Source organism: Equus przewalskii, chromosome 20 (genome assembly GCF_037783145.1).
Source record: "Equus przewalskii isolate Varuska chromosome 20, EquPr2, whole genome shotgun sequence".
NCBI lineage: Eukaryota > Metazoa > Chordata > Mammalia > Perissodactyla > Equidae > Equus > Equus przewalskii.
The window spans coordinates 1,029,107-1,099,185 of NC_091850.1; the positions used below are offsets into that span (position 1 = coordinate 1,029,107).

The 70,079-nt window shown below is 50.6% G+C and overlaps 2 protein-coding genes across 17 annotated transcripts; both read left to right on the forward strand.

Annotated features, from left to right (window-relative positions):
• Positions 1-6,795: 6,795 nt before the first annotated feature.
• Positions 6,796-26,992, forward strand: LOC103542411 (ultra-long-chain fatty acid omega-hydroxylase). The gene is made up of 12 exons (XM_008509345.2): positions 6,796-7,032; positions 10,063-10,207; positions 14,905-14,958; positions 15,078-15,205; positions 15,402-15,523; positions 20,751-21,018; positions 21,974-22,040; positions 22,149-22,278; positions 23,947-24,080; positions 24,895-24,959; positions 25,552-25,634; positions 26,011-26,992. Exons 1-12 carry the CDS (start codon positions 6,811-6,813, stop codon positions 26,186-26,188), a joined length of 1,596 nt encoding a protein of 531 aa, XP_008507567.1. The 5' UTR covers positions 6,796-6,810; the 3' UTR covers positions 26,189-26,992.
• Positions 26,993-38,152: 11,160 nt separating this feature from the next.
• LOC103542412 (cytochrome P450 4F3-like) lies at positions 38,153-57,775 on the forward strand. Of its 16 annotated transcripts, none has more exons than XM_008509346.2 (13): positions 38,153-38,271; positions 38,706-38,935; positions 44,326-44,470; positions 46,140-46,193; positions 46,286-46,413; positions 47,791-47,912; positions 48,639-48,909; positions 49,245-49,311; positions 49,489-49,618; positions 55,827-55,960; positions 56,041-56,105; positions 56,273-56,355; positions 56,630-57,775. In XM_008509346.2, the coding sequence occupies exons 2-13, from the start codon at positions 38,738-38,740 to the stop codon at positions 56,805-56,807; spliced, it is 1,575 nt and encodes a 524-aa protein (XP_008507568.2). In that variant the 5' UTR covers positions 38,153-38,271; positions 38,706-38,737; the 3' UTR covers positions 56,808-57,775. The 16 variants fall into 16 exon arrangements, 12 of the variants coding, with proteins under 12 accessions (XP_008507568.2, XP_070442521.1, XP_070442526.1 ...); XR_011530218.1 differs by having other exon boundaries at positions 38,159-38,271; positions 56,041-56,142; XM_070586420.1 differs by having other exon boundaries at positions 38,177-38,271; positions 38,737-38,935.
• The last annotated feature ends 12,304 nt before the right edge of the window (positions 57,776-70,079 follow it).

Sequence of the window (70,079 nt, forward strand, 5' to 3'; positions counted from 1 at the left end):
TTGTGCAGAAAGTACAGAGTTCCAATCCACCCCCTCAATTCCCCACCGTTTTCCCTGTTATTAATATCTTGCATTATTATTAGTGTGGTTCGTTTGTTACAATATAGACACGTTATTATTAACTGAAGTCCATAGTTTACCTTGGGGTTCACTCTTTGCATTGTACAGTCGACTAATTAATTTTTAGAGTTAATTACAACATTTTTGAATGGGCAGCGTATGCTCATGGGATACAAAATCAGAAGGTCCCCAAGGGTGGGGAGGGAGAGTTACATCTCCTTTCCACTCTTGCCCCCAGTTCTTCTAGGCCCCTCCCAGAGGCAGCCTCCAGGATAAATTTCTCATGAGGTCTCAAAGCATTTTTTTTCCAATTTTTTAATTGAGGTGAAATAACTATTTTTCTTTTCCTGAGGAAGATTCACCTTGAGCTAACATCCATTGCTAATCCTCTTTTTTTTGCTTGAGGAAGACCAGCCCTGAGCTGCCATCTGTGCCAGTCCTCCTCTATTTTGTATGTGGGACGCCTCCACAGCATGGCTGATGAGTGGAGTAGGTCCATGCCCAGGATCCGAACCCGCAAACCCAGACCGCCAAAGTGGAGGATGCAGAACTTTAACCACTCAGCCACAGGGCCGGGCCCATAAAATAACTATTTTAAAGTGAACAATTCAGTGGCATCTAGTATGTTTACAATGTTTTGTAACCACCACCGCTGTCTAGTTCCAGAACATTCCCATCACCCCAAAAGGAAACCCTATACCCACGAGCCGTCACTCCCCATCCCCCCCATCCCCCTCCCCCAGCCCTGGCACCCACTAATCTGCTGTCTGTCTCTGGATTTGCCTGTTCTGGACTTTTCATATAAATGGGGTCGTGCACTGCGTGGCCTTCTGTGTCTTCCTTCTTTCACTCAGTATATTTTCAAGGTTCATCCATATTGTATCAGAACTTCCTTCCTTTTCTTGGCTGAATAGTATTCCATTGTATGGATATACCACATTGTATTTACCCACTCATTAGTGGATGGACATTTGGGTTGTTTCCATCTCTTGGCAATTGTGAACAGTGCTGCTATGAATGTGTGTACACAAGCATCTGTTTGGTTCCCTGGTTTCCACTCTTTGAGGTCTACATGTAGGAGGGGAATTGCCGGTCATGTGGTCGTTCTGTATTTACCTTTATGAGGAACTGCCAGACTGCTTCCCATGGATCTGCACCACCTCACGGCTTTTTGTAGCACCTTCTTTGGGGGGGGTTGGACAGAAGTGCTCTTGTTGGGGCAGGAGAAGCCCAGCTGCAGAAGCAGAGGATGCCTCGTGCACGTTTCCAGAGCTCCCCCAGCAGCCCCGAAGGGCCTCTTGCTATTATTCCCGCTTTGTAGATGAGGCCCGCGGCTCCTGGGGTGAGGCCCAGGTGGGGGCCCAGAGCACGTGCTCTTTCTGCTGGAGCAGAGCCGGGCGTTCGTCATGGGGAAGGCGGCAGCGCGCGGTGGCAGAGTGGGGCAGCGAGGTGGGCCCAGTGCTTCAGAACTCCCCTCCCCGCCCTCACCCCTGCCCGCCGTGTACCCACCCGCTTGGGGCAGGGACCCCTTTTCTGGGGCTCGCTCCGGTTCCTTCCCATTTCAATCCTTCGGGAAGACATTTCCTTTGCGGGATATCAGCTGGGCTTTCCCTGGGTGGGGTGGGGCTCTCACTGCGACTCCGCTGGGAAGTCCCCCAGCCCCTCCGAGGGCTGCTGGAAAGATGAAAGGAATGATTGTGAAAGCCGCTGCATACAGCAGGTGCTCAACAATTCTCCTGAGAGCCAGGGAAGGGAGGTGGCTGATTGTGGTGAAAGCAGACTGTCGAGGCAGAGCTGGGACTGGAGGATGAGGGGGAGCCGGCACGGGCAGAGCTGGGGGAAAGGCATGCTGAACAGAGAGAACAGCATGTGCAAAGGCTCTGAGGTGGGAATGAACTTGGCCTGTGGCCGGAGTTGAGTGAGTGAGGAGGAGAGAGTGGGGGACAGGATTGGAGGGGTCAGCAGGGACCAGGCCACACAGGCCATTGTGGTCCATGGAAAGGAATCTGAACTGTGTTCAGAGTGTAATGGGAGCCACAGGAGGATTTTGAGCAGGGGAAGGTCATGATCTGATTTAATTTTTGGAAGACTCCTCTGGCAGCAGAATGGAGGCATTCTGGAGAAGGCCTTGCTGGGGGCAGAGGATGGGGCTGGGGAGACCAACAGGAGAGGCTCCCACTGTGGTGACCTGACATGGGTTGGATGATAGGGATGGAGAGAAATGGATGAATGTGAAAGATGTTTAGGATAGATGGCCGTCAGGACCTGGCAACAGACTGGACCTGAGAGAAAGGGGGAGGAAGGATGTGAGGTGCATCTGAGGTCTGGGGTCTGCCCCTGGGGGATATCCAGGATGTGGCTGGACCTGTTGGGTCCAGACATGGGAGGCTGCTGAGCAAGGGTCCTGGAAGCCGTGGGATGGGGTGAGATCCCCAGGAAGTGAATCCAGAGGGAGAGGAGGGGAGGACCCAGGACCGAGCTCTAAGGAACCCCAACAGTTACAAACTGGGTGAAGAAAGAGGGGTCCGAAACAGACCGAGAAGGGGATCCTCGAGGCTGAAGTGGAGGATAGGCAGTGCTCACCTCCTGAAAGGCTTTGGATGCCAGGCTGAGGGCAGTGGGGAGCCCTGGAAGGTGTTAGAGCAGGGGAGTGACAGACCTTCAGAAAGGTGACTGTGGTGGCTGGATGGGAGCCAGGATTAGAGGTGACCCATGTGGCCCCCGCTGGCTGAATATGTTACTTTCCCCCTGGGAGTCTTGGGCCTGCCACGATGTGACTCCTCGCAGGCCACAGGCAGGAAGGGTCACACCAGGGTAGAGCCAGAGATCATCTTTTACTGCCACCCCCAGATTCAGATGGGGAAACTGAGGCCCAGGCCACACAGCCTCAGTGGAGGAGTAAGGATTCGAAGCCAGTGCTTATGGACTGTTTGTGTGTGTGAGTGTGTGTGGGGTTCTTCACTTCATTTAGGCCTCCTGGGCCACTCCATCTAGAAGAACTGCTCTCCATCCTCTCTCTCTCGATATTAGTGTCCTGTGGCTGCCGGAGCAAATTACCATGAACTGGGCGGCTTGAAACAGCTCAAACTTGTTCTCTCCCAGTTCTGGAGGCCAGAAGTCTGAACCCAGGTGTTGATGGGGCTGCGCTCCCTCCGTGGCTCTAGGAGAGGACCCTCCCTGCCTCTTCCAGCTTCTGGGGGCTCCAGGCATCCCTGGCTTGTGGCTGCATTCCTCCAATCTCTGCCTCCGTCTTCACGTGGCCTTCTTCCCTCTGTGTGTCAAATCTCCCTCGACCTCTCTCTTATAAGGACTCTTGTGACTCCAGTTTGGACCCCCTGGATATCCAGGATAATGTTTCCATCTCTACATCCTTAACTTAATCCCACCTGCAAAGACTGTGCCATACAAGGTCACATCCCCAGGGGCCAGCGATTAGGACGTGGTGTCACTGAGAGGGCAATATTCAGTGCCCCCCTGCCCTGCTTTACCTCTCTCATGACACGTAAGCTTTACGTGGTGTTCTAGCATGTCTGCTGGTGGTCACCTCCCCTAAACACCAGGGCCATGTCTGTCCTGCTCATCGTTACATCCTCATGCCCAGAAGAGCATCACATGCATGGCAGGGGCTCAAAACCGATTTGCAGCCTGAATGCTGGAGAAATGCACGAACACTTGGTGAGAGTCCTGGCAGGTGGCAGCATTTAGATGACGGCCACGGTTCTTTCTGGTAATCACTGGTGGGCTTCCTGGGCATTGCTGGGGAGAATTATTACCCACTGTTAAATTGGTGAAGAAATGAGTGCCCACAGCGACTTCCTGTGGAGTGTGTCACCTGCAGCTGCCTGTGGGGGAGGCAGCCCAGAGGCACACCAGAGCCCTGGCTCCGAGCATTTTCCTGGGACTTGTGACGTGGAGCTCTCCATGCTTCGTTCTGGGAGGGTCCTTCCTCCCAACCCCCACCCCTACTCAGGCCTTCCAGAGGGCATATCGCCTACACCAGGTAGTCTGTATATTTAAAAAGATTTTTTTTTCCCTGAGGAAGATTCGCCCTGAGCTAACATCTGTGCCAGTCTTCCTCTATTTTGTATGTGAGCTGCTGCCACAGCATGGCCTCTGATGAGTGGTGTAGGTCCACGCCCAGGAACTGATCCTGGGCCACCGAAACGGAGCGGTCCGAACTTAACCACTAGGCCACTGGGGCTGGCCCTAAAAAGATTTTTAATTGTGCTAAAATATACATAACATAAAATTTACCATTTTAACCATTCTTAAGTGTACAGTTCAGTGGCATTAAGTATATCCACACTGTCGTGCAACCATCACTGCCATCCATCTCCAGAACTTTTTCCATCTTCCCCAGCTGAACCTGTCCCCATTCAACAAAAACTCCCCCTCCCCCAGTCGTTGGCATCCACCTTTCTCCTTTCCGTCTCTATGAATCTGACTCTTCCAGGTACTTCCTATAAGCGGAATCACACAGTATTTGTCCCTTTTACGACTGGTTTCTTTCACTTAGCATAATGTCCTCAAGGTTCATCCATGTTGTAGCATGGGTCAGAATTTCCTTCCTTTTTAAGGCTGAATAATATTCTACTGTGTGGATGGACCACATTGTGTTTATCTCTTCATCCATCCATGGACACCTGGGTTGCTTCCACCTTTTTGGCCACTGTGACCAAGGCTGCTATGAGCACGAGTGTGCAGATGTCTGTTAGAGTCCCTGCTTTCAGTTATTTTGGGTAAATGCCCAGAAGTGGGACCACTGGGACGTTTCGTTTTTGTTGAGGTACAACCATGCTGCTTTCCACCACATGGCTGCACCACTTTGCATTCCCACCCGCTATGCCTGAGAGTTTCGATGTTTCCCATCCTTACCTACACTTCTTGTCTTTCTCTTTTTTGATAGTAGCCCTCCTACTGAGTGGTCATGTCAACTGCCTTGTAAGTCAGACCATCCCAATGGGGCTTTCCCAATTTGCTGACGGCCCATCCAGCTGTTCTCCCGGGGTGTGGTCACCAATAGAAACTTGGCCCCTTCTGCACAGATGATGTGGTTGGGCATGGGCTGGGGGAGGAGCCTTAGTGGGGGTGGGGCGGGTGGGGATGGCGGACTCAGGTGAGGGTCTGGAGTGCCAGTTCTTTTTGCCATATTACTCAAGGAGGCAGGGACACAGAAGGAATTCTTGGCTGATAGGGCTGAGTGGGAGGAGAGATGAGGGCAGGACCCAGCCATGTTCAGGAATCTCCTTAGTGTCATCTGAGATCCATGGGCCACCAAAGTAAGGGCGACTGAGCTTGGCCTTTGGTGGGGTCAGGGGGTCTCAGCCAGCTCCCGACTCCCTTGAATTGGGGGACTGGGCTTGAGTTGTCTGGAAGGTGGAGGCAACGATAGGACACCTGCAAGGACTGCTCTAAGAGTCCATGTGATGGGGCGCGGCGCTCTGGACCGCTCCCTGTGTGGCTAGTGTGTTACTGTCCCCTGCCCACTTCGTTTTGGTGTTTTGAGGAGCTGACCCTAGGGCAAGGATTTGAGTGCAAGTAATTTATTTGGGAAGTGATCACAGAAAAGATCAGTAAGGAAGGAGGAAGTGAATGCAAAGGACTGAAAAGGGGCTGAAATGAATACACATACACACGTGTCCACAGCAGCACTGTTCACAGTCGCCAGGAGGGAAGCGGCCCCACATCCATCAACAGAGGAAGGGTAAGCGGACTGTGATAGGTCCACACAAGGGCACGGTACTCAGCAGTACAAGGAACGAAGCCCTGACACACGGCACAACGCGCATGAACCTCGCAAACCTGCTGCGGAGGGAGAGAAGCCACACACAAGAGCCCACATGGATCCCATCTGTAGGAAACGTCCAGAGCAGGCGGATCCACGGAGACAGAAGGCAGACTGGTGGTGGCCAGGGGTGGGAGAGAGGGACGGGGAGGGACTGCTCATGGGGATGGGGTCTCCTTTTGGGGTGATGGAAGTGTTCTGGAACAGATCAGGGTGATGGTTGTACAACACTGTGAATGTGCTAAACACCACTGAATTGTTCACTTTAAAATGGTGAATTTGGGGGCTGGCCTGGTGGCCGAGTGGTTAAGTTTGCGCGCTCTGCTGCAGGCGGCCCAGGGTTTCGTTGATGTGAATCCTGGGCGCGGACATGGCACTGCTCATCAAACCACACTGAGGCAGCGTCACGCATGCCACAACTAGAAGGACCCACAACGAAAAATATACAACTATGTACCTGGGGGGGGGGGGTGGGCTTTGGGGAGAAAAAGGAAAAAAAAATCTTTAAAAAAAAGGTGAATTTTATGTCATCTGAATCTCAATTAAAAAGAAGAAAAGGGAAGTAAGGCAGGGAAAAGGAGGCAGCTAGTAGAGACAGTTTCTACTGCGGGCAGCTGGACTTGATCCCCCTGGGGCCCCTGGGAGCACGGGAACCCACACCTCAGGGCCATGGCCCGCGCGGAGAGGGGCTGTGGACGCAGCGATGCCCATCAGTCCTCCGCGGAGGGCTGCCTGCGGGGAGGGAGCCGTCACGGTGTCCGGGCTGTCTGGCGGCGGTGCACGGGCGTGCGGCCGGCGGAGGCCAGTGCTGGGCGGGGGGCGGGGGGGTGGGGGGGGCGAGAGGGTCTCCGCGGCGTCTGGGACTCGCGCGTGCCGAGCGCCTGCTGTGTGCCAGGCTCGCTGCGCTTGGCGCCACAGGGCCGGCGGGCGGCCCCCACCTGCACTGACCCCCGTGTGTCCCCAGGATGCTGCCCGTCGCGGAGCCGCTGCTGCGCCTGCTGGGCCTGGAGAGGACCGCCTTCCGCCTGGGCGCCGCGTCAGCGCTGCTGCTCTCGCTGCTCTTCGTCTTCTTCCGCCTGCTGCTGCGCTTCCTGAGGCTCTGCTGGCGCTTCCGCGTCACCTGCCGACGGCTGCGCTGCTTCCCGCAGCCGCCCCGGCGCAGCTGGCTGCTGGGCCACCTGGGCATGGTGTGTGCGGGGCAGCCGGGCGGACGGGGCTGGGCGGGCCCCGGGGGCTCAGGAAGGAGGGTGCACCTGCTGGCACCCCTCGTCCCCTCAAGAATCTGGTTGGAGCCACGAGCAGACCCGTTTTACAGGGTAGGAGTGAGGCTGAGGCTCAGAGAGGACAGCAGTTTGCCCAAGGTCACACAGCTGGGGGGCAGAGCCGCCTCTCAAGTTCTCTCTGATTCTAGGCTGTTGCTGGAGCAACAGGTACCAGGGCTTGTGGGTTCATCAGGGGCCGGATCGGATCGCAGGGCGGGCAGCAGGAGCGGTGCTCCTGTGGGGTGGTTGCTCCATCCCCGTCCCCAGGGTGGCTCCACACACTCTCATTTGCTTTAATGCTGTGGTCTCAGGTCAAGACTCCAACCCTTTTCTTGCATTTCATTTGTTATTTCACATATATGTGCCAAATATTATTTTGACGGTTTATAAATATTAACTTATTTGGTCCTCGTGACAATCCTGGGAGGTAGGTCCCACGACTATCCCCATTTTGTTCCCTAGAATACTGTAGCACAGAGAAGTTAAGCAGCTGGCCCTAGGTCACACAGCTCATGAGTGGCAGAGCCAGGGTGCAGACCCAGGCCATCTGGTCCCAGGACCCTGCTCTCAGCTCTCTGCCCTCTGCCGCCTCTGGTTTCTGATGAGAAAGGCTGGACCTTTCTTAAAGGGCTTCCGATGCCAGAAGAGAGAAATCCAGACTCCCAAAGTCACTGAGGCTCTTGGGGTCCTGGGTCCAGCCCAGCCTGCCTGCCGACTCGCCTGGTGCCCCTTCCGGGCCTAATGACTGAGGGGCCGTTTCGGAGCCCTTGCTGGCCCAGGCCACATGCCGAGCGCGGAGGTGGGCTGTGGAGGCAGTTGGGGGCGGCAGTCCTCAGCGTGGCCTTGATGTCTGTCTCCACCATTCAGGCCTGTGTGACACTGAGCAAGCTGCTTCACTTCCCCGTGCCTCAGTTTCCGCATCTGCAGTGCGGGTTCTACAGTGGTTCCTAATAGCGTCATGGGATTGTCCTGACAGTCCCTGAAGTCAGGCCCGTGGCACGTGTGCCCCGAGCTGGGGCGCGGTGGTGGATGCCCGTGCGGCTCCTGGGTCCTGCAGAGACAGGAGGCGTCGGGTGAGCCTCGATGCATTTTAGATGCCGCTTGGAGTGAGCATCTGGCCAAAGGAACCAGGAGACACGCTTCGCTCAATAGCCCAGAGAAATTTTAGGTAGTTTTGGGAATTAACTTCCTGGGACCAGTACTCACTGAGCTTTGCCTGTTTGTGCCTGAACCTCCTCCCTCCCCTCTGTCCTCCCACCACTGTTCAGGCCTCATCCTGTCCTGCTGGACCATGGTCCAGCCTCCTCCCTGGGCTCCTGCCTCCAGCCTCACTCCTCCAGTCCATCCCCCATCCCAGCCCCAGAAAGATTCTTGAATCCACCCATGTCCCTCCCCTGCTCATACACCCTCCATGGCTCCCCATTGCTGTCTGGAGAAAGTCCCAGCTCCTCAGCTGGTATTTCAAGACCCCTTAGACTCTGGCCCCCCTCCCTCCTCCCCTGTCCCATCGTCCTCCTCTAGTCCCACGGAATGACTCCTGGCTCCTGCAACAAGGCTCCAACTCCCCAGCTCTGTGCCTTTGCCGAAACCATGCCCTCTGCCCAGAATATCCTTCTCTGCTAAGCAAACTTTTCTCGTTTTTCCTCACTCCAGGAAGCTCTCTGGCTTTGATGGCAGTCCTAGAGGTAGTGGCCAGGCCCTGGTGCCACGGGCAGTCAGCTGGGGCTGGTTCTAAAGCCCAGCCTTGACCCCGTGTGCTCAGCCCTTCTCTCAGAGCCATGCAGCCTGGGTGAGGCCGTGATCTCCCTTGGGTGTGGACAGGCTCAGGGCTGAGCTTGATTGAGAAAGAGACCCGGGAGCCAGAGAGAAATCATTCATTCATTCACTTATTTGACAATTGCTGGGCCCTACCACTGGCCAGACATTGAATCAGGCCCCTTAGCATCTGCGCTCTCTCCTGATTCTCACAGCCTGTGAAATAGGGATGGATCTTCCCTATATTATGGGTTTGATCTTTGGGTCTCAGAGAGGTTAAGGGACTTGCCCAACGTCACACAGCTGCTGAGAGTGGATTTGAGCCTGAGTGCTTCTGCCTCACGTTGGTGAAGAGCCGCATCTTGGGGCTGGGTGGCCCTGTTCACATCCTGGCTTTGCCGCTGTGGCAGAGGGGGCTGGTCACCTGCCCACATCCTCTCAGCCCATTTCTGGGTGTGACGGCCTGACTCGCAGCTGCCAGCACCTGCGTTCTAGGGCTTTCGCTGGCAGCTGGCCCCCCCTCTGCCTGTGTGGACTGCCAGCTTGAGAGTGGGCGCCCCTGAGCGGCCCTGGGTCAGGACTGCGGGCCTGCGGGAGCTGGTGTGAGCACCCTCGCCCCTCCCCCGCGGGTGGGTGGACTGAGGTCCGTGTCCCAGTGGGGCTGAGCCTGGCTGCTCGCGGGGTCACTGCCCTGACAGCTCGCTCTCTGCCGGCCACCTGCCTCCCCGTCTCACGTCCCCATCCCCTACTCACCCCCCAGTAGCTACTTGCCCTGGACCCCTTGTCTCCGGACCTGCTTCTGGGGGAGGCCGAGGCAGGACAGTGGCACCCTGTCTTGGCAGATGGGCCGCTTGACCTTGCGGAGCAGTTGGTGGAGGAGCCCCTGGAAGGGCTCTCGGGCGGGTGGGAGGCAGGAGGAGCGCCACGCAGGCACGCGCGCACGCGCACAGGAGCAGCACCGCCTGGGGTCTTCAGCGCGGGCTCCTTGGCCTCGTCACTTTGCGAACCCCCTCAGCCGCCCTCAGAGAGAGCTGGTCCTTCCCCACTCTTCAGACGAGTGAACGGAGGCTCAGTGGGGTGCAGCCAGCTGCCTACCACCCCACAGCCCTCCCCAGCTTGTGCTGAGGGGGGGAGGTGGTGGAGGGACGGGGAAGCGGGCCTGGGCATCTCCTCACTGTCTTTCCCTGCCACCCCTCGCAGTATCTCCCGAATGAGATGGGCCTCCAAGATGAGAAGAAGGTGCTGGACAACATGCACCATGTACTCCTGGTGTGGATTGGACCCATCCTGCCACTGTTGGTTCTGGTGCACCCTGACTACATTAAGCCCGTGGTGGGCGCCTCAGGTAGGCAGGTTGGGCCTCTGAGTGACGGGTAAACCCTCAACTCCCAGAGCCCACCTGGGCTTCTAGGCAGGTGGCCTATCCAGAGGAAGAACCATTTGAGTAGGGCTTTGAAGGATGAATAAGAGTTCACCAAATCTGAAATGGCAATACACAGATGGTGGGAAAAGCTTGGGAAAAGGTGTGACAATGTCTAAGAACCCAGGAACCTTGAGAGAATGTCCACCCACCTGGAAGTCAGAACCAAACATGTTCGGACAGGCAGTCATTGCCTAAGATTTTGTTAAGTGGTTGTTGCTCAATTCTAAGCCATAGCACTCCCATCATTTGGGTTCTGACACTCCCGCTGTGGCTATCCCAGCCTACAGCCCCTGTCTTCACCTGGGCTGACCCTGAGTGGCAGGGAGGGAAATGTTGAAGGATTGCTTCTCCTTTCTACAGTCTGTACCTATCCCAAGGTGTAGGACTCCCAAGGGCGCTTGGCAAGCTCTTGCTCAACCTTCAACACCCACCTCCAATGACCCCCTCCTCCAGGGAGCCTTCCTTGACCCCACAGACGGAACATAGCTCTCTCCTCTGGGCTTTCCCATTCTCAGTCCTAACCCTTTGGGGCTGCGTGTGTCTATGTTCAGCTCTATGTTCCTCATAAGTGGGGCTCTGGATCCTGGGCATGGCCTCGCCTGGAGCTGTTCACCTCCAGAGGCATTAGGGGACATTGAGGGCGGAGGTGGGAAATAAAGAGCTCCAGGAATGCAAGGATCTCTGGCCTCAGCTTGGCCTCTGCAGATACACGACTGGAGACTGCCTTCCAGGCTGCCACCCACGAGCGATGGCAGAGTAGGGGGCTGGCGTCCATGCTGTCCCCAGCTCGGCCCTACCCGTGCCTCTGTGTCCCCAACATTGCCTCTGTGGGGATGCTCATCGCCCCTGCACAAAGGGGGACACATCTATAGAGCCTGCGGGAAGTGCCCTGCAAGGAGTGGGCACAGGTCGTGGGAAGAGCCCTGGGCAGGACTCGGGGGGCTGGGCTCCAGTCCTGGGTTGAGCACGTGCTTGCCGTGTGACCCAGCATCTCACGCAGCCCCCCGGGGCTTCAGTCTCTGACCCGTAAGATGGAGTGATTGGGAGGACAGCAGTGTAGTGTGGGGAGCTGCTCTTCAGGGTTTCTTCTCTTCTGCCTTTTTAATATGTTTTTCTTTCTCTCCACCCCCCGCCCAGCATCAGTTTCCTGAGTAGCATCCTGCATGGTTGTGAGGCCCCAAGAAGCCAGGAGCAGAGTTCCCGGCAGGGCCTGGCACTCAGTACATGCTTAAGCCTCCTCCTTGACCCCCACTCCCCGGGATGGTCTGGGGTCCATGGCCTCCCCCACTGGAGAAGCCGGATGGGGACCTCCAGGTTGGGGAGGGTGGAGCTGTGAGTCAGGAGAGGCAGCCTGGAGTCAGGCTCCCGGCCCAGGGTGCCCCTGCCCCTCCACGCCCGCCCCCGGGATTGGACAGGCCTGGCTCCATGTCTCGGATCCGTCCCCCACCGGGGCCTCCTCGGGGCCACGCCTGGCGGGGGGCTGCTCTGGGCCTGGACCCGCACAGCTGATGGGCCCTGAGGAACGCCAGGCTCCTCCAGGAACCTCTGTTTCCCCATCTTCCAATGGGCATTTGGGACGGAGAGCAGGAAGGGAGAAAGCAGGTGAATGTGCTTTTATAGAGGACAAGGCACGATATATAGGCTGTAATCATGGCTTGTTTCTATACATTCTTGTTTTTACTGAGGTGAAATTCATATAACGTGTAATTTACCATTTTAAAGTGTACAGTTTTAAAGTATAAGGTATTGAGTGTGTTCACAATGTTGTGCAACTGTCGGCTCCCTCTAGTTCCAAAGTTTTTTCATCACCCCATAAAACACCCCATTCCCGTTAGGTAATCACTTCCCATTCCCGCCTCTTCCCATATCCTGGTAAATATCAATCTGCTTCCTGTCTCTATGGCTTTGCCTATTCTGGACATTTCATATGAGAGGAATTACACTGTGAAGAACGTGGTCTTCCCGCTGGCTTCTCTCATTCAGCACGATGTTTTCGAGGTTCACCGCTGTTGTAGCGCGTGTCAGAGGTTCGTTCCCGTTTACGGCTGAGTACTATTCCAGTGTGTGGATATATGCATCTGCCACAATTGGTTTATCCCTTCAGCCATTGGTGAACGTTTGGGTTGTTCCCGCCTTTCAGCTGCCATGAGTCACGCTGCTGTGAGCATGCGTGTGCAAGTTCTGGCGAGGATGCACCTTCCTTTCTCTCGGGTGCCCTGTTGTAGACTTGCAGAGTCACCTGGTAATTCTATGTTTAACTTTTTAAGGAACCACGCAACTGTTTTCCATGGCAGCTACGTGTTCTTTTTTCACTAACAGGGGCCTGCTGTAAGCTGGGACCACGTAGCCATCTCATGACTTCTTGACACCAGTGACCAATAATTACAATCATAGTAATAAAAATAGCCAGCAGTTGGCTGGTTATTCATTTACATGCCCAGATGTTTACTGGGCACCCACTGTGTGCCGGGAGCACGTTAGCCCACTGAGCTGTTGTGGGGATGCCGTGAAGCAGGCAGGATTGTTCTGTGTCCCCTTTGGCAGGTGAGGGAGTGGAGGCACATGCCCAAGTTTACACAACCAGGTCGGGGTGGGGCTGGGATTTGAACCCAGATCTGCTGGCCCTGAGGCCAAGCTCTCAACCATGGTAAATGCAGCTCCCTGCTGGGCACTGTGTAGGGGCTTTTTTATATGACCACTTCCAGGGTAGATGTTCCCATCCCCTTTTTACTGGTGGGGAAACTGATGGGAGAGGCAGCCCAGACACAACCTCTCCTGACCTCCAGTGGTCAGGGATGGAGTGAAGGACGGACCTGATGATGAGAGAGCAGAAGTTCATCAGGAGGAGAGGGTTTGGAGAAGGCTTCCTGGAGGAGGTGTTAGTGAAGCTGCGTCTTGAAGGATGTGTAGGAGTTTGCCAGAAGAGGAGTCCCAGGTGGAGGGTCCTGCCAGGGCAAAGGTATAGATCTGTCAAAGTGCCAGGGCAATTCAGGTGACTTGGGTGTCTGGACTGAAGATGATGTGTGGAGAGAGACAGGAAATGAGACATGAGCTGAACGCAGAGCATCTGTGTGCAAAGTGAATGAGCCTGTGTTTTACCTTGGGGGTGACAGGGAGCCATGGGAAGTGTTTGAGCAGGCCAGCCACTGGACAGGTCTGTGTATGGGGAAGGCCCCTGGGGACCTAGCCTGGGGTCCAGAGCCCAGAGAGGAGAGGGGTGGCTAGGCTCCACCTTCCTCTCCACTGCTGCCTCTTCCCGGGAGCCTGCCCTCACTCCAGCATCCCTTCCTCTGTACCTCCTTTCACACCTGGCACACCTTCCACACAGTGGCATGGCGTGCCTCTGCTTCTTTTTCCCACCACACCCAGAGCTCTGCCAGGCAGGGCGTGGAGCTGAGCCGTCGCTGGGTCCCCAGCATTGCCCAGCATGGGTTGGTCACAGAAGGGTGACAGAAGAGGTGTGTCGAGTGGGAGAATGAGTGGACAGATGACTGTGTGCACAATGGGCCAATTTGTGGGGAGTGTATGTGTAGGGGGCTGAGTCATATCACAGGTAAAAGTGACATCCCTTGAGTTTCAGGTACTTCCTTCCTGGGTCCCTGGCCATTGCGTCCCAAATCTGTTCAGCACGTAGAAAGGGAATTCACTCACTCAGTCATCCATCCATCCATCCATCCATCCATGCATTTTTTCATTCATTCATCCTTTGATTGATTGGTTCATTCACTCATTCATTCAATAAAAGTTTATTTAGCACCAATATATCAGTGACTGACATGGCTTCTCCTCTCAAGGGGCTTGTAACTGGACGGATGCCCCAGAGTGACTGCTGAGGGAAGGGATGGCATCTGAGCAGAGACTCGAAGGATGAGGCAAGAGGGTTCGAGGCAGGGAGGGCATCTGATGGAAAGACTCAGAGAAGAGAGAACGCAGCTCTTTCAGGGAGCTGGGAAAAGATGTGCACTGTTAGAATGTGGAGCATGCAGGAGGCGGAGGACAGAGCTGTTTTGAGAGAGGCCTCGACTGGGGTCGATCATTTAGGGCCTTGAAAATGGGCCAAGCTGCTGGTGCTTGAGGCCAGTGGGTGTGTGAGCAGGAAGAGACACGGTCAGATCTGGAATCAGATAAGATCCCTGTGGGACCGGCGTGAAGGAGACTGGAGAGGGCGAGGCTGGCGCCTGGGCGCACAGGATGGGTGATTCAGATGACCTGAGTTGGCAGAACAGAGGGAGGTGGACTCGGGGAAGACCCAGGTGGAGAAATCCATTCTTGGTGGGGGCACAGTCGGGGCAGAGGTGTGGAGGTGAGGGACAGCATGTGGCGTTTTTTGCTACACGTTGAAGGGTAATGTGGGGGAGGCATATGGGGCAAGATGGGGTAGGGCCTTCAATGCTAGTGTGAGCTTGAACATTTTTACAGGGGCAATAGTGAGCCATGGTCGGTGTTTGAGCAGGGGAGGCTCATTTTCAGATCAGCTGTAAGGATCTTTCTAGGGAAGGTGAGGAGGATGGACTTGGGGGATGAGGTGAAAGGTCAGAGCCCAGAGAGGAGGTCCATAGAGGTCATACGCAGAGGTCAAGTGTCTGTTTGAGTCGTCATCGCCTCTTCTTTCTACACAGCTGCCATTGCCCCCAAGGATGACCTTTTCTATGGCTTCCTGAAACCTTGGCTGGGTGAGTGCAGGACTGAGTGGTCTGGGGCCGGGGCTTCAGGGGAGAGGGAGGAGGGCGTGGGTTTCTTGGAGTGTTTCACAGCAGGGAGAGAGGCCCTAACCTTAGTCTTTGGGGCCCAGGAGATGGGCTGCTGCTCAGCAAAGGGGACAAGTGGAGCCGGCACCGCCGCCTGCTGACCCCCGCCTTCCACTTTGACATCCTGAAGCCCTACATGAAGATCTTCAACCAGTGTACCAACACCATGCACGTGAGTCCCAAGTCTGCTTGGGAAGAGGGTCCCGGAGTGAGGCTGGTCCAGGCTCTAGCCCATGGGCATCATGTGACATCAGGAGGCCTCATGTCCCTACCCATGAAGGGGCTTGCAGTGAGCATGCAGCCAGGTCGCCGTCGGACGGCCTGAAGTCTGCGGCCTCCACGCCCATTCGCCACGTGTCTCCCTCCAGGCTAAGTGGCGGTGCCTGGCGGAGGGCTCCGTGGTCTCCCTGGACATGTTTGAGCACATCAGTCTCATGACTCTGGACAGTCTGCAGAAATGTGTCTTCAGCTACAACAGCAACTGCCAGGAGTGAGTGTGACCTCCCCGGGGAAGACAGAGCCAGCTGCTCTAGGGGTGCGGCGGTGGGAGGAGAAAGGAGACTCTTAGGTGTTACGCAGCCCTGGGCTGCTGGCTATCTGCCACTGACAGGCTGTGTCTTTCCACGAAACTGACATCACCTCTCTGAGCCTGATTCCTTATCCAAAAAATGGACACCCTCATTCCATTCCCATAGTCATCGTGAGAGAATTAAATGAGATAATGTGAGTCAATGGCTTGGCACACAGTAGGTGCTCAGTAAATGCTAGTCTCACTCATTCCTCCATGAAGACTATGTGGTCTTTGGAAAGTGTCCTCTCCACTTCAGGAGCCTCAGTTTCTTTCTTTGAACCTCAGTTTCCCTGACTCTCTGAGAGATGCTTTAAGGCTAAAACGATGCAGCACGGCCCTGGAACACAGTAGAAGCTCAGTGAATATTGGTTGAATGAGTAAAATAACTATTGCCCTGGTTCATTCATTCATCAGATACTCATTGTGCACCTACTATGTGCCTGGCACTACTGGGAATATGGTGGTGAGCAACTAAGTCCCAATTCCTTGGAGCTTATAGTCTAAGTGGGGATAAAGGAATAAGGGACATAAAAAATGTCCAGTTTGTAGCACATGGTAGGTCCTCAACAACAAGCTGCTGACTTTGTTACTCAGGGCCCTGTAGGGGTGTGTTTCAGCTGAGTAAGGCAGAGGCGGCCTTTGTAATTAATTCATTAATTAATCCAAGATTTATTTACTGAGCACGTACTATGTGCCAGTCTTGAACTAGGCACTGTGAATACAGTGGTCAACAAAACAGACAAGCCAGTGCTCTTCTGGATCTTACATGTTGGTGGGAAGAAAGACAGTAACCATGAACAAATAAATACACGAGAAGATGACAGACTGCGATGAGCGCAGGAAAGCACCATGCTTCAGGACCACGGACAGCTCCCGCAGCCCAGCCGGGTCTGAGCTTTTTGTGAAGAGTGTGCTGAGATGTCAATCGCATACCATACAATTCACCCACTTAAAGTATATGATCCAATGGTTTCTAGCGTATTCACAGAGTTGTGCAACCATCACCATAATCAATTTTAGAATTTTTTTTTATTAAGGTTATGATAGTTAACAACCTTGTGAAATTACAGTTGTACATCATTATTAGTCATGTTGTAGGTACACCACTTCACCCCTAGTGCCCTCCCCCCACCCCCCTTTCCCCTGGTAACCACCAATCAGTTCTCTTTGTCCATATGTTAACTACCACCTATGAGTGGAGTCATACAGAATTCGTCTTTCTCTGTCTGGCTTATTTCACTCAACATAATACCCTCAAGGTCCATCCATGTTGTTGTGAATGGGACGATTTTGTCATTTTTTATGGCTGAGTAGTATTCCATTGTATATATATATATATATATATATATATATATATATATATATATACCATATCTTCTTTATCCAATCATCAGTTGCTGGGCACTTAGGTTGGTTCCATGACTTGACTATTGTGAATAATGCTGTGATGAACATAGGGGTGCATGGGACTTTTGGAATTGCTGATTTCAGTTTCTTAGGATAGATACCCAGTAGTGGGATGGCTGGGTCATAAGGTATTTCTATTCTTAACTTTTTGAGGAATCTTCATATTGTTTTCCACAGTGGCTGCACCAGTTTGCATTCCCACCAACAGTGTATGAGGGTTCCTTTTTCTCCACAGCCTCTCCAACATTTGTCACTCTTGGTTTTGGATATTTTTGCCATTCTAACAGGTGTAAGGTGATATCTTAGTGTAGTTTTGATTTGCATTTCCCTGATGATTAGTGATGATGAGCACCTTTTCATGTGTCTATTGGCCATCCGTATATCTTCTTTGGAGAAATGTCTGTTCATGTCCCCTGCCCATTTTGTAATTGGGCTATTTGATTTTTTATTGTTGAGTTGTGTGAGTTCTTTGTATGTTATGGAGATTAACCCTTTGTCAGATAAATAACTTGTAAATATTTTTTCCCAATTAGTCGGCTGTTTTTTTGTTTCAATCCTGTTTTCCCTTGCCTTGAAGAAGCTCTTTAGTCTGATGAAGTCCCATTTGTTTATTCTTTCTATAGTTTCCCTCATGTGGGGGTTATGGTGTCCGAAAAGATTCTTTTGAAACTGATGTCAAAGAGTGTACTGCCTATATTCTCTTCTAGAAGACTTATTGTTTCAGGCCTAATCTTTAGGTCTTTGATCCATTTTGAGTTTATTTTAGTAAATGGTGAAAAAGAATGGTTGATCTTCATTCTTTTACATGTGGCTGTCCAGTTTTCCCAGCACCATTTGTTGAAGAGACTTTCTTTTCTCCATTGTAGGCCCTCAGCTCCTTTGTCGAAGATTAGCTGTCCACAGATGTGTGGTTTTATTTCTGGGCTTTCAATTCTGTTCCATTGATCTGTGCACCTGTTTTTGTACCAGTACCATGCTGTTGTGATTACTGTAGCTTTGTAGTATGTTTTGAAGTCAGGGATTGTGATGCCTCCAGCTTTGTTCTTCTTTCTCAGGATTGCTTTAGCAATTCGCGGTCTTTTGTTGCCCCATATGAATTTTAGGATTCTTTGTTCAATTTCTTTTTTTTTTTTTTAAGATTTTATTTTTTTCCTTTTTCTCCCCAAAGCCCCCCGGTACATAGTTGTATATTCTTCGTTGTGGGTCCTTCTAGTTGTGGCATGTGGGATGCTGCCTCAGCGTGGTTTGATGAGCAGTGCCATGTCCGTGCCCAGGATTCGAATTGACGAAACACTGGGCCGCCTGCAGCGGAGCGTGTGCACTTAACCACTCGGCCAGGGGGCCAGCCCCCTTTGTTCAATTTCTGTAAAGAATGACATTGGAATTCTGATTGGGATAGCGTTGAATCTGTAGATTGCTTTAGGTAGTATGGACATTTTAACTATGTTTATTCTTCCAATCCATGTGCATGGAATGTCTTTCCATCTCTTTATGTCGTCTTCGATTTCTTTCAAGAAAGTCTTGTAGTTTTCGTTGTATAGATCTTTCACTCCCTTGGTTAAATTTACCCCAAGGTATTTTATTCTTTTTGTTGCGATCGTGAATGGGATTGAGTTCTTGAGATCTTTTTCTGTTAGTTCATTGTCAGCATATAGAAATGCTACTGATTTATGTATGGTGATTTTATACCCTGCAACTTTGCTGTAGTTGTTAATTGTTTCTAATAGTTTTTCTATGGATTCTTTGGGGTTTTCTATATATAAGATCATGTTGTCTGCAAACAGCGAGAGTTTTACTTCTTCGTTGCCTATTTGGATTCCTTTTATTTCTTTTTCCTGCCAAATTGCTCTGGCCAAAACCTCCAGTGCTATGTTGAATAAGAGTGGTGAAAATGGGCACCCTTGTCTTGTTCCTGTTCTCAGAGGGATGGGTTTCAGTTTTTGTCCATTGAGTACGATGTTGGCTGTGGGTTTGTCATATGTGGCCTTTATTATGTTGAGGTACTTTCCTTCTATACCCATTTTATTGAGAGTTTTTATCATAAATGGATGTTGGATCTTGTCGAATGCTTTCTCTGCATCTGTTGAGATGATCATGTGGTTTTCGTTTCTCATTTTGTTAATGTAGTGAATCACGTTGATTGACTTGCGGATGTTGAACCATCCCTGTGTCCCTGTTATAAATCCCACTTGATCATGGTGTATAATCTTTTTGATGTATTGCTGTACTTGGTTTGCCAAAATTTTGTTGAGGACGAAAAGAAACCCTGTACGTCTTAGCACTCACCCCCCCTTCCCACTTCTCCACCAGGTCGAAGCAGTCGTGAGCTTCCTGCTCTCTCTTTGGTTTGTGTGCTACGGAAATTTCATATAGATGGAATTACATGGACTTTTGTGTCTGGTTCCTCCCACTCAACATAATGTTTTCAGATTCATCCATGTTGTAGTATGTATCAATAATTAATTTTTTAAATTGCTGAATAATATCCCATTCACTACATAATACCACACTTTGTTTATCCACTCATCCACTGATGGACAGTTGATTGCTTTAAACGTTTTGGCTGTTATGAATAACATTGCTATAAACATTTGGGTACAAGTTTTTGTGTGAACAGATGTTTTTAATTCTCTTGGCTATGTTCCTAGGAGTGGAATGGCTGGGTACGTTCCTAGGAGTGGAATTATGTGATAATTCTATGTTTAACCTTTTGAGGTACTGCTAGACTTTTTCCCAAGGTGGTTGCACCCTTTTACATTCCCACCAGCAGTATGTGAGGGCTCCAATTCCCCCACACCCTCGCCAGCACTTATTATTATCTGTCTTTTTGATTATAGCCATTCCAGGTGAAGTGGTATCTCACTGTGGTTTTGATTTGCATTTTCCTAATGGCTAATGCTGTTGAGCATCTTTTCCTGTGCTTATTGGCCATCTGCGTATCTTCTTTGGAGCAATGTCTATTCATATCCTTAGCCCATTTTTTAATTGGTTTGTCTTTTGATTATTGATTTTTAAGAGCTCTTTATATATTTTAGACACAAGCTCCTCATCAGATAGATGAGTTGCAAATACTCTCTCCCACTCTGTGAATTGTAGCCATTTAGTTCTAGTGATGCTACATCTCTCTGAAGGTCGTCATTCCCTCTTTGGGCCTGTTTTCAAATGTACCCAGATTTTGCTTTTATTCAGGTGTTGTGAGGGCAACAGATCAGGAGACGACTGCCGCTGAAAACACAGTTGGTTGCTTACAGTTCCCGAGAGGAGGGGGCCCACACACCACGCAGGGCCACGTGGGGAAGTATAGGGTCAGCCAGGAGAAAGCATGAAAAAGCCTTTTTTTGTGGGAAGAAACAGGTGAGGCAAGGTATGCACTTGAGATGGGCTGGTCTGAGTAATTTCAGCAGGCTCTGGGGGGTACGCGCTGTCCCTGGTTGACCAGTACCTGGCCCTGGGGTGACTGCGGCAGGGGATGCTGGCTCAGGCTGATAAATTTTGGTAATGGGCTCTGGATTGGTTGGTTTGCACATGAAAGACATGCTCCTGGGTGATTCGTTTGCAGTCCCTAAGAACTGTCTAGTCCTGGGAGGGGCTGTGTGTCCCCAGCCAGTGAGGCCCAGATGGCAGAGCATGGAGAATTCAGAAAATAAAGTTACCATAGGGCCTCTCTTTGGCACCTCCCCACGGGGAGAGGAAGCTTGTCTGGGGGACGAGCCTGGCTCACGGCCCTTCTCCCTGGCAGGAAGATGAGCGACTACATCACAGCCATCATCGCGCTGAGCGCGCTGGTGGTCCGGCGGCAGTACACCCTGCACCACCACCTCGACTTCATCTATTACCTCACGGCCGATGGGCGGCGCTTCCGGCAGGCCTGTGACACTGTGCACCGCTTCACCACAGAGGTCATCCAGGAGCGGCGGCGGGGGCTACGCCAGCAGGGGGCTGAGGCCTGGCTGAAGGCCAGGCAGGGCAAGACCTTGGACTTCATCGATGTGCTGCTGCTGGCCAGGGTGAGGCTGGGCCCCGGCGGGCAGCCTCCTCACAGCTTATACCACCTTTGTAAAATGATTAACGTCCCAACTAGCGCTGATCCAGGATACAGGCAGAGGCAGAACACACGAGACTGGCTGGCTGAGCCTGCTGGGGCTGCTGAACACCACAGACTGGGGACTTAGACCACAGAGATCAACTTTGTCAGTACTGGAGGCTACAAGCCTGAGATCCAGGTGTGGGCAGGGCCGGTTTCTTCTGCAGCATCTCTCCTTGGCCTGTAGATGCTGTCTTCTCCTGTGTCTCCATGTGGTCATCCCTCTGTGTGTGTCCGCGTCCTCATCTCCTCCTCCCATGAGGACACCAGTCACATTGGATCAGGGCCCACTCTCACGACCTCATTGAAACTTAATCACCTCTGCAAGGCCCCTCTCCAAATACAGTCACATTCTGAGGTCCTGGGGTTTAGGATTTCAACATATACATTCCAGAGGGGCATGAACACACTTCAGCCCACAACTTTTACAAAGAGGAAATACAAGACTTGAAGAAATGCGACACTTGCAGAGAGAGGTGGTCACCCTTTGGTGGCGCTTCTGGGTGTTCCAAGCAGCACCTGGGTTCTGGATTCAGACAGTTCTGGCTCTAACCGTAGTCATCTGACTCTTCTCTCTGAGCCTCAGTTTCCTCATTTACAACATGATAATCCTAAGACCTGATCATGAGATCGTTGTTGGACATCTGGCAGGATGTGTGGTGCTAGGAGCTACTGAGGAAATACGAACTCCCCTCCCCCCCCGCCCTCTGACTCTCCTTCCCTCTTTCCATCTTTCTTAGACGAGTGGCACACCTCTGCCTCCTGGGAATCCTTTCTCCCATAGCTTGGCTAAGGGGGGGGTGTCTTAACTTTGGAGGAGCACCTGGGATGTGGCGAGCAGGAAGAACAGGGCTGAGCATCTTCTCTGCCCATTCCAGGATGAAGAGGGGAAGGAACTGTCAGATGAGGACATCCGAGCTGAGGCGGACACCTTCATGTTTGAGGGTGAGGACCTGGCGTGAGGCTGGGGCGGGGGTGTGAGGGCCATTGTCTGAAGATAGCATCTCTGCCATCTTCAGGCAGCCTCCACTCAAGCTCCTCATCTCCCTGCAGGTCATGACACCACATCCAGTGGGCTCTCGTGGTTGCTGTTCAACTTGGCCAAGTATCCAGAGTACCAGGAGAAGTGCCGGGAAGAGATCCAGGAAGTCATGAAAGGCCGGGAGCTGGAGGAGCTGGAGTGGTCAGTATGGGGTCAGGGGGATGGAGGGGGCAGGTGGAGTCGAGAGCCTTGGGTATGAATCTCTCTGCTCTACCACTTATTGACTGCCTGACCTCAGACAAGTCACTTAAGCTTCCTCAAGTTCAATTTATTCAGCTGTAAAGTGGAGATGACAGTGATGCCTGTGCCCATCTTGTAATGCAGGAGTTCTTAGTCAGGAATGTCTTTGTCAGCAATGGTTGCAGTAATGCTGCATAACAAACAGCCCACAAACTCAGAGGTTTACAGCAAGCATTTATCTCCCGTTCTTGTCTGCACATAGTTCTTGCTCTTGTCTGCACGTTACTCTTGTTACTGCTGGATGCTGCTGAGCTGAGTGGGGTTGCTTCCAAACTGAGATTTGGGTTCAGGTCTGCCCCACCTATCCCCTCATTCCTCTTGGGCCAGCAGCTACCCTGGCATGAGGCAGAGTCCAGAAGCACAGAGAGCCACACAGCTTAAAACCTCTGGTTCATCATAACATTGCATTAGCTAAAGCAAGTGATATCGCCCAGCCCAACATGAATGGGGCAGGACACTGACAGTCATCTGCTGCTTAACGACGGGGACATGTTCTGAGAAATGCATCGTTCGGCAGTGTCGTGGTGGGAACAACACAGAGTGACTTACACAAACCCAGATGGTCTAGCCTGCCCCACACCTAGGCTCTGTAGCACTAATCTTATGGGACCACCACCGTATATGCGGTCGGCACTGACCGCTCCACCCACCTGCACAAAAGGCACTGCAGTGCCATGGGGCAAAGAGCAGGGCTGTATGATTCAAATGTGAGGGGAAGGGCAGAGTCAGGAGAAATAGTCCAAACTACTTCAGATGTCTGCGTGGAGAGCTGATGCTGGGGGACGCAAAGAAAACCCAGCATTAAATATCGTCGGTCACTGACAAAGCTCCTTTCGGTTCCCTGTCGACCTTTCAAATTATGGTCTCAGGGAGATGCTCTCGCTGTGTGCCACTGTGTCTTCAACACCTTGCTGGTCCTTGCTAATCTGCCTTTTTAGCAGCAAGACGATGCTGCAGGCCCTGAGATTGGCGGGAGTCAGTGTCTGGCCAGGAGTCAGTCATCCGCTTGTCTTTCCAGGGTGTTTGTCTCTAGGGACACAGCTAGTCAGGCATGCTCTTTGCTCTTTGCCCTTCACGGTAGCGACACAAAGGTTCTTTGAAAGAGAACCTCTTGGTGTAAAGAAAACAATCTAGACCACAAACCAAGAGTTATAATTCATCCAATTTTGGGCCCTGAAGTCCAAAGGAAAATAAAATTAAGTAAATAGTAGCATAAGGAGAGGATACACAGGTTTTAAAATACTGAATTCGGTCTATACCGGCTGGCAAGTCACTGCTGCCCGGGGTCGGCCCGTCCTGGCCCCTCCCCCGGTGTTCCCTGACCTCCATGCAATGCGTCAGTCAAAGGATTAACGTGGGACCTGCGGAAGCCTGCCAGCCGTGCCCTGATTGGCCGGGGTCAGACCTGTGCACGCTGAGGGTCGGGGTTTGTGCCTGGCACAGCTGTAAACGCCGAAAGTGGGGGCAAGTCTGAGATCCGGGACCGGGTTCCTGCGCGGTTGCTGCTGAGCCCGCGCGCGCGCGTGTGTTTTGGGGGCTCCCAGTCACCCGGCGCTCCATGCTCCCCAGGGACGACCTGACCCAGCTGCCCTTCACCACAATGTGCATCAAGGAGAGCCTGCGCCAGTTCCCGCCCGTGACGCTGGTCTCCCGCCGCTGCACGGAGGACATCAAGCTCCCCGATGGGCGCATCATCCCCAAAGGTGCCCACCGTGTGCTCCCTGCTGCCCGGCTATGCCCGCCCCAGTGCACCATCCCTGTGGATGGGCAGCGCTCTGTGTGGCTGTTGCTCCTGGGGTGATGGGGGACCCAGGTGTGTAGGGAGAGAAAGAAGTGGGTGAGGCCAGGGGAAGGAAGGGGGTGTGCAGGGTGGCCCTATGAGGGCACACGGATGGGGGTGTTGGTTTCATTCAGGTGCCAGATATCCCCCAGAGAGAAAGTCCTCTCCTGGGTTTTGCTGGGGATCTAGAGAGGCCTCAAGGTACCACCCAGTCTGTGGGAAATACAGCAGGGCACAGATATTCTTAGCCACATGGGGTCAAAGATGGGCTAAAGGGAGGGACAGGGGCGGGAGCAGCCCCAAATAGGGAGCAATGCCTCTAGGTGTGGCAGAATGCAGAGAGGACTGCCTGGAAGAGGGAACATGAGAAGTGAACCTTGAAAGCAGGAAGTGAAAGAAGGAACTTGCTTATGGAGCAGAGCCTCAGGGTGCAGACAAAGGCCTTGAATGCCAGGTTGAGTCACTTGAGCACAATCCTCAGAGCAGTAGGGAGCCATGGAAGGTGTCTGAGCTGAGGAGGAGCAATGTCAGTGATGTGAGTGAGAGGGATCCCTGTGTGGTTAGCATGGTAGCCAGAAAGAAGGTGATGGAGACTCTTAGGGAGAAGCAGAGGGAGTGGATGGGGCAGGAAGGGGTGGCAGATGGCTCATGGGAATGCTATGGCTGCAGGGAGAACCAGGGAGGGGGAGGTCTCCAGTGGTTCCCCTTGGCCCCACTGACCCCACCCCTCCCCACAGGAATCATCTGTCTGGTCAGCATCTACGGGACCCACCACAACCCCACAGTGTGGCCTGACTCCAAGGTGAGCTCCTGCCCCAACCCCCCCTTGCCTCGCTTCTTCCTCCTCAGAAGGGGCAATCTGGGGGCAGGGAGCCAGACAGCAGGGCTGGGTACAGGACTTGAGCGCCCCTCCCCCACTGCTTCATTGCTAGTTCATGAGGTCAACGAATATTTATTGAGCACCTACTGTGTGCCAGACCCTGTGCTGGGCACTGAGGACAGAGGAAGATACTGTCTTTGCCCTCAGAGCTCCCAGTGGAGCGTGGAGGAAGAAGACAAGCAAAAAATAAGATCATTTTGGGTACCGATAAATGCACAAAGGAAATAAAAACTGGAGGGGGGGCACTTTAGCTCAGATGGTGAGGAAAGGCCTTGACGAGAAAGAGATGTTTGAGCTGAGACCTGAAAAGTGTGAAGAACGGGGAGGCGGAAACAGCCAGTTCAAAGGCCCTGGGGTGGGAAGGAGCCTGGCATGCCTGCGCACCACGAGACGGGCGTGGCGGGACGGTAGTGAAGTTCTCTGTCCAGCTGGGCTGCTCCCCAGAGGCTGAGGGAGGGAGCCAGGCTGGGATGGCTGGGCCAGCCCCCAACCCACCCCCCATGCCCCTGCCTAGGTGTACAATCCCTACCGCTTTGACCCGGACAACCCGCAGCAGCGCTCCCCGCTGGCATTCGTGCCCTTCTCCGCAGGACCCAGGTAACTTCTGTTTCGCCCAGCCCAAGCCAAGCGTGGGGGGAACGCCGAGGCCAGTGGAGAATCAGGGATGTGCCTGCTAGGAGCAGGGACCACGGCCCACCTAGGTGCCTTTCCGCCGGCCTAGCGTCTTCCGCGTGCCCCCAGGGCAGCAGGAGGCCCGAATCAGACTCTGCGCCCGCGTCCCCGGGCACTGAGCACCGGCTGCGTGCCAGGCCCCGAGTTCTGGGCTCATATGCTCCCAGCAGCTCTATGATGCCACTGTCCCCGCCTTACAGATGGGGGACAGGTCACCCTCAAAGGGGCAGGTCACCTCCCCAGTCCAGGGGCCCTGCTCGCTCGCACAGCGGCTGGGCTGAGCCCGCGTACCCTCCCTCAGGAACTGCATCGGACAGAGCTTCGCCATGGCCGAGATGCGCGTGGTCTTGGCGCTGACGCTGCTGCGCTTCCGCCTGAGCGTGGACCGCACGCACAAGGTGCGGCGGAAGCCGGAGCTCATCCTGCGCTCGGAGAGCGGCATCTGGCTGAACGTGGAGCCGCTGCCTCGGCGGGCCTGAGCGCGGCGCCCGCGGATCCCGGGCCCGGGCCGCGCCCCGGGAGGCCGCACCCCAGCTCCTGGGGTGTAGGCCCCGCCCCGCGAAGGCCCGGGCCGCCGCGGAGGACCGGGGTCCAAGGAGCCGCCTGACGCTGCCGGCCACGCCCCCAGGCCGAGGCTCCGCCCCCGAGCGTCCGGTCACGCCCCTTGAGGTCCAGGTCCCGCCCCTTGAGCGTCCGTTCCTGCCCTCCAGCTGTAGGGACCGAGCTCGGCCACGCCCCCTCAGGCCCGGGCCCCTTCCCCGGGATCCCGCAGATTCGGGTCTCCAGGCCCCGCCCACCGAGCCTTCCATGGGCCGAAGACCCGCCGCCCAAGGCCTCCCGGATTCAAGCCGGAGCCTCGCGGACCCCGGCTGGCTTCTATATGGAGGACTTGGGGGCTGGAGCCGAGGTCAGAGCTTTGAACCCGGACATCACCTTCCTGAGGCCCCCGGCTCGCATGGACTAACTCTGCAGGCATCAGCCGGCATCCAGGGCCCCGGCTGTTTGCTTTTGCTGTTTTGTGAACCCAGACCCTCCCTCGCAAGCCCCTTCCTTCTTCCCTCGCTCAAAGGCCTTTTTGCTGAGTGCTCTGAGTTTTGCAGAATAAAAGCAGGAGATACAGACATCCCCCACCGTCCACCCGCTAGCCTGGCCAGACCCTGACACCCGGAGCCCAGCCAGGAAATGAGGGGCCCTGGACAGTTGGGAGGCAACTGGGGGAAGCTGTGGGCTGGGGGGCTGGGAAGCCATTTGTCCTCCATCATAAACTCACAGTTTTGGGGAGAGTTTGTGCATTCCTTAATTTTGTCAATTGCCCACATATGGATTGTGTCTGCTGGCACTGGGCCAGGAGCACAGCTGGGCCCAACTTCTGCCCTTGAGAGGAGGGGCACGGATGTTGAACAAATAATTCCACACGTAAATTTATTTACAACCCGTGACAGGTGCTCCCAAGGAGAGGCCCTTGGTACTGGGCGAGCATAACAGGGGTGGGGGGTGGCTCAGGGAGAGCATCTCGCTGAAGAAGGAGTAGAAGCTGAGTGGTGACAAGGGAGAGAAGAAAATTTCAGGGAATAGAAACAGCATCTGCAAACGTCCTCTGGTGAGGGCCAGCATAGGATGCTTGAGGAACTCACAAGGGGCCAGGGTGGCTGGATCTGGGGAGTGGGGGCAGAATGGAGGAAGGATGGGCAGGAGCCAACTGTGCAGGAACTGTGGGTCACATCAGAGTTCAGGCTTTATGCTGAGGGCAATAGGGAGCTATAGAGTGTGTGTGCCCCCAGGGGGCAGGACAGGTCTTTGTCAGATCAGGGCTGGCAGGGAGGTGGTTTGGAATGGGGGGGGGCACTGGGCACTGGTAGCTTGGGGAAGAGGGAGGTGGGATAGGAGGGGGGGCGCTGAGGGAAGGGAGACATAAGGGTGATTCCCAAGTCTTTGGCTGGGGGAACTAGAGAGTGGATTAGCCCCTGATATGGTGCTGTGGAAGGTGGGGCCATACAATGCCTACAATGATTATATCAATTCATCAAATATTTATTGAGCATCTGCTGTGAGCCAGGCAGTATTTGAGCCCTTGCATAATTGATATTCTGGAGGGAGGAGATGACAAACAAACAATAAATAAGAAAGTTCACAGAGGGCCTTGGAGGCCGCGGAAAGGATTTGAAGTTTATTATGACAGAAATGGGGAGCCATGGGGCGTGGGTTCGGGGCAGAGGGACGGGATTTGTCATACAGTCTTTGTGGTCTCTTTCGGCTGCTGTGTGTTGAATAGAGGCTGTGAGGCGAGGATGGGACTAGGAAGACCAGGGGGGGTGAGCTCAGTCCAGGTGAGAGGTGACGGCCGCTTAGACCAAGTTGGGGCTGTAGGGGGGCAAGGGCAACTGGATTCTGCTGAGGGATGTGTTATGAAGGTCGTGCTGGCGGGCTTGCTGAAGGATGGAGTGTGGGGCCCAGGAGAAGGGGAGGACCGCGGCTTTGGGTCTCAGCCTTGGACAGGCGGAGCGGCCATCGGGGGAGCGGGGGAGCGGGGGCGCTGAAGGGGGTCGGCCGTTTCCGGGGATGAGATCGGCATGTCGGGCGGAGCTGGAGAGGAAGTCGGACAGACGGGTCCCAGGCTCAGGAGAGTCTGGACGGGGGATATACGTTTAGGAAGCCTCAGCCTTTAGATGGTGTTTAAGAAGCCCCAAGACCGGGTGAGTTAGCCCACTGTGTGCGTGTGCATGCGTGTGCGCGTGCGTGTAGACAGAGGAGGGGTTTAAGGACGGAGCCCGGGGTGGGGGGTTCGCCAAAGTCAGCATAACAACAAAGACATTTAAAGTTGATGGAGCGCTTCCTGTGGGCCTTTCCCGCATGCTCCCACTTGATTCTCACGCTACCGTTGCTATAAGATGGGTATTGTTATCTCGTTTAACAGAGGTGGAAACTGAGTCCCCCGGAGTGCGATGACTCACCCCAGTCCTGCAACGATATCCTCACGTTGGAGCCTCAGCTCCTCCCTCGGGCTCCTGGTCCTGGTCGGGTCTCTAGCCTGGTGGCCTGTGACGGGGTGTTGGCAGGGATGGGGTGGAGTCAGGGGCGTGGAGACGAGGCGAGGCTGGGCGGCAGATCCTGGGGCGCCCCCAGGCGGCATGTGCTGGGGCCGTCGCTGGCGTCCGCTTCCCGAGGCTGCTCCGGGGCTGCGTGGGAAACCTGCAGACCCGGGCCCCAGCGAGCCAGCGGCCTCTTGCTGATGCTGCTTCTCCCACATGCCCCGCCAGGCCGAACGTCTCCACGTTGCGCCCGCCTCCCTCGGCCCCACTCGGTGCAACTCCGTCATCCGCCAGCGAAGATAACATGGCCATGGGAGGCGACGCATGTGGGTTCAAACCCCGGCTCGGCCCTTTCCTAGCAGCGGCCTTGGGCACGTGCCGGCCCCTCCTGCACCTCGAGTCGCCCCTGCTATGCGGGGTTTTACAGGATCGTCGTGCTTGTGATGCCCGTTGACCGTCCGCGGGGGACCGGGACAAAGAAGGGGTGAGGGTGGCCCGGGCGCCGGCTGCGGGGCTCCCCGGTCTCCTGGGGGTCGGGGGCTCCCTCTGCTGCATGGTTTCGGGACAACAGGCTCTAAGGGGCCCGTCCCCATCGGTTCAAGGCGCCCGTGTGCGGGTGACTGCGTGTGGGTACGTGATGGTGTCTGTTCCGTGAGTATGTGCGCATGCGTGTGAGTGTGAACGTGACCCTGTGCACACGTATGACTGTGTGCATGGATGCGTGTGCCCGTGTGTGACGTGTGCACATGCCCGTGTGTGTCTGAGTATGTGCACATGCCTGTGTGACCCTGTGCATGCATATGACTATGTGCATGTATGCGTGTGTGCCCATGTGTGACATGTGTGCAGGCACTGTGTGTGCTTGTGTCTGTATGTGCACATGCCTGACTGTGACCGTGTGCACGTAGGTGCATGACTGTGTGCATGTATGTTTGTGCCCACGTGTGATGTGTGTGCACGCACACTCGTGTGTGTGTCTGTATGTGCATATGTCTGAGTGTGACCATATGCACGTGTATGACTGTGTGCATGTATGTGCGTGTGCCCATGTGTGCTGTGTGTCTGTGAGCATGTGCACATGCATGTGACCGTGTGCATGCACATGACTGTGTGCATGTATGCATGTGTGCCCATGTGTGCTGTGTGTGCACGCACCTCTGTGTGTGTCTGTGAGTATGTGTGCATGCGTGTGAGTGTGAATGTGACCGTGTGCACGTGTATGACTGTGCATGCATGCATGTGTGCCCATATGTGATGTGTGTGCAGGCACCTGTGTGTGATTGTGTCTTGTGTATGTGCGCATGTCTGAGTGTGACCATGTGCATGTGCATGACTGTGTGCATGTATGCGTGTGTGCCCGGGTGTGCCATGTGTGCACGCACTTGTGAGTGTGTGTCTGTGAGTGTACGTGTGTGTGTGGATGGGTGTGTTGGGAGGGGAGGAGGGAGAATCCCACTCACTGAGTGACTGCCGGTCCACATCGCGCTGTTCTGTGCGGCAGAGTCTCTGTCCAGACTCCTCCTCCTGCAGTGCAGGCTGGACTCTGGAGAAACAGCCCTCGGAAGTGGCCTGACCCACGACTGGTGGGTGCACGTCCTCTGCTGTCTCCCAGAGGTCCGCAGAGGGACTGGGCCCCACGTGCCCACCGTGGGGACTGCCTTGCAACAGTACCTTTTACCCACTACCTTCCCTTCCCTGCCTCACTCCCCCACGGCCCTTCTGCCATCTCTGGGATCACCTCCCAAGAAACAAGTGGCAGTGAATTCTTATGCCAGAATCACCTCCAAATGGAGTATTTGCACTTGAATCCTTGCATCAGAGTCTACTTCCAGGGCACCTGAACTAAGACACACATGTAGGCTCGCTCTTCCAATCCCCACAGACCTGTTATTATGCTCTTTGTACTGAGAAGGAACATGGGGCCCAGAGAAGGCAAGACACTTGCTCCAGATCACAGAGCTGGAGAGTGGCAAAGCTGGGCTTTGACCAGGGGCCATCTGACCCCAAGCCCAGTGCTTGCTCTCCTCCTGGAGACTCCTCCTTGCTCAGGGCAGAGGGAAGGAATGGGGTCACTCACAGCCAGCCAGGTCCCTGACGTGTGTGCCAGAGAGACCCAGGGTCACAGCTGGTCCAGTGTCCTCACTCTGTCACGAAACTAAGGGAAACAGTGGCAGACATGTGCTTGGTGCTGACCGCCGTGAGCCAGGGAGTGTTGTTACGTGCACTTTATTCATTTCCCTCCTCTGTCTTTCCAAATATTACACGGGCTTGATGTAAGAAAACAACAACTTGCAAGCGTGGAAATTTAGAAGGGGAATTCTCCCACTTCTGCTTCTGCTCCCCACCTCTAGTCAAGCAGTTTGGTGTGATTTTTTTTTCAGTTTTTAAAAATGGCCTCTATGAACATTTTTCAATGTATATACAAACACTTTTGCACACAGATCCACTTTGTTGAGGACTCCAAACATGTCGAGAAGTACATCTGTTCTGGTTAGCTCTTATTGTATGTTGAACTGCCAGGAAGTTCCGAAGCTCCGAATGACACACTGTTGGTCGCTCATAAATTTCCAGTTGGACAGGGCTCAGCTGGGCAGCTTTCGCCACTCCTCCCGGCCAGAGGCAGCTTGCCGAGGCTGGGAGAGCCACGTCCAGGGCAGCTCACTCTCACGGCGGCTGTTTGGGGCTGGCTCTCGGCTGGGTCCTCAGTTCCCCTCAACACGGGGCCTCTCCATGGGGTTGCTTGGGCTTCCCCTTAACATGGCAGCTGTGTCCAAGAGGGTGTGTTCTTGGGGACCTTGAAGGAAGTGGCAGCTCCACTGTGACCTAGACTCCCAAGTCCCTGGAGGCACTGAGGACAGCCCAGGTCAACGAGAGAGGGGTTATACCTCCCCTCTGTGTCGGTCAGGGTTCTCCAGAGGATCATCCATCTGTATCTCTCTCAACCTATGTACCTACCTATCTGTCTGTCTATCTATCTAATCATCCATCTGTATCATCCATCTATCTGTCTCCATCTATCTATCTGTCTATTATCATCCTTCTCTATGTATGTATCTATCATAGCTATCTATGTATCACTCATCTCTGTACATCTATTTATCATCTATCTACCTCTGTATATCCTGTCTATACATATATGTTTATTTGAGATTTACATATGATGTACGTATATTGACAGATTTATTATATATGATATATGCACATTACGTAGGATGTATTATCACATACACATATCTGATATATGATACATGTGACATTACATATATGATACATACCATATATGTATATGATATATAACCTATCATATGATGCATGTAATATATTATATATGATATATTATCACACACCATGCATATATCATATTATACATATAGATTTATATATGATATATATTATGACATATGGTGTATGAGATATATGATATATATCATATGTCATACATGTATCATATACATATATTTATCTTAAGATTTATATATTTATCTTAAGGTGTTTATTTATCTTAAGGTTGTATATAAGGTATATTATACTGAGATTTTTATATATATGATATTTATATATTAAGAGATTTATTTGAAGGAATTGGCTCAAGCGGTTGTGGGGACTGGCAAGTCCGGAATCTATAGGACAGCAGGCCAGGCTGGAAACTCAGGCTGGAGTTGATGCTGCCATCTCAAGGCAGAATTTCTTTGGGAAACCTCAATTTTTGCTCTTAAGGCCTTTCAACTGATTGCATGAGGCTCATTTACATTGAAGTAAAGGAATGTAATTTCCTCCTTTACTTAAAGTCAACTGTTTGTAGGGGCTGGCCCGGTGGCGCAGTGGTTAAGTGCGCACATTCCGCTTCAGCAGCCTGGGGTTCACTGGTTCGGATCCCAGGTGCAGACATGGCACCGCTTGTCACACCATGCTGTGGTAGGCGTCCCACATATAAAGTAGAGGAAGATGGGCACAGATGTTAGCTCAGGGCCAGTCTTCCTCAGCAAAAAGAGGAGGATTGGTAGCAGATGTTAGCTCAGGGCTGATGGTCCCACAAAAAAGAAAGAAAGAAAGAAAAAAGTCAACTGCTCGTAGATGTTAACTGATGTGGGGTCGGTGAGCCGAGGAGTCGAAAGAAAGATTTCTTGGACTCTCAAGATCTGGCAGTAGTGCTCTTTTATTTAGAGAATAGTATAGAATAGCATGGGGACAGGACGCATGGGCAGGCAGAGCTGGTGCGTGAGGACAGGACCCATGGGCAGTCAGAGCTCCTGCTGCTGCCCCGAGTTGAGGGTTAGGGCTAAATTTAAGGCATAGATATGTGAGTCATCTCTTTACGAGACAAAGAAAAAAAGTTAAAATGGTACCAGTGCTGGTAGGGTCCGGCCATTGGGCAGTCCCACAACTTTTAGATAAGAATCAAACCGGATTGAGTAAATGGCAGAAGTCACCGCTCAAATATTATCTTCAACTAAAGACAAAGGAGGATTTTGGGGTGGGGGGTCAGTTACATGAGGTTGCCAGACAGTAAACAACTTAAGTTCTTGCCTTCCCCATTAAGAGTTTCCAGAGATAAGGCCACCCCCCTCTTCCTCCTGGCGCAGAGAGAGAGGCATGGAGATTTCCTTCACAAATGCAACTGTCTCTGATCAAAGGGCAAGCAAATTCCACTCCTCGGAGCCTGCTTCTTATCTGTAGTTTTAAAAGTAACCAGCCTAAAAATCCTCATCGTAAACCGTTTTAAAATTAAGCAGCCTAAAAATCCTCATCATTAACTGTATGTACAAAACACCTCCACAGCAACACCCAGATCAGTGTTTAAGTAAGCAACCGGCTACTATAGCCTAGCCTAGTCGACATGGAAACTAATCATCTCAACCTGTCAGGGGGGAGGTAGCACAGAGCTCACTGCCCTTTAATCTACCACTTGGGGAGGAGAGGGGTCGAGTGCTCTGTTTTTGTGACACTGTGCTTCCTAGGGGTCCCCTCCAAGTCTCCCTTCTGTGGCTTGGGGCGGTTGGTGGTGGTGAGGCTAGTTTCTGTGAGCAATCATCAACCTGTAACCAGAGAGGGGGAGCAGGGAGAGAGAAGAACAAGAAGAAGGAGAAGAAGAAGAAGGAGAAGGAAAGAAGAGAGCGGCCGAGGGGAGGAGGGAGCACCTCGCCGAGTGCAGTGCCCCTAGTGGTTGCTCCTGGCCGCTGCGTGTCCTCTGAACTTGCCCCGCTTTCGCCCGGCCGGTCCGCCTCCTAAACCAGTTCCTTTGATCTGCTGCCTGGGCCGGGAATGTGGCAGCTCTGCCAGCTGGTCCTGCCCTCAGCACGGCCTCAGGGGCCTGTTGGTTTCTGGCTCTTGATTACATGGAGTGAAACCTCAACACCTGCTTCTGGGCTGAGTGTTTGGTCAGATTTCGTCAACGACCCTGGGTGTCCAGCACGGCCGGCTCCCACTGGCCCACGGCCCTGACTGTACGTACACACAGCACGGTGCCTCGCCAGCCCTGATTGTCTCAGCACACTTGAGGACAGAAGCAAGAACGAACATGTGTAGGAACCAACATGTGTGCCCTACCCTGTCCTGGGTCTTTACAGATCTGGGGCGGCTTCAGGGGGCGGTCTTCTTCACAGCCCATTCAGGTTTCTGTTCACAGGTCACCTCCTCAGGGAGGCCCTCCCTAATTGCCCGACCCAGAACAGCCCCCTTGGCCACGTTCTAGCGCATCCCACTCTGTTAATCTCCTTTATCACTGCCAGCATTGGCGGACTTGGTCTCATTTCCTGTTGGCTTCCCCATTGCACATCAGCACCGCTATGCAGAGACCTCATCTTGTCTTGTTCATCCCGGGTCCTGGGTCCTAGCACCGTGCCTGGTACAGAGCAGGTGCTGAAGTACAGTTTGTTGTTGAGGAGTGAATTACGTGGGAGGATGCATCCACCTCTCTATTTCACTGAGGAGGACATGAGGCTCAGAGAGGGCAAGTGACTTGCTCAGGGTCACACAGCTAGTGAATAGCAGAGCTGGGATTTGAACTCGCTTCTGGCTGAATCCAGAACTTGTTCCTTCCCAATGGCCGAGCAAGAAAAGGTGAAACTCCAGCCAACAGGCAGCCTGCGTGCTCATTCCTGCAGACCCCAGGCCTGTTCCCGGGAGGTGTGTCTCCATGGTGACACAAAGTATGAGCTGCTCACGTTTTGTGTGCCAGCCGTGTGCCTTCCTCTGTGCCAAGTCCTTATTGATTTTAAAAGTATGTTTTAGTGGTAAAAGTTACAGCAGCTCAGTGAGGGGGCACATTAGAGACACGTACCAAGTTGAAAGGACGAAGATTCCAGTTCTGCTTCCTGCAGTGGCAGCTGTGAGGGTGGGTCCTGGCGTCTTCAATGCAGGTGCAGATGTTGCGCACACAGAGGCCCACACACACTCAGAAGTCAGTGTGTGGATGGGACCCTGACTAGCACATCACTTTGACGGGAGCTTCTCTGCCTGTGTCTGATGGACACTTGCAACGTGGAGCTGTTCTCAGGCCCATTTGACAGATGTGGAGACTGAGGCTCGTGGGGGCGGATGGCTGTGCCTGAAGCTGGAGACTCACAGAGTGACCATCGCTGGTCTGACGCATGAATGCCCCCTGCCTGGCTCTGGGTGTGGTGGAGGGACCCTGGAGAAGGACCAGCCTGTGTCTTCCTGTGCATGGCTCCCTGCTCCACCACTGGCTGAGGACATTCCATAAGCCAGGCTGCTGTGATCTGACAGCTGACACATTCCGTGTTGGATGAGAAACTACTGGGGATGCTCCAGCCTCCTCAGGCTCAGAACACACCCCGACATGAGGCTCCCTGCCTGCCACGCTGGCCCCCTTTCCCCTGCTGTCACATGACCCAGGAAGCTGGGCCCGGCTGCTGGACTCTGCCCTCCCATGGCACCCGAGGCCTGCTGGGGTTTGAGTTCTTGGTTGTGGTGAAGGAATCTTCAATACCTGCTTCTAGATTGAATGTTGGACCAAATTTTGCCACCTGGCTGGTTTCCCTAAGGACACTGACTGTCATCATGGAGCAGATGTTGGAGGAACAAGAATTCCCTTGCCTGTGCCCACTGCTGGGCACATCACCTCTGTCCCCGGGGCCCTTTCAACAACACAGCCCAGTCCCCTCTTCATTCGGGTCTTGCTCAAAGGTCGCCTCCTCCTGGAAGCCCTCACCTTACTGTCACTATCTGATACGTTCTTGCTTATGTATTCAATTTTCGCCCGTCTCTCCGCTGGACGCGAGCCCCTTGACGGCAAGGTCGCCGTCGGCTGTGCTCACGGCTGCACCCCCAGCATGCAGAACAGTGCTTGGTATGCAGCAGGTTCTCGATAAACACACAGCCCTGGCGAGTATGGATTTTTCTGCTCATTTTACAAATGAAGACACTGAGGGTGAGGGTCCTGAGTGACTTGGAGAGCCTGACTCAGGGCTCTGAAAGCAGCACCTCGCCAGCCGGGACCTGCACATGAAGGCCTGGGCGTCTGCCCCAAATGTGAATTCTGATGGAGTTGGGCAGGATGGCCTGCTGCTGCAGCACAGACAGTCCCTAGACTCCGTGGCCTCGAGCAGCAACCACTCCATTCTCTCTTCTGATTCGCATGTCGGCTGGCTCGGCTGGACGGCTCTGTATGCGTGATGGCATCCGCGGCCGTGGTCATCTGGAGGCTCCACTGGGCCGGATGTCCAAACGGCTCCGTGCCGTGGCTGCAGTCGATACCAGCTGTTGGCTGGGAAGTCAGCGCCGCTGTTGATCAGAGCTCTACACGAGGGAGGCCTTTCCACGTGGCTTGGGCCTCCGCACCTCACGGCAACTGCGTGCTGAGGGGCCGAGCCCCGCGAGCAAATGTCAGCGTCAGGCGTGAGATCTCCTCGCTGCCCACTGCTTGCGTGACCTCCACACGCACCATTGGTTAAGCAGGCCCAGGCCAGCCCAGATTCAAGGAGAAAGGAAATAAACTCCTGCTTTTATTGGGGACAGAGGCAAAAAATTTCTAGCCCTTACCTTTGTGGGCCTGGGTTAGAGGCCGAAATTGTGCATTTCCAAGATGTGGCTGGTAATGCCCATGCTGCTGGTCTGAGGACCACATTTTGAGGTCCAGTTCTTAGAATTCATGGCTACAAAAGTCCCTTTTTTCCCTAATTAGTTAATGAGCACCCACTATGTGTCAGGAGTCACTCTCACCTGTGCTGTCATGTTGAATTATTTTGCTGTGTGGCTGGAGGGAGTTATTGCACCTCTCTGAACCTCTGTTTCCTCTTCTTTCCTCCTGCTTCTCCCCAGGCCTATCTGACCAGCCCTGCTGCTCTCATGTACCATGCCCTGGCTCTTCTCCAGATGGACTTTCAGCAGGTGGACCACACCACCCACCCCCCCCCCCACCCCTCCCAGCAGAGAGAGGAATCTAGGGTAGTTCATCCAGACTTACTGAGAGATCCAGGGCCCAGCACCTAAAGCTGGATCAGGTAGGGCTGGAAGAATTGTGAGGGCGAGGAAACTGTGGGCATTTCCCTAACGTTCTGCCAGTTGCAGGAGGAATGTCTGTCCCAGTCCTCTCACTCAGCAGCTGCATCCTTCAAACTCACCCTCCTCTGATTGCGGGCAGACCTCACAGAGGCTGAGACTACCTCACAGGGGAGTTCGGGACAGGATCTGGACAAGATGTGCCCCCTTCAGGCCCTCATCTGACATCCTGTTTCCCAGATGGAACCCTGAGCCCAGAGAGGGCTGGCACAGCCCACAGTCAGAGTGAGGACGGGCAGGACTCCACCCAGGCTCTCCCAGCTCTGCCCTCCGCTGTCTGTATCCCGTGCTCTCATGACCCCCTGCAGCCTCACCCCCCACTCCTCCACATGCCCTCGCCTGACGGGGCTCCTTACCCCAGAGTCTGGTGTGGGTGAGCCTCACGAGGCTGGGGGCTTCGTTCCTGTTCCCAGCACTCATGTCTCAACGCAGGCCCTGGGCTGCCTGGAGGCAGGTCTTGACTTCCTGCCAGGCTGTGCTGTCCTGGGGCCAGATGCTCCCTGTCTCTGAGCTTTCTGATTCCGCACCAAGAAACAGTGCATGACGCCCTCCTGGCCCCTCATGTGGACAAGAGCCCAGGAGATGTGTGGGGACAAGGTTTGGCCTGGCCTTGCTCACCTGGCACCTGAACTCTCAGATGCAACCTTTCACCTCTTACACCCTGGAATGGGAAGGGCAGCTGCAGCTGTAAACTTGGGGCCCAGAGACACCTTTGCCCTCCCCTCAACTTGCCCCCTCCACCCCACGAGGAAGGTGCTGAGTCCTGAAGATCCAGCATCCACACTGTGTGGCCCTGAGCTGGTTCATAAGCCTCTCTTGACAACACTGGCTCCCCTCCCCCACCTCCATCTGGGCCTGCAGCCAGGTGGGGAGGAAGTAAGCAGGCGTGTTGGGATTGGCTGGCCCAGCCTGGCCCTGCCAGCCTCCCCCACTTCACAGGTTGGGCCTGAGACAAAGACTTCCCAGAAGCAGGGGAGAGGAAGTTGTGTGGGACAAACTGCTCCAGACAGAAGGTGCCAGGCTGGGGTCCAGGGCTGGAGGTGCCGGCCTGGGGTGGGGAGGGCGCTGCCCACGGCAGGGGTGGCTCCAGGGAGCTAGCTGGCTGGGACCAGGACGGTGGTTTCCTGTAACTGGAGCCTCTGGAAACTTCCCACTGATTTAGTTTGGGCCTCTCCTCCTTTTTCTCTCTTCCTCTTTATCTCTTCTCCCCTGTCTGTCTCTGTGTCTCTGTCTGTCTGTCTTTCTGTTTGTCTCTCTCTCTTCCTCTGGATTTCCATGGACCCCCTCCCCTCTCTGACCCCTTCTCTGAGCCCTCTCTGCCCTGGCCCCAGCCCTCACCATTCCTGCCCCTCGCTGTCCTGTCCCTCACACCCTTGGTCCTTGCCCTCTTTGTCAGCTGTCCGTCTCTGCGTCAAGCTCACCAATACTCGCTTTTCCTGGGCCCCAGGAGCTCGCCCTCCACCCCGTGTGCCCTGCAGGATGCCGCAGCTGAGCCTGTCCTGGCTGGGACTCGGGCCCGTGGCAGCCTCCCCGTGGCTGCTCCTGCTGCTGGGCGGGGCCTCCTGGCTCCTGGCCCGCGTCCTGGCCTGGACCTACACCTTCTATGACAACTGCTGCCGCCTGCGATGCTTCCCGCAGCCCCCCAAACGGAACTGGTTTTGGGGTCACCTGGGCCTGGTGAGTGTGGCAGCAGGAGGGGTCTGGGGCATCAGGGTGGGTGGACTTCCTGAGGGGTTGGGAATGGGGCTCAGGTTGGGCTGGGATCTAGGACAGCGGAAGTGAGAGGGAGGCTCAGGCGGCCCCTCCTTGCTCACTCACTAGTTCCTCTGCTCTACCATCCCACGCCTTTGCCACGTCCTTGTCCCCACCCCAAGCCTGCTCTGGATCCATTAGCGCAGCTCTGAGAGGCTCCCAGGGCGGGCTGCACAGTGCTGGGTCCCCTTGTGTCCCCAGTCTCCACCACTGAGCTTGAGGCCTCTTCAGGGCACTGTCCAGGGTCCGCTCGCTGCTGGCCTGTGTCTGACGGCCTCTGGCCGGTGTCTGCTCCTCTTGGGCTTCCACTGCCCCACAAGAATTAACTCAGACCTCAGCCCCCTTCCCCCCGGGACACAGCTGGGCTGGAGGTGAGATATGGGCAGTCTCTCCTTCTCCTCCCCTCCCTCAGGTGCTTTCTTTTCCTGTCTTGCCTCCTACCCCCAAGATAGATCAGTGGGCCCTATCGCCCAACTTGGAAAGAAGTTGACCACTTACCCTTATGAAGGAGTCATTCTGGCCTCTGCCTTCATGGCCAAACCTCCTGGGAGGGGGCTCCTGGCTCACCATCGCAGCCTCATCCTCAGAGGACCGTCCCCTGTGCTCCGCCGGCCCGGTACTGCCACATTCCTCTTTGGATTTTGTCACCACGCGTAAAGGCATCGCCTCCAAAGCCACTGACCTGAGTGTCGCACTCTCTGACCATGGCCTCCTCTTCTTTCCAGCTTCTTTTTCCTTCTTTTTTTACCCTTTGGATCTTGCCGGGGTGTCCAGTCTGCTCTACACCCCAGTCCGACAGTTTCCTTCCAACCCCACTCCCTTGGACACATCCAGCTTAGATGCTCAGCCTTTGCACATGGGCTGAAGTCTCTTGCCTGTTGGGCTTTCCTTCACAGCCTCTTGGAAAACCTTTGCCCTGTCTGAGCTCAACCACCCAAGTCCTCTGAGCTCTTCTCCGTGATGATGTTAGAGAAGGTCACAAAACAGGACACAGGGGTGACATGTAAACTACCCCCTCCCACCTCCAAGGCACCTCGTTCTGCACCCAGACCTCCAGTCCACTCACTCTGCTGTCTCCTTGTGGACAAACACTAGTCTTCACTTGTTGCCTCCATTTCCCCGTTTGCTCCTCACCTGCTCCAGCCTGGTCCCCCACCTCTTCATGCTCCCCCAAGATGACCGTGACACCCAGGTTCCTAAATCCCATCTCATCCACTTCATGGCAGCTCTCTGACCTTGCTGATCACCCTGTCCTCTTGGAACCTCCTTTTCCTCTTGGTTCCAAGATGCCACCCTCGCCTGGTCTCCCTGTGGCCCCTCTGTCTCCCGTCTTGGCTCCTCCACCCCACCTTTCTATGTAGGGACCCCCTGGGATCCTAAGCCCTCGTCTGTCTCCTCTCTCTCCTGAGGCCACCTCGTTACCCAGGGCTCCAGCTCCTGAGTGGACCACCAGTTCCCTCTGTGAGTGAACTCACATTCACATCTCTCCTGAGCCCAAGGCTGCATGTCCAGCCCCATCCTCGTCTTCTCATGTGGAATCTCACACACACCTCATTTCAGCAAATCAGAGTCAGAACTCACGCCTCCTCCTGGATCCTGCCCCGTCCTCCGTGCAGCCCGTGCTTCCCATCGCCATGTCCCGTACTTTGGGGTCCCCTGACCCTCCTCTTCTCTCACTTGCACATCTGGTCCTTCAGCATGTCCGGCTGTGCTGCCTGCAGGATCTCTCCTCAGTCCGCCCCCTCTCTGCACGCTGCTGCCACCTCGGCTCCGTCCCTTGTCATCTTTCTCCCGGAAGCTTCTCCCAGCCTCCTTTCTGGCCTCCTTATCGCCACGCTTGTCCTCTGTCGCCCACTTTCTCTTTAGCCCTGGCGGCATTTCTCTGAAATTTAGTTTAGATCACACCACATGTCAACTGAGAACCATTCAATGACTGCCTGTCGCTCTGAAGACAAGGACTAAATGCTGCCCGGCGGGCCCTGCTGCCCCCGCCACCCACAGCCTGGGCACTCCGAGCCCCTGCTCTCCCCACGAGCCAAGCCCCCCCCAGAGCCTTTGCTCCTGCTGCTTCTCTGTCTGGAAGTGCTTCCCTTCTGCGGTCACCCGCTTGATCCCCCTTAACCTCCCATTTTCAGCTCACGTGTAACTGCCTTCTACAACCCTTTCTGGGCCCCTCAAAACTTAACCTCTGACTGGGCCCTGTTCATGCTGAGACAGTCAATTGTCCAACTGCTGCTTGATTATTTGTCTCTCCCACTAGACAGTAGCTCTGTGAGCAGACATGACATCTACAGTGCCCAGCCCAGGAGCTGACATACAGTAGACACTTAATAAATGTTGGCTGATGTTGTGGTTGAGGCCATGCCCCAGGCCTGGGAAAAACCTGCCATCACCTCCATTGGTTATCCAGGCCAAAGGGATGAGCGTCCAGCTCCTTCCCACCCCTTCCCCCAGACCAGCTTACTGCAGAACAGGATGACCCAGGTTTATCGCGAGGCGTTCCTGAGATTCTGGGTCTTGGGATGTTCTCACCATGCCCCGGGACAGCAGGGATGTTATACAGTTACTGCAGTTCTTCCTCCCCCTCCAATGGCTCGGCTGTGGAGGCCAGTCTTAGTCATCCCTCCTGCAGTCCCCCTTGCTGTGTGACCTTGGCAGAGTGGCTCTCCCTCTCTTGTCAATTTCTTCACATGCCTTGAATCTTCACCCCAGGGTCCTCGGAGAGCAGGGAGAGGGTGACAAGGTGGAATGACTTATGTTCACCTGCCTGGAGCACCTGGGGGTAATGGTGAGGCTTGGATGAAACATCCTGAGGGACTGGAGAGGAAACACCACTGGGAGGTGACCCACCCTCTTTTCATATTGGAGGACATAGGCTGAGTTTGTTCATCTGGAAATGGAACAATTGGTGGGTAGGCTGATAGGTTCAGGAGAGAGAGAGAGATGGAACACACTGGGAGAGATAGAGACAGACAGGACGCATTGTGAGAGATAGGCAGACAGAGAGGATGCACTGTGAGAGACAGAGAGACAGACAGGAGGCACTGTGAGAGATAGACAGATAGGACACACTGTGAGAGAGAGACAGACAGGACGCACTGTGAGAGACAGAGAGACAGACAGGACACGGTGTCAGAGATAGAGAGACAGACGAGATGCACTGTGAGACATAGATACACAGGATGCAGCGTGCATAGCGGCCAGCCCTCAGAAGGGGCTCATAGGTGGGAGCTGCCCTCCTGGTTGATGGTCAGAGTTCAGGCCCCTTCTCTGGCATCAGCCTGGGCTGGAGGGTCTTGGGACTGCAGACCCTTCACCATTCAAGTAACCAGAGGCCATGTGGAGTTGAAAATATGTGAGAATGAGCCCCTGGGTCTAGTCCTGAGTCCACCCTCCTGCCCACAAACCTCCCCCTTGAGCACCTCCCCCTGTGGCCGCCCCGTGGCTGCAATCACTCCCAGGATGAGGGAAATCCATCTTCTGGAGCCAAGGTCGGCCTCTGTGTGCAGAGCGTGTCTTCTCCCTGTGCCCTGGTTGCTCCCTTGGGACTTGGAGAGGCCTCAGGGACCCTCCTGCCCTGAGAGGAAAGGAGCAGCAGGAGCCTGGATTCCCCCATCCCTGCAGAATCTGGACACAGTGTCCACTGCAGAGGCTGCAGGGGGGACATGCCGTGGCTGCTTCTGGGGAGTGATGGCCCCTCCTTGCTTGCAGTTTCCCCCGACAGAGGAGGACTTGAGAGACGTAACTCAGCTGGTGGCCAACTACCCCCAGGGATTTGTGACCTGGATGGGCCCCTCTTGTCATTCTCTGCCATCCAAACATCACCTGTTCTGTCACCATCACCACAGATCCCCCCTGAGACATGATGGTGGGTACCGTAGCATCATTCAAGGGCTGCAAGCCCTCCCTGCCAAGCTTCTGTGACCCCTACAGGTTCAAAGGCCCCTCTTGTTCTAGGGTGCCCTTGGCCATCTTTTTCTTCTTTCTTTTATTTGCCACCCCCATTCTGGTGTTCGAGACACTGCTTGGTATCTGTGGGGAAATTCAGACCTGGCTCTTCCCTGGAGGAACCCTCAATCTTGAACACACAGAGCTAGACAGAGTCGCCTCCAATCTTGTTGTCAGGATGGGCCTGAGGGAGAGAGACAGGGGCTGGGGGACCACAGAGGGGAAGCAAGACTTCTGCCATTTGAGCAGTCTGGAGGGCTTCTTGGAGGAAGAGTTGTTGGAAGTGGGTCTGGAATGATGAGTATGAATTTTTTAAGAAAAGAAGAGAATGTGTATTCTATGGAGAGGAAGAGCCCACTCTAAGGCCTGGAGGTGAGAGAGCCAGCACCTGCAGTGCAGGTGGGGTGATCTGAGTGAGAGGCAAAGAAAAGTGGAGAGGGGAGCAGAGTGAGCAGGATTTCAAGACCACCCAGGGAGAGGTGATGGGTTCTGAGGGCGAGCCATGGAAGGTAGCGAAGAGGAGAAACAGATGAGGAGCTGGAGAGATGGACAGAGAAACAGGGTCAGGGAAAGAGAGAGATACAGAGAACGAGGGAGGGAAAGAGAGAGAGAGAAGGATGCAGAGACAGATAAATAGTAAAAGAAGCATGTATGTACAGAGATACAAACACATCTATCTATCAATTTATCCATCCATCCATCATCTAATCATCTCTCCATCTATCATCTAGTTATCTATCTACCCCTTCATCTATCTATCTATCTATCTATCTATCTACCCTATCTATCCATCTATCATTTATCCGTCTATCATCAAGTCATCATCTATCCATTATCTGTTTATCTATCCAACTATAAATCCATCGTCTATTCATCCATCATCTAATCATCTATCCATCCATCCATCATCTATCTTTCTTTCTATATATATCCAGCCATCTATCATTTATCCATCCACAATCTAGTCTTCTATCTATCCATACATACATTATCTATCTTTACATCCATCCATCTGTCCACCATCTATCCATCTATCTTGTACCTAATTGTCTATCTGTCTGTCTATCTATCCATCCATCATCTATCTGTCCATCCATACACTGTCTGTCTATCTATCTATTTATCTGCCTAAAGAAACAGAGAGATGTAGAGAGTGAGGGGACAGGAGAGGCATATAGATATATAGACACAAAAAAAGACAGAGACCAACAGAGAGAAGCTGCCTTAGTGAGATGGAGAGAGGTGTAGATCAATAATCCAGGCAGAAGAGGAGAAGGGAGTGCGTGGGGGTGTGGTGGGTAGGGTGGGTGCAGAGGGCAGTTGTCGTTTCTGAGGCCAGGTCTGGCCTCGTCCACTCCTTTCCCCAGGCGAAGAGCAACGAGGAGGGCTTGCGGCTGGTGGAGGACCTGGGCCACTACTTCCGTGACGTCTACCTCTGGTGGATGGGACCCCTCTACCCCATCCTGCGGCTCGTCCACCCTAAGTTCGTTGCCCCCCTGCTCCAGGCCCCAGGTATCTCTTCCAGGAGCCTCCGACCCCAGCCTCTTTCCTCCCTTTGCTTTCAGCCCTTCTTACCCCTGGACAGACCAGGCTGAGCAAGGGGAATGGACAGCGTCAACAGAGACCCAGCTATGCCACTAACCTGCTGGGTGATTCTGGGCAGGTCCTTGGCTCTCTCTGGTTGCCAAAATCTCTTTCATTTTTGAGTGGAGGAAACTCAATACTGTTGATCTAAGTAAAAAAGAGAATCTATTGATTGAAAAGCTCAGGGAGTGTTGTCTTCAGGCACAGCTGCATCCAGGTCTTCAAACAATGCCATTGGGAATCTGTCTTCATCTTTGTAGTTCTGTGTTCCTCTGTGATGGCTTCACTCTCCTGCTGGTAAAGATGAGTCCCAGAAGCTCAGCCCCCGTGGACAAGTGAACTCATTCCTCACAGACCCAGGGAAAGTTGCAGGATTCCATGAAATTGGCCTGGCTTGGGTCACAGGGACCAATTCCTCATCTAATCACTGTGACTTGGTTGACAAGGCTTAGGGCCATATGTCCAGCTCTGGAGCAGAGGATGGGGTGGCATGGCCACCCTTCTAACTACATGGAATGAAAGTGGAGAGACTGTGGAGTGCTAGTTCCAGGACATGGGATGGATGCTGGACAGGCAGATACCACAGATGACCATCCACCAGCATCCTTGCTAGGTGGGTATTTCCTGGGTGAGGAAGCTGAGGGTCAGGCACGCATAACGGCTTCTCAAGGTCACATAGCATGCTGACGTTTCCTTCTTAGTTCTATGTGTTCTCAGCTGCCCTGTCTGCCTCTGATGGGAGGGAGCCTAAGCTGAAAGGTGATTTGGGGCTGGGAAATGGCCAGACTATTGTGAGAGAAGATCCACCAGACCCCAGGGTGGTCAGCTGTGTCTGATTGGCCCTGGGGGGGCTGGTCTAGAGGCTGGAGGGAGCAGTGGCAGCTCTTCATGGTGGGTGGATCTCAGCATCTGATGGGGGCAGCATGCTCTGGTCTTTTTAAGGACAAGGGAGCCCTTGAACAAAAGCACTTAACAGCAAATATGGTGTGGAGGAGAATGCTGAGGAAGTCTGTGTCATACCTGGGCCATGTCTGGCACATTAATGGGACTGTAAATCCTGTCTAGGGCCCATCTGTGGCTCACACTGAGGTCATGTCAGATTGTCTCAGCCCCATGTTAGAGCATGCTGTGTCATGTCAGGGTGTGTCATACATGTTGTTTCATGTCAGTACGTGTTAACACATGGTGGGGTCATGTCAGATGTCTCAGGAGATATCAGATGGTGCTGACCAGACACGGTGTCCCAGGTCCCTATGAAGGCGTTTTGTAGAGTGCTGGGCTGTGCTCAGGTGTTTAGAACATGTTGGATCATGTAGGAGCCATGTCGAGCCATGCTGCGATGTGTTGTGCCATGTTGGGGTGCCTCTAAGCACTAGGGGTGCGTCTGTGGGCTCTGCCTTTGCTCTACTCTGTGCTGCTGCCTGGTCTGGTCCCCCTTCACCTCACCCCTCCTCCCAGCTTCCTCTGCCCTTGGCCCCACTCCTTCTATGCTGGGCGTGGAGGGGGAGGGCAGACCCCTGGCCGAGGCTCCACCCCACCTCAAAAGTCCCTCCCCTCCCCCTCTCCATGGCCCCTGATGGCTTACCTCTCATGTCAGCTGCCATCGCACCTAAGGATATGTATTTCTACAGCTTCCTGAAGCCCTGGCTGGGTGAGTAACTATGGGCAAAGGGAGTTGGGGATAACCTTGGGGGCTAGAGGAAGACACTATCCTTCACTACTCCTTGTGGCTGCCTCTACTAGGGGACGGGCTCCTGCTGAGTGCTGGTGACAAGTGGAGCCACCACCGCCGCCTGCTGACACCTGCCTTCCACTTCGAAATCTTAAAGTCCTATATAAAGATTTTCAACAAGAGTGCAGACATCATGCACGTGAGTTCCTTGAACCCAGGGTCCCAGCTGGAGCCTTGGGAAACGGGGAGAGGCCTCAGACACACATCTGGAGTCCTGGCTCTGCTGGATGGCTTTGGGGTCATTGCTTTTTCTCTCCAAGCCTCATTTCCTTATCTGTAAAATGGGGATAATAATCCCTTCTTAAAGGGTGGTCAAGATGATGTAATGGATTCATGTTCCTGGCACATAGTAGGTACCCAGAAGGCTTTAGTTTCTAGCCTGCCTCACTGAAGCTCTGTATATTCAAGATAGTAATGATGAAGGTTGCATAGTAGCTCTTTCTGCATGACACACCACGGGCTTGAAAGAACTAGTGTCTGTTATTGCTCACAAGATGATGGGTCCATCAAGTCGTCTCATCTCAGCTGGAATCACTCATCTGTCTGTGGTCATGGATGGGTTTGGTGGGCAGCTCTGCTGATCCAGGCTCAGCTCTAATACGTGTTTGGGGCTTGACTGGCTGTCGTTTGTCGAGGGTGGCCTTGGTAGGACAAATGGATTCCTGCATTTGTCTCTCATCCTCCAGTAGGCTAGCCTAGGCTCAGTTGCATGGTGCAGACTGGGATCTAAGAGAGTGAGCAGAAAGATGCGGTACCTCTTGAAGCCTTGTTTCAGAACTAGCACACCATGATTTCCACCTTTTTCTATTGGCTGAAGCAGCTCAGATTCGAGAGGTGGAGAAAGAGGTTCTATCTCCTAATGGAAGAGCTGCAGAGTCTCACTGCAAAGGAATAGTGTATACGGAGGAACAAAGGAATGGGGACGTTTCTGTCGTCAGCTGCCGCTATGATAATGATGAAGATGATGATGATAGCTAACAGTGATTTAGTGCTTACCACATACCAGAAATGGTATTCAATGCCATGGCGTATGTTGTCTAATTTAATTTTCACAAGCGTATGAGGTAGAGATGATTATTATTGCCACATTATAGACGATGAAATGGAAGGTCAGAGAGGTTAGGGAGCTTGCCAGAGTTCACATAGCTAGTAAGTGAACTATGAGTGATGGACCTGGGATTCTAACCTGATTTGTCCAACACCAGAGAAGGTTATATTAAGTATTACTGAAGATTTGAGCGGTGGAGCCCAGAGGAGGGCTATGAACTGACCCAATGAACTGAACTTTCTGCTCTGCACACAGAGCTGGACCTTGAACCCAGGCCACCTGACCCCCAGCTGTGGGGTCTTCATGTCCTCATGGTAATAGCGTCCACTCCCACTCATGCCTGCTTCTCCAGGGGAGGGGTGCCTGGGGCCAAGAGACTGGGTCTTGGGAGCCTGTCCTGGTGTTGGGTTGGGGCGTGGCTCAGGGGAGGCCCCATCCCATCCCCGGCTCTGCCCCTTCTCTGTCCAGGCCAAGTGGAAGCGCCTGGCCTCGGAGGGCAGTGCCCATCTGGACATGTTTGAGCACATCAGCCTCATGACCCTCGACAGTCTGCAGAAATGTGTCTTCAGTTTCGACAGCAATTGCCAGGAGTGAGTCCTGGCCCAGGGCCTCGGAACATGGGCCATAGATGCAAGGGAACAGACAGAGGGAGGACTGACCAGGGCAATCAGAAGGGCCTTCCTGGAGGAGAAGGGTCCGAGCCGGACACTGAAGCAGGGAAGGGGAAAGAGAGAGAGCAATCCTTTTGGGTAGGTAGAAATGTTTGATACAGGCCAGGAGGCTAGGACGAGCAGAGTGTGTACAACAATGTAGAGACGCCTGGGAAATAGGATTGGAGGTGTAGGCAGGGGTAGATCTTAATGACATTCAAAAGCCAGGCAAAGGAATATGAACTTGATCCTAAGGTTTCCAAGGAGCCATGGAAGGTGTTTGAGCAGATGAGGATCATGGTCAAAGCTGAGCTTGGACATCTGACTCTAGAGAAGACTTGTGTAGACACAGGATGCAAGGAGACCATGGAGAGGAGTAGGCCTGAACTTGGTGGAGAAAATGCAGCAGATTTGGGAGAAACTGAGGAAGAATGGGCAGGATCAGATATTGTGTAGGAGAAAGAGGAGATGAATGTGATTCTCAAGCTTTGCCCTGGTGTCTAGGACATGAGACAGCTCACAGATATGGGAGGCAGAGAGAAGCATGATGAGGGCACTCTTTTATGGATGGCATGTGGTCCTGGGTTTCTGGCTGGGAGGTGCTCCTAGGGTTTCCCATGAGTTGAGAAGCTGCTTCATAATGCTCTCTCTGGCCTGGGCCTGCAGGAATCCCAGCGAATATATTGCTGCCATCTTGGAGCTCAGTGCTCTTGTGACAAAACGGCACCACCAGATCTTCATGCGCATGGACTTCCTGTACTACCTCACTCCCGACGGGCGGCGCTTCCGTAGGGCCTGTGACCTGGTGCACGACTTCACAGATGCTGTCATCCAGGAGCGGCGCCGCACTCTTTTTAGCCAGGATTCGCATGACCTCCTCAAGGCTAAGGCTAAGACCAAGACTTTGGACTTCATCGATGTGCTCCTGCTGGCCAAGGTGGGCTTCTCTGGGATCTGAATTCAAGAGGTAGGATGGACCTTGATTTCAAATGTCAGATAGGAGAACTTAGATTTGATGCAGAGGGTGCTAGTGAAGGTGTATGAGGAAGGAAGGGACAGGTCAGAGATAAGTTTTAGGCATGACTCCGTAGAAGGCTGCCTGGAAGGAGTAAGGAGGAGGCAGGAGACCAGGGAGGAGGCTTGTGGGGTGGGCTCTGGAGATGATAAGAGAAGGATCCCACTTGGATGATGGAGCTTCAGGGACTGTTCAGGTTAGACTCAGGCACCCTCAGAGCTGGTGTGATTCAAAGGGTCTTCTTGTCCTTTCTCCAGGATGAAGATGGGAAGGAACTGTCAGATGAGGACATCCGAGCTGAAGCTGACACCTTTATGTTTAGGGGTGAGAATACAGAAGGGGCAGGGGTCTTTCTATCCCAGGGACTTGGCTGGTGGTCCCTGGACAACCTTGTCACCCTCCATCCTCCCCATTCTCACTGAGGGCCTTAATGTAAGGACGCTGTCCACCTTCTGGTGCTGAAGCCTCCCAGAAACCCAAACTTGTCTGGCTGCCTCTCAGGACATGACACCACAGCCAGCGGCCTCGCCTGGGTCCTGTACAACCTCGCGAGGCACCCAGAGCACCAGGAGCGCTGCCGGCAGGAGGTGCGAGAGCTCCTGAGGGACCGTGAGCCTAAAGAGATTGAGTGGTGAGTGCAGGTGCACATGGTCTGTTCCTGAACCCCTCTGTCATTTCTACTTAGTGGGAATAGGAGCAGAACCCACAGGTAGGGTCTGGTACCCAGCCTGGAGAGCAGGAGAAAGTTTGCAGACTTTTGAGACAGAAAGATCTGAGTGTCCACACTTATTGCCCCACTAACTTGCTATGTGACTAATAAAATCAATTCTCTTTTCTTCATGCCACTTTCCTCCTCTGTAAATTGGCAGGGAGGGTGGGGAGTCTCTCCCCCACAGAGCTGCAGCAATGTGTGTAGAACAGATGCCACTCAGAATGGATTCAGTAAATGCACTTCTCCCCTCTCTTTTTTTCTGCCTGATGTTGCATTTTTTCCCCAAAGAGCCAAGCTGCCCTTAATTTTTATTCTCTTCTCCAATTCCCGCCTAATAGTCTATTCCAGGGGTTTGCAAGAGGTCTTTGGGAGTAAAAAATCATCCATCTCCTCATTCAGTAAACATATCCTTTCCCAACTGCCCTTTCCCAACTCAGTGTCCAGTTCTGTTCTAGTCCTCCCTGGGCAGGGCTGGGCAGAGAGGAAAGGAGGTGAGGCTGGGTAGTGGAACAATGAATACAAATTCACCACTAGATGTGGATAGTGGACAGTGCTCCAGGCCAAGGGGATGGCTTCTGCAAAGACCAGGACAGAAGCGTGCAGGAGTGAGCCTGGCAGTTTGAGGGGAAGTAACAGTGGTTGTATCCTTATGAAATTTACAGTATGAGGAACAAGAGGGGCTCCCGAAGAGGCTGGAGCTGGAAACAGAAACCCCTCTTGGAATGCTTTGGAAACCATGTTACGAGTTTCCAAACCTGTCAGTTCAAGTCCTTTGAAAAGCCAATACCAGATAAAAGATAAGTTGGCAGAGATGCTGCCTTTAGGGGAGTCTCACATTGGGCAGAAATGGTAAGGCAATAGTGGCCACTGGGCTCAGTCTTCGGCTGGGAGCTGCCCAGGTAGCTGTGGTGTTGGCTGGAATGCTGCAGCAGGGCCTGGAGACCCTATAGCTGGAGGCTAAAAGCTAAAAGCACTCCTTGTAGCTGTACAGCATTCTTTCTGGAAGGGAGGTCCATGACTAATGCAAGAGGGCAATGGGAGCCATGGGAGATCTTTGAGTATAGGAGGGACGGGTCGGATATGGGTATTAGAAACATCTTTCTGCAGCTACAGGGGCAAACTGGGGTGGAGGTCGGGGAGAGCTGGGGCCTAGCGGGCCAGGGGGAAGATTCTGATCCAAGGGCTGAAGGACAGTGAGGAGGTGTTGGACTGGACAAACACTTTGGAGGTAGTGCCCTCAACTTCAAGGCTTTGCTTAGCACAGCAGTCCTGTGAGTTGGAGAAATGTTTTTGTGCTTCTCCCAACTTCAAAAAATTATGCATTTGATAAAAATGTACATAGTACAAAATGGTTTACAGTGAATATAAGCCTCCTTCTTTTTTTTCTCCCAATTTTATTAAGATATAATTGACATATAACATTGTATAAGTTTAAGGTGTGCAACATGATGATTTGGTACATGGATATATTGAAAAATGAGTACAGTAGGGTGGGTTAATGCACCTAACACCTCTCTCTCTCTTTTTTTTTTTTTAGATTAAAAAAATTTTTTTCCTTTTTCTCCCCAAAGCCCCCCGGTACATAGTTGTATATTCTTCGTTGTGGGTCCTTCTAGTTGTGGCATGTGGGACGCTGCCTCAGCGTGGTTTGATGAGCAGTGCCATGTCCCCGCCCAGGATTCGAACCAATGAAACACTGGGCCGCCTGCAGCGGAGCGTGCGCACTTAACCACTCAGCCACGGGGCCAGCCCCCTAACACCTCTCTCTTATGCCAGCACCCCAATCCCATGGTCGCCTTCGATGGTTTCCTGTGTCCTTCAGACGATGTTCAGTCTATAACCACGTTTATCTGTTCACAGTCTTTCTTACTCACTCATTCATCTGTCTTGTCGCTCTACAAATGAGAGTATACACAGAGCATTCAGGCATGCTCATCGAAAATATAACTTCAAGATCCTTTCATTTTTTTAAATAAAATATAAGTTTCAGAAAATTAATTTTGAGTTGCAAGATCAATATTGAGAAGAAGGGGCCGGCCCCATGGGTGAATGGTTTTCGCACGCTCCACTTCAGCGGCCCAGGGTTTCCCTGGTTTGGATCCTGGGCACGGACATGGCACCACTCACAGGCCACGCTGAGGAGGCGTCCCACATGCCACGACTAGAAGGACGCACAACTAAATATACAACTATGTACTGGGGGGATTTGGGGAGAAAAAGCAGGGAAAAGTAAAAGAAGATTGGCAACAGTTAGCTCAGGTGCCAATCTTAAGAAAAAATAATAATAGGAAGAAGTCTATTTTTTGTGCACAAAATGAAACATCATGGAGAAGATTAGTTTCAACTTTGTTGCCCTCTCCCCAAGCCTAGTTCCTTCTCTGTCTCCTGAGGGGTCTCTAGAGACATCAGTCTGTCATATGTCGTTTCAGACCTTTCTTTTCTCTTGGAATGTCTATGTATGTATATACTGTTGCAGTTTAAGAGAAATACACGCATGCCCACACACTTGCTCACTTGTTCTTCTCACTCAACAGCGTGTCTTAGGGCTCCTTTTTCTGAGTGCTGCACAGCATTGCAGTTTACTCAGCTCATCCCTCTATGGAGGATGTATATGAAAATATTTGCAATTATAACATATTGCCAAATTGCCTTTCGGCATCTCTGTACTGATTTACCCTGTAGTGTGATAGGACCAGTGATCCCTATTTCCTTTTTGATAGCTGTGTAGAATTCCACCATATGGATGTACCATAATTTATTTAAACATTTCCTTATCAATGGACATTAGTATAGTTTTGTAGTATACTATAGTCTTTTGCTGTAGCAAACATGATGTAGTGAACATCCATGTATGCTGACCTTTGCTTACATATGTGGGTGTCTCTCCAGAACAAATTCTTAGAAGTAGCATTGCTGACTCAAAGACCATTTGAGTTTTGCAACTTAATAGCTCACAGCAAATCCACTCCTCCAAACAGATTTTGAGAGTGCCAATTATCTTGCATCCTCACCAACAGTGCGCATTATAAAACTTTAAATCACCAACAGTGTGCATTATGAAACTTTAAAACTGTAGCCAATCTGATAGGTGAAATATAATACTTTGTTATTTTAATGAGCATCACTTTAAGTATGGGTAAAGTTGAGCACTGTTTTCACATGTTGATCAGCAATGCATTTCTTTTTTTGTGAAGTTTCAGTTTGCATAATTTGTCCTTTTTACATTGAGCTTTTTTCTAGTTTTTTTCATATTGGTTTATAAGTGTTCTTTAAATAAAAAGAAAATTACTTCTTTGTCTGTTATGCAAAAATTATCCCCGAGAGTGTCTTTTGACTTTATTTTTGGTTTTGGTTCATTTTCTTGTAGTCACATTTATTAACTTTTTTCTTTTCTTTTCTTTTTTTTTTTTTTGGTGAGGAAGATTGGCCCTGAACTAAGATCTGTTGCCCATCTTTCTCTTTTTGCTCGAGGAAGATTTGCCCTGAGCTAACATCTGTGCCAGTCTTCCTCTACTTTATATGTGGGACACTGCCACACTGTGGCTTGATGAGCGGTGTGTAGGTCTCTGCCTGGGATCCGAACCCACGAATCCTGGGCCACCAAAGCAGAGTGTGCATACTTAACTACTATGCTACTGGGCTGGCCCTAACTTTTTTCTTTTATAGCTTCTGGGTTTTTAAAAAAATCATGCTTGGAAAAGACTTTCACACTCTAATACTAAACTGTAAAACTCTTGTTTATTTTCTTCTAATGGGTTTATTTATTTAAAAAAATATTTTATTAAAAATTTAATTTTGTTTATATAATACTTTTGTTTTTATCTTTTATATTTAATGCTTTGTTCCATATGAAATCCATTGGTATAACTACTGAGGTAGGAATCTTTTTTCCTCCAAATGGCTAATTGTCTCAAAATAATTTAATGAATATTTTGTATTTGTCTTAGAATTTTTAATAATAGCAGCTTCATGATAAACTAAATTAATTTATATATTTGGGTTTATTTCTGTACTCTACTCTGTTCTATTTATTTATATATTCATACATAAGCACCAAGAAGTGTTCATTATCATACTTTAAAAAACATTTCATACTTGATAAAGTATGTTCTGACGGAGTATGAATAACTTGATAAAGTTTGCCCCATCTTATTAATTTGTTTTTACAAATTTTTTCTTGCATTCTTATTTTTCCATTTGAACTCTATGATCGGGTTGGGTAGTTCAAAAAATACTCTTGAAAATTTTAATTAATTAGCTTTTTGGACCTCAGGTGCGAAGGATGGAGTTGACCATGTCCCCCAATTTATGACTAATTGTCATCATTTTTTCATGCAATATTTATTCATTCCCATTCAGCCCAACTCTCCACTTTCAGTTCTCCACCAATATGATTCGAGAGAGCTTGATCCTTTTATTTGCATAATTTCTTGTTTTGGGTGGATGTATTTTAAAATTCACAAATACTACAGATCTCATGCTGGTTCTCACCTTTTCCAGAAGCATAGCACTACGATTTCATTAGATTTTATCATCCATGGTCTATGTACACTTTAGATTATTGCTTGGAGCCATCATATAGTACTTCCCTCTCCAATCCCTTACAGCTGAATACTCAGGCTGCTTCCATCTCATCACTGCAGTGAACACTTTGTACATGTGTCTATCACCTGTCTGAGAATCTCTCTGGGATCTATACCTGGGAGCCAACTTGCTGGGTCGTAAAACACACGTTGCCTTTCCCTGACGATACTGAAGCCCTCGAGCATGGCAGCCCCTGTCCACACCTCCACTATCAGTGCTTGAAGTCCCTCTACCCCCACACCTCCTCGTCATTGCCCACCTTGTTAGCTCTTGCCTTGAATAGGTGTGAAGCAACATCTCATTGCTATACAATTTCCATTTCTCTGAGAACCAATGACTGAGCATCTCTTCACGTTTTAAATCTCTTGTGTTTGAGCTTCTGTGAATTCCTAGATCATGTCCTCTGCCTACTTTTCTCTTGAGTCACATCTGTCATCTCTCTTGTTGATTTGCAGGAATTCCTTGTATATTCAAGATATTGTTCTAGATCTATATATTTATTGCAGATATCTACAGTGAATCTCTCATCTGATTTTTTTTTGGTCCGTGGTGTCTTTTATTAAACAGAAATCCTTAATTTCAATGCATATTTATTCATTTTTTTGTCTTCCAGTTTGAGCTTTTGGGGTTTTATTTAAGAATTCCTTCCTACTCCTACGTCACAAAGATGTCGCCTAGGTCATCTTCTTTTAACCTAATTGTCTTACCTTTCACATGTGAGAGGAGACAGCATCCTGTGTATGAAGTAGATGAGGATCTAGTTCTTTCTGTTTCCACATCACCAGTTGTCCGAACCCTTTCTACTAAACTATCCATCCGTCCAGTGGTTTGTAGGGCCTCCTTCACCAGATGCGAAGTTTTCATCTAACCACGTGCAGTATCTGAGTTCTCTATTTTGTTCCATGAGTTTGTTTTCCTGTTCTTGCAATAATACTACACCGTTTTTTTTTTTTTAAATTACTTCACTTTGGTAATAGATCTTAATATCTGGTAGGTTGAGTTCTCTTTCTTTGACCTTTTATTTTTAAAATGACATAGCTCTTGAAGTTGAATCCTTTCAAACTGAATAAGATTACCAAGTTCCAAAAAAAAGAAAAAAAAGCCAGCTAGGATTTTATTGGATTGCATTGAATGTATTGATTAGTTTACAAATAATTGATACCTTTATAATATTAGGTCATCCCAACTTAGAGTGTGGAGGGGATCCTATTCATTCAAATAACTTCATAAGCCCATTATAGAGATTACTTTTTTTTTGCTTTTTAATTATATAATTCAAAAAACTTTTTTAAATGCAAATATATTAACACTTTTAAGGATACCCTATGAGTATTGTGTTTTCCTCAGAAATGTTTCTAAAGTTTTCTTCTACTAACTTTCGTGGTATTAATTTTCTAATGCTTCAATCCTTGGTCCATGTGGAACTTATCCTGTTATAGGAGTGAGGGTCAGAGGAAGGTGGAGAGAGGGTCTAACGGGGCAGGAGGAGGGCTGAGGGGTCTCTGTCTTGGCTCTCTGGATAATTGTTCGGGGGTTTCCTTAGGGACGACCTGGCCCAGTTGCCCTTCCTGACCATGTGCATCAAGGAGAGTCTGCGGTTGCATCCCCCAGTCGCGGCCATTTCCCGCTGCTGCACCCAGGACGTTGTGCTCCCGGATGGCCGGGTCATCCCCAAAGGTGCCCTCAACGTCAAGGGGAGGAGGGTATTGGTCCCATGAGGGGAGACCAGGTCCCGACGACCCTCTCTTCCCCCATAGGGAACATGTGTGTCATCAGCATCTTCGGGATACATCACAACCCGTCAGTTTGGCAGGACCCTGAGGTGCGGCCCTTCCCCGCTTCTCCATGCCCAGGACCTGGTGAGGGGGCGGGGTCCTGACCGGGGAAATCACAGGCTTCGCCTTCTCTGCATGCACACCTGTCTTTTCTGGGGGCGTCGGGTGTCCTGAGAAACCCCACCCAGCAGCCCTGTCTTGGCCTCGCCCGCAGGTCTATGATCCATTCCGCTTCAACCCAGAAAACCCCCAGAAGAGATCACCCCTGGCTTTTATTCCCTTCTCTGCGGGGCCCAGGTGAGGGCAGGGGGTGTCTGAGGCGAGGATGGGATGAGGGTGGTAGGGGCATTCAAAGGATGTGCAAGCCCTCGTGGGGGGCCCAGGCTTCACTCTCCCTGCGGGTGGGGATGGGGGGGTCCCAGGACAGGTTCCCACGCGACGGTGCAGGGATGGGGGTCCCGGGACAGGTTCCGGCGCGATGGTGCGGGGATGGGGGTCCCGGGACAGGTTCCGGCGCGATGGTGCGGGGATGAGGGTCCCGGGCGCCGTCGAGCCCCCACTCCCGCCGCAGGAACTGCATCGGGCAGACGTTCGCCATGACGGAGATGAAGGTGGTCCTGGCGCTCACGCTGCTGCGCTTCCGCGTCCTGCCGGCCGGGGAGGAGCCGCGCCGGAAGCCGGAGCTGATCCTGCGCGCCGAGGGCGGACTGTGGCTGCGGGTGGAGCCGCTGAGCGCGGGCCCCCAGTGACCCGCGGCCTCCCGACCCGGGAGCCACCCCGACCCCACACCTCACTGCGCAGATTCCCAGGAATAAATCTGTGCTGTCACCTCTGCCCCAGCCTATCGGGAGCCAGCAGGGGGCGGTGTTGGCTGCGGGGGATGGGGAGGGGACGTGGTGGGTGGAGGCGGGGCGGTGTCTCTGAGGCCGATGCCCTGCCTGCCTCTCCCGCTGACCACAGGGACCCACGCCGCTCAAGGGTTCTTCTAGAAACCAACGAGGGACTTCATCCTGTGGGCAGTAGGGAGCTGTGGGAGGTGTCTGAGCAGGAGGGGGCCAGGGTGGAGGACGGACGTAAGGGGCACTTTTGAGGCTCTGAGTCACGGAGGAGAACCTGTGCTCTGAGCACTCTGACCTCGGTTCCATCTCCTAATATACCCAATCTTTCCTCACCTCAGAACCCTTCGCTGTGTATCTGTGGTTACTGTGTTACTGTCTTGACTTGAACATGACAAGCCGGATGCTTTATAGTGTGTTGTGTTGTCTGTCCCTGTTGCAGTGTCTGCTGTTTTTGCTGGTTTTCACTCCTAGGGTCAGTGTTCTTGTGTGCCTGGTTACCACTGCCGGGGTAGTGGCTGCCATATTTGAAATAATATCCGTCGAATTTGAAGGAGGCAGCTTTCTGTAAGAGGAATCCTAGGAGCCGTGCTGGGTGAGGATGAAGTTAAATGAAGTTCAAGGCTCATGGTGCCCAAGGCCACCAGGAAGATTAAAGTCAAGCCGCAGTGACACTTGCAGGCTCCTCCTCTTCCATTTGCTGTCATGCTGAGGGTGGAGCTTTGTGAGGTCTCCACCAACATGAGGAGCGCTCCCCTCCTGGCCTCTCCCTGGGCTCTGCCTTTTCTCTCCCCACCACGAGGACATCCAAACAGGGATTCACATTTTCTTGGCTGGAGAAATGCCTCCAGGGTAATAAAATGAACATAATGTTCATTTTATCTCTGGGTTCCTGTTTTCATTTGAGTAGTGTCTTCCTATTTCTTTACTGTCTTTTCAGGTCGTTATTCATTTAAGAAACTGGGAAGGTATCCAGCTTTGAGAGTTGTTTTTAGAAACCTGAAAGTTTAATCCAAGTAGCCTGGCTTTCCATTCATGGAAAACAGAAGTCTCAATTGGGATTTTAAGTGGTCCTGGTCCAGTTATGACTCCACTCTTGGATGTAGTAGGAATGGTGGTTGCCTTTAAGCGTATAGATTTCCAGGCCATAAGAGCCCGCAGCAGGTTAAGGGGAGGCCTGCACATCACCCAGACTCTGGACTCTGGGCTGAACGGAGGCAGCAGGTGGACTTTGGGTTTGACTCCCTTGGGATGTTGTGAGTGTGTTCCTTGTATAGGAAGCAGGGTACACACGGGATGTTTTGGTAGTCAACAGGACGGCCTGTTCGGGGACTGCTAATTGTGTATCAGGATACGCATTTTGCTCTCTTAGAATCCTTAGTTTTTAGGTATGTGCATGGCTGGCTGTAACACAAATCATACCTGAAGGCTTTTCTTGAAGGTAGACTGGTTAAAGAACTGTACCGTGTCCCATATGGAGAAGTCAAAGACTACATGGTAATTCCGGGAACCTTCTTGAAGAGACAGCTGAGATGCTCTCCCTGTCCAGTCTTCCCCTCTCCTCCTTCCTGTTGCGTGGACCATTGAGGTGGTGACTGGAGCTCCATCTTGGGTCACAAGGACAAGACTACTCTTTGGAGCAGGTGGAGCAGACACCTCGATGCCATCAGGGTCAAATGACCCTGGATCAACCACACCCTGGAGTTGTACTACCAACGTCACAATCTCAGTCTGCTCTTTAGCAGCTGTGTGGCTTGTGGAGAATTGTTTCTCTCTCTGAGCCTCAGTTCTTTTCCTGTGAAGTGTAGGCACTTTACCACACTGCTGTGGAGACTGAATAAGCAGGCATACACAGCATGACTGGGTTAATATCTGGTGGGCATCAGCACTCAGTGAGGGTTACTTTCCTCCCTTTCGACCCTCTTTTTGTATCCCATCCTAAAATTTAAAATGTTTTAAAGTCGTGAAGCTTACATTTAAGTTTTGAGGAATGTGGCACCCAGATGTTGAAGAGACGTATGATTGGAAGATTCAGTGAGTCCAAAATATCCATAGTTATGTCTGAGAAATTACAAGGGCGTTCGATGTGAAGCTGGCCTGAAGCTAGGAAGTGAAAATGGTTTTTTCGCTCAGAGAAGCATGACCCGGACTTCATTTTAGTCTGGACATTCCAGGAAGCGGGGTTCACGCTGGTCTGCAATAGGGAGAGGAATGTGGAGGGGATGGGAATGAGGCTGTTTCCTTCAGCACCTGGCACAGCGGCCGTCCCTGGACTGGCTCCTGTCAGGCTGTAGCGGGTCCGGGGGTACAGGGTACAAGTCTCAGAGCCTGTCAGGAGCCCACAGATCGAGGGCCTGGACTGGTTGGGTAAGAAGCACATGAAAAGTTGCTCAACATCACACCCACTAGGGAAATGCCAATCAATGCCACAGTTGATACCACTTCACAACCACTAGGATGGCAAGAAAATAAAAAAGGGAAAATAACAAGTGTGGATGAGGATGTGGAGTGATTGGGACCCTCAGACACTGCTGGTGTGAATGTAAAATGGTGCAGCCATGAGGGAAAACCGTTTGTTGGTTCCTCTATAAATTTAACCTAGAATTACCATATGACCCACGCCCAGGTATATTCCCCAAAGAACTGAAAACAGGTGTTCAAACCAAAATTTGTACATGAAAGTCCACAGTGACACTATTCACAACTGCCAAAAGTTTGATTTTTGGGAAATAATCCAAATATTCATTAACAGATGAATGGTAAGCAAAATGTGGTTCATCCACACGAAGGAATATTGTTTGGTCATATAAAGGAATGAAGCACCGACACATCCTACAACTGGGATGAACATTGAAAGCATGATGTTAAGTGAAAGGAGCCAGACACAAAAGGTCACATATTGTACAATTCCATTTATGTGAAATGTCCAGAATAGGCAAATCCATGGAGAGAGCAAGCAGATTGGTGTTCGTCAGGGGCTTGGGGGTGGGGGAATGCGGACTGACTGCTAATAGGGATGAGGCCTGGGTTTTGGTGATGAACATGTCTTGGAGCTCGATAGAAGAGGTGGTTGCACAACATTGTGAATGTCCTAAATGCACGGAATTGTGTGCTTTACAGGGGCTAAAATGGTGAATTTCATGTTATGCGAATTTTACCTCAACCAACACGCTGCTATTTTATCATATATCTATTTGTTAATCTGGTTTTTTAACTTAATAATATATTGTGAACCTCTTTCCATGACTTTACCTTATCTTTCCAACACATACAATCCTCATCTTGGGGACTTGAAGATCTTTAATTGTGAAGTGTTCAAGCCACTCTTTATTTTTTTTAATGGAATTATGTTAGAAAATAACTTAAAAGTTTGTCTCGCTTTGCAAGAATTAAGATTATGATAGTTTATACCCTTGTGAAATTTCAGTTGTACGTTATTGTTAGTCATGTTGTGGGTACACCACTTCACCCTTTGTGCCCTCCCACCACCCCCCCTTTCCCCTGGTAACCACCGATCAGTTCTCCTTGTCTATATGTTAACTTCCACCTATGAGTGGAGTCATACAGAGTTCGTCTTTCTCTGTCTGGCTTATTTCACTTAACATAATACCTTCAAGGTCCATCCATGTTGTTGTAAATGGGACGATTTTGTCTTTTTTATGGCTGAGTAGTATTCCATTGTGTATATATTATATATATATATATATATATATATACACACCATATCTTCTTTATCCAATCATCAGTTGCTGGGCACTTAGTTTGGTTCCACGTCTTGGCTATTGTAAATAACGATGCGATGAACATAGGGGTGCATGGGACCTTTGGAATTGCTGATTTCAAGTTACTTTGTTTATTTGAGTCTTCTCTCTTTTTCCCTTAGTGAGTCTGGCTGAGGGTTGTTCAATTTTGTTTATCTTCTCAAAGAACCAGCTCTTAGTTTCGTTCATCCTTTCTACTGTTTTGTTGGCCTCTAGTTCATTTATTTCTGCTCTGATTTTATTATTTCTCTCCTTCTACTGACTTTGAGCATTGTTTTTTCTTCTTTTTCTAGTCCTTTTAGGTAAAGCTAGGATTACTTATTTGAGATTTCTCTTGTTTGGTGAGGTGGGCCTGTATTGCTATGAATTTACCTCTTATGACCACTTTTGCTACATCCCATGAGAGTTGGTATGTTGTTTGCATTTTCATTTGTCTCCAGCTATTTTTTATTTCTCCTTTGATTTCTTCACTTATCAATGGTTGTTTAGTAGCATGCTGTTCAGTCTCCACATATTTGTGACTTTCCCAGCTTTTTTCTTGTAGTTTATTTCTAGTTTCATAGCATTGTTGCCAGAAGAGATGCTTGATATGAGTTGTATCTTCTTAAATTTATTGAGACTTGCTTTGTTTCCCAACATATGGTCTATCTGTGAGAATGTTCCATGTGCACTTGAGAAGAATGTATATTCTGCTGGTTTTGGATAGAATGTTATATACGTATATAACAAATATATGTGTTAAGGTCCCCTACTACTATTGGGTTACTGTCAATTTCTCCCTTTATGTCTGTTAATAGCTGCTTTATATACTTTGGTGCTCCTGTGTTAGGTGCATATACATTAATAAGTGCTATGTCTCTTTGGTTCGATGTCCCTTTTATCATTATATACTGCCCATCTTTGTTTCTCATTATCTTTTTTTTCTGATTTTTCTCCCCAAATCCCCACAGTCCACAGTTGCATATTTTAGTTGTGGGTCCTTCTAGTTGTGGCATGTGGGACACCACTTCAACGTGGCCTGGTGAGTGGTGCCATGTCCACACCCAGGACCCAAACCTGCAAAACCCTGGGCCGCCAAAGCGGAGCATGCAAACTTAATCACTCAGCCATGGGGCCAGACCCCCCATTATCTTTTTACCTGGAAGTCTGCTTTGTCTGATATAGGTATAGCTACATCTGCTTTCTTTTTCTTGCCATTGTCTCAGAGTACCATCTTCCATCCCTTCACTCTGAGTGTATGTTTGTCTTTAGAGCTGAGATGTCTTTCCTGGAGGCAACATATTGTTGGGTCTCGTTTTTTAATCCATCCAGCCACTCTGTGTCTTTTGATTAGAGAATTCAATCCATTTACATTTAGAGTGTTTATTGATATATGAGGGCTTAATACTGCCTTTTTATCTTTTATTTTGCAGTCGTTCTATATTTCCATTGTTGCTTTTCCCAAGTATTTCTGACTGCCATTTCAGTTTGGTGGTTTCCTGTGATGGTTTTCTCAGTTTTCTCTTTATTCATGATTTGTGACTCTACTCCGATTTTTCGTATTGTGGCTACCATGAGGTTTGTCTAAAAGATCTCATAAGGGCTGGCCCAGTGGTGTAGCGGTTAAGTGCACACATTCTGCTTTGGTGGCCCGGAGTTCACCGGTTCAGATCCCAGGTGCAGACATGGCACCACTTGGCAAGCCATGCTATGGTAGGCTTCCCACATATAAACTAGAGGAAGATGCGCATGGATGTTAGCTCAGGGCCAGTCTTCCTCAGCAAAAAGAGGGGGATTGGCAGAAGATGTTAGCTCAGGACTAATCTTCCTCAAGAAAAAATTTTTAAAGATCTTGTAGATGAGATAGTCCATTTTCTGATAGTCTCTTATCTCCATCAGTCTGGCAGGTTCCATTCATTTCCTCTTCTCCTTCTATGTTTTTGTTGTGACAAATTATTCTTTTTTGTGTTGGGAGTTTTTTACTAAATTGGAGTGTTTATAATCATTTTTTATGTTTTTCTTCCCTTTATCTTTTATGTTATAATTAAATGTTTGCTAACCTATTCTGATAGAGAGCTGCAGTTTTCTGACTTTGTCTGTCTCCTTATCTCCTTCCTCAAAGCTTTGTAAACCTTTGCCTTTTTGTTTCAGGTAGGAGGGTTCCCTTCACCATTTCTTGTAGGGGAGGTCTAGTGGTGATGAACTCACTTAGCTTTTGTTTATCTGGGAAAGACTTTATTTCTCCATTGTATCTGAAGGATAGTTTTGCTGGATAGAGTATTCTTGGCTGACAGTTTCTGTCTTTCAGTACTTTGAATATATCATTCCATTCTCTCCTACTTCTTAAGGTTTCTGCTGAGAAATCCACTGAAAGCCTGATGGGGGTTCCTTTGTAGGTTATTTTCTTCTCTCTTGCTGCCCTTAATATTTTTTCTTTGTCATTCATTTTTGATAGTTTTAATATTATATGCCTTGGAGAAGGTGCTTTTGCATTGATGTAATTAGGAATTCTATTGCCTTCATGTACTTGTAAGTTGAGTTTCTTTCACAGGTTTGGGAAGTTCTCAGTATTATTTCTTTGAACAAGCTCTCTGCTCCTTTCTCACTTTCTTCTCCCTGTGGGATACCTATAATCCTTATGTTGCTTTTCCTAATTGAGTTAGATATTTCTCAAAGAATTTCTTCATTTCTTTGGAAAACTTGGTTTTCTCTCCTCCTCCACCTGAACCATTTCCAGGTTTCTATCTTCAAGGTCACTAACTCTCTCTTCCATAAGGTCTGCTGTATTTTTTATGTTTTCTATATTATTTTTTATCTCACTATTTGTATTCCTCATATCCAGAATTTCTGTTTGGCTTTTTTTAGAACTTCAATCTCTTTGGTAAAGTACTCCTGTTTGTTAATTTTATTCCTGTGCTTATTGAATTGTCTTTCTGAGCTTTCTTGTAACTCATTGAGGTTCTTTAGGACAAGCTGTTTTGAATTCTCTGTCAGTCAGATTGTAACCTTTTGTGACTTCAGGTTTGGTTTCTGGAGAGTTGTCATTTTCCTTCTGTTTTGCATGTTACTGAAGTTCTTCATGGTGCTTGATGAATTGATCCTCTGCTGGCATGTTTCTGGTAGTAACCATATTTCTTTATTTGGTACAGCTTTGGTTACTCGGTTCTGATCACCTGGGTCTCAGGTTCCTCCGCTGGCTCTCCACAGGCTCGGATGCTGCAGTCCCAGGCACCACCTGTGCTGCTGTTCCAGGGATGTCTTGGGGTGCTGGTTGCACCCTTGCCAGGGGTGCTGGGTTCACAGAAGCCATTGTCACTGGGGCCAGGGGACCTGGGGACTTGTTTACAGCCTCTGCTGATGGTGGAGCTGGAGTCGGGGTTGCCAGCACTGGGGGGCTGTGTCACTGGTTCTGCTGTGATTCATGTTGCTTCTGGTCACAGATACCCGCTGCCACAACTGGGGAGGAGGGCAGGTGCTGTTTTTTATTATCTTGCTCTGTCTGCTTGTGGTTATGCCAGCAAGCAGCTCTGCACTTACAGAGTTGAGGTCATGACCACTCAGCAGGATGTCTTCACTCAGGCCAGGCCACCACACTCGGCAGGTGGGCCACACTCACACAGGTGGGGCACCTTCACATGGGCTGAGCTGCCACCACTCAACAGAGAGCATTTTCAGGCCAGGCTGCCCCAGCAGGGTGGGCACTTCTGTGAGCCAGGCTACCCCGCCTCCACTCACAGTCGCACTGGCCATTGTGTGAGGATCCACAACATGGATTGCTGCCACCAGGGAATGGGGACTGCTCCCCTAATTCCACAGCTGCCCAGGGTCCAGTCCACACACCTTCAGAGGTGCAGCTGCATGGATCTCTCAGGCATCCTGCTGTGCTGTGTAGGGAGTCCTCTGTTGGTTAACAGATGCCCATTTAGTTGTAAGTTAGAGGGGAGAGACAAAGGGGACAACTCACTCCACTGCTGACATCACTCCAAGACTGTCCTTTCAATAAATGATACTGAAACAATTGAGCGTCCACATGCAAAACAAAAAATTCAACTCATACCTCGCACCTTATTCAAAATTTAACTTAGTATGCAACATAAGACTAAATGATGTAAAATCTGAAACTTTTAGAGGAAAAAGTAGGAGAGAATCTTTGTGACCTTGGTTTAGACAAAGAGTTCTTATATATAACACCATAACCTTATCCATAGAAAGAAAAAGTTCATAAATTGTACTTTAAAACAACTTGAAATTTTTGCTCTGCGAAAGAAACTTAAGATAATATAAAGACCAGCCTCAGACTAGGAATAAAGACTTGCAAATCACACATCTGACAAGAGACTTGTATGCAAAATACATAAAGAACTCTCCAAACCCAAAGATAAGAAGGCAAACAACACAAGGAAAATAAATGGGCAAAAGATTTGAACAGGCAGTTCACCAAATAAGATATATGGATGGCAAATAAGCCATGAACAGATGTTCAACATCGTTTGTCATAAGGAAATGCAAACTAAAATGACAGTGAAACATCATTGCACACTCATAAGGATAAGATGGCTGGGGGAAAAATGACACCACCAAGTGACAACGAGTATATGGACCAACTAGAACTCTCATACGTCACTGACAGGAATAGAAAATGATACAGACACCTATGGGAAAAAGTATGGATGTTCCTTAAAAAATTAAAAACAGAACTGCCATGTGATCCACTTTTGGGTATATATCCAAAGGAAGTGAAATCAGGATCTTGTAGAGATATCTTCATTCCCATGTACATGGTAGCATTATTCACAGTAGACAAGATATAGAAACAAGCCAAGTGTGCATCAATGGATAAAGAAGATGTGGGAATATATATATATATATATATACACTGGATATTATTCAGCCACGAGAAAGAAGAAAAACCCACCATTTGCAACAATTTGGATGGAGCTTGAGGGCATTATGCTAAGTGAGATAAGTCAGATAGAGCAAAACAAATACGCTATCATCTCAATTATATGTGGGCTCTAAGAAAGACAAATCAGAGAAACAGTAGAGTGGTGATTACTAAGGGTTGAGGGGTGGGGGAAATGGGGAGATATTGGTCAAAGGGAGCAAACTTCCAGTTATACAATTAACAAGTTTGCAGATCTAATGGACAGAATGGTGATTATAGCTAATAATACTGTATCATATACTTGAATGTTGGTAAGAAAGTAGATCTTAAATGTTCTGACCATAAAAAAGAAATGATATTTATGTAACTGAATGGAGGTGGTAGCCAATACTATGGTGAAAATCATTTTGCAATTTATAAATGCATCAAATTAACACATTGTGCACCTTAAACTTACACAATGGTATGTGTCAATTATATATCAATGAAGCTGGAAAAATTGACTACATTTCATTTTTTAAAATGACACAGACACTTTGGACACAGTTTGGCCATTTCTTCTAACGTTAAACATACACATACAATATGACCCAGCCATCCCATTCCATGAGCAATGAACACTTATACACAATATTCACAGTAGTTTTATTCATAATAGCCACAAACGGAAAACAATCCACATGTCCACCAACTCATGATAAAAAGAGTAGCCCGTCCATACAATGGAATATTACTTAGCAATAAAAAGAAACAAAGTATTGGCATATGCAACATGGGTGAATCGCAAATGCATTACATTAAGTGAAAGAAGCCAGAATATAGGGATGCAGAATTGAGCAGTAGTTGCGGGGGACTGGGGATGAGAGGAGGCTTTTGACTCTCAAGGGTGACTGCAGGAGAGATGGTGATATGACTCTAGGCGTTTCTCTAAGCTCAGAACTGCACACCAAGTAGAGCAAATTTTACATTTGCAAATTTACATACCATGTTGAGATGAGGCCGGGTGTAACTAAGCACATATGTTATTTGCAGAAATATACTATGAAATGATATACAGAAAGAAAAGTGTTTACCAAAAGAAGAAGAAACTTGGCAAACAAAGGACATACGGACAACCAATATTTTTCACTGTGCATTTTATTTTTTTATGTGAGTGAATGTATTGCATGTCAAAACTATTATATTCAAGAATTTAGACACCATTGTCAGAGTCTCATCTAGGAATCCTGGAGTGGTTCCCAGGTGATCTGATGCACCTAGGGCTGACACACACCTTAAAGATCACTTGCTTTGCAGGTTAGGGCATACCTCTGATGCCAAGCTGATCAAATTCACCCCTACTCCACCACTCACTGGGTGACCTTGAGCAAGTGAGTTAATCTCTGATTCATAAGATGGCTGTGAGGATGAAATCAGCATTTAGGTGGGGGAGCTGAGTATCATCACTTTTTCCCTTCTCAGAGGTCTACCTCTGTTGATAGGACCAAAAATGTCGCTGTCTGCAAAGTCACCAGGCCATATATGTTCTATGAAAGGTGTTTAAGCACACCCACCTCTTACATGAATATATGTATATCTATTGCTATAACAATGAAATTTCTCCACCAAAAGTTATTTGACTAAGAGTAACTCAGTTTATGATCAATATAATCAATAGCAATATCTCAAGCCATCAATGTGAATAACGAGAATTCTTGCAAAGCGAGACAAACTTTTAAGTTATTTTCTAACATAATTCCATTAAAAAAAATAAAGAGTGGCTTGAACACTTCACAATTAAAGATCTTCAAGTCCCCAAGATGAGGATTGTATGTGTTGGAAAGATAAGGTAAAGTCATGGAAAGAGGTTCACAATATATTATTAAGTTAAAAAACCAGATTAACAAATAGATATATGATAAAATAGCAGCGTGTTGGTTGAGGTAAAATTCGCATAACATGAAATTCACCATTTTAGCCCCTGTAAAGCACACAATTCCGTGCATTTAGGACATTCACAATGTTGTGCAACCACCTCTTCTATCGAGCTCCAAGACATGTTCATCACCAAAACCCAGGCCTCATCCCTATTAGCAGTCAGTCCGCATTCCCCCACCCCCAAGCCCCTGACGAACACCAATCTGCTTGCTCTCTCCATGGATTTGCCTATTCTGGACATTTCACATAAATGGAATTGTACAATATGTGACCTTTTGTGTCTGGCTCCTTTCACTTAACATCATGCTTTCAATGTTCATCCCAGTTGTAGGATGTGTCGGTGCTTCATTCCTTTTTATGACCAAACAATATTCCTTCGTGTGGATGAACCACATTTTGCTTACCATTCATCTGTTAATGAATATTTGGATTATTTCCCAAAAATCAAACTTTTGGCAGTTGTGAATAGTGTCACTGTGGACTTTCATGTACAAATTTTGGTTTGAACACCTGTTTTCAGTTCTTTGGGGAATATACCTGGGCGTGGGTCATATGGTAATTCTAGGTTAAATTTATAGAGGAACCAACAAACGGTTTTCCCTCATGGCTGCACCATTTTACATTCACACCAGCAGTGTCTGAGGGTCCGAATCACTCCACATCCTCATCCACACTTGTTATTTTCCCTTTTTTATTTTCTTGCCATCCTAGTGGTTGTGAAGTGGTATCAATTGTGGCATTGATTGGCATTTCCCTAGTGGGTGTGATGTTGAGCAACTTTTCATGTGCTTCTTACCCAACCAGTCCAGGCCCTCGATCTGTGGGCTCCTGACAGGCTCTGAGACTTGTGCCCTGTACCCCCGGACCCGCTACAGCCTGACAGGAGCCAGTCCAGGGGCGGCCGCTGTCCCAGGTGCTGAAGGAAACAGCCTCATTCCCATCCCCTCCACATTCCTCTCCCTATTGCAGACCAGCGCGACCCCCGCTTCCTGGAATGTCCAGACTAAAATGAAGCCCGGGTCATGCTCCTCTGAGTGAAAAAACCATTTTCACTTCCTAGCTTCAGGCCAGCTTCACATCGAACGCCCTTGTAATTTCTCAGACATAACTATGGATATTTTGGACTCACTGAATCTTCCAATCATACGTCTCTTCAACATCTGGGTGCCACATTCCTCAAAACTTAAATGTAAGCTTCACGACTTTAAAACATTTTAAATTTTAGGATGGGATACAAAAAGAGGGTCAAAAGGGAGGAAAGCAACCCTCAGTGAGTGATGATCACCACCAGATATTGACCCAGTCATGCTGCACATGCTTGCTTATTCACTCTCCACAGCAGTGCGGTAAAGTGCCCACACTTCAGAGGAAAGGAACTGAGGCTCAGAGAGAGAAACAATTCTCCACAAGCCACACAGCTGCTAAAGAGCAGACTGAGATTGTGACATTGGTAGTACAACTCCAGGGTGTGGTTGATCCAGGGTCATTTGACCCTGATGGCATCGAGGTGTCTGCTCCACCTGCTCCAAAGAGTAGTCTTGTCCTTGTGACCCAAGATGGAGCTCCAGTCACCACCTCAATGGTCCACGCAACAGGAAGGAGGAGAGGGGAAGACTGGACAGGGAGAGCATCTCAGCTGTCTCTTCAAGAAGGTTCCCGGAATTACCATGTAGTCTTTGACTTCTCCATATGGGACACGGTACAGTTCTTTAACCAGTCTACCTTCAAGAAAAGCCTTCAGGTATGATTTGTGTTACAGCCAGCCATGCACATACCTAAAAACTAAGGATTCTAAGAGAGCAAAATGCGTATCCTGATACACAATTAGCAGTCCCCGAACAGGCCGTCCTGTTGACTACCAAAACATCCCGTGTGTACCCTGCTTCCTATACAAGGAACACACTCACAACATCCCAAGGGAGTCAAACCCAAAGTCCACCTGCTGCCTCCGTTCAGCCCAGAGTCCAGAGTCTGGGTGATGTGCAGGACTCCCCTTAACCTGCTCTGGGCTCTTATGGCCTGGAAATCTATACGCTTAAAGGCAACCACCATTCCTACTACATCCAAGAGTGGAGTCATAACTGGACCACGACCACTTAAAATCCCAATTGAGACTTCTGTTTTCCATGAATGGAAAGCCAGGCTACTTGGATTAAACTTTCAGGTTTCTAAAAACAACTCTCAAAGCTGGATACCTTCCCAGTTTCTTAAATGAATAACGACCTGAAAAGACAGTAAAGAAATAGGAAGACACTACTCAAATGAAAACAGAAACCCAGAGATAAAATGAACATCATGTTCATTTTATTACCCTGGAGGCATTTCTCCAGCCAAGAAAATGTGAATCCCTGTTTGGATGTCCTCGTGGTGGGGAGAGAAAAGGCAGAGCCCAGGGAGAGGCCAGGAGGGGAGCGCTCCTCACGTTGGTGGAGACCTCACAAAGCTCCACCCTCAGCATGACAGCAAATGGAAGAGGAGGAGCCTGCAAGTGTCACTGCGGCTTGACTTTAATCTTCCTGGTGGCCTTGGGCACCATGAGCCTTGAACTTCATTTAACTTCATCCTCACCCAGCACGGCTCCTAGGATTCCTCTTACAGAAAGCTGCCTCCTTCAAATTCGATGGATATTATTTCAAATATGGC

Excerpts from the sequence above, each read along its gene's own strand:
- LOC103542411 (XM_008509345.2), top strand. The coding sequence starts at position 6,811 with ATGCTGCCCGTCGCGGAGCCGCTGCTGCGCCTGCTGGGCCTGGAGAGG. Across the intron at positions 14,959-15,077 it reads CTTCCTGAAACCTTGGCTGG|GAGATGGGCTGCTGCTCAGC; the intron begins GTGAGTGCAGGA and ends TTTGGGGCCCAG. Across the intron at positions 25,635-26,010 it reads CCCTTCTCCGCAGGACCCAG|GAACTGCATCGGACAGAGCT; the intron begins GTAACTTCTGTT and ends ACCCTCCCTCAG.
- LOC103542412 (XM_070586426.1), top strand. The coding sequence starts at position 38,534 with ATGGACCCCCTCCCCTCTCTGACCCCTTCTCTGAGCCCTCTCTGCCCT. Across the intron at positions 48,910-49,244 it reads ATGTGCTCCTGCTGGCCAAG|GATGAAGATGGGAAGGAACT; the intron begins GTGGGCTTCTCT and ends TCCTTTCTCCAG. Across the intron at positions 56,106-56,272 it reads CAGTTTGGCAGGACCCTGAG|GTCTATGATCCATTCCGCTT; the intron begins GTGCGGCCCTTC and ends CCTCGCCCGCAG.